Source organism: Echeneis naucrates, chromosome 15 (genome assembly GCF_900963305.1).
Source record: "Echeneis naucrates chromosome 15, fEcheNa1.1, whole genome shotgun sequence".
NCBI classification, from domain to species: Eukaryota; Metazoa; Chordata; class Actinopteri; order Carangiformes; family Echeneidae; genus Echeneis; species Echeneis naucrates.
The window spans coordinates 16365397-16436929 of NC_042525.1; the positions used below are offsets into that span (position 1 = coordinate 16365397).

The 71533-nt window shown below is 40.6% G+C and overlaps 4 protein-coding genes across 8 annotated transcripts in view; 2 read left to right on the forward strand and 2 right to left on the reverse strand.

Annotated features, from left to right (window-relative positions):
• The first annotated feature begins 20662 nt into the window (after nt 1-20662).
• Nucleotides 20663-37219, forward strand: wipf1b (WAS/WASL interacting protein family, member 1b). Of its 3 annotated transcripts, none has more exons than XM_029521521.1 (9): nt 20663-20812; nt 32428-32530; nt 32731-32860; nt 33115-33285; nt 33375-34080; nt 34579-34679; nt 34838-35059; nt 35358-35471; nt 35897-37219. In XM_029521521.1, the coding sequence occupies exons 2-9, from the start codon at nt 32471-32473 to the stop codon at nt 35947-35949; spliced, it is 1557 nt and encodes a 518-aa protein (XP_029377381.1). In that variant the 5' UTR covers nt 20663-20812; nt 32428-32470; the 3' UTR covers nt 35950-37219. The 3 variants fall into 3 exon arrangements, with proteins under 3 accessions (XP_029377381.1, XP_029377382.1, XP_029377380.1); XM_029521522.1 differs by lacking the exon at nt 20663-20812 and adding an exon at nt 20840-21158; XM_029521520.1 differs by lacking the exon at nt 20663-20812 and adding an exon at nt 26250-26461.
• Nucleotides 37220-38387: 1168 nt separating this feature from the next.
• On the forward strand, nt 38388-47762 carry gpr155b (G protein-coupled receptor 155b). Of its 3 annotated transcripts, none has more exons than XM_029521683.1 (20): nt 38388-38496; nt 38995-39180; nt 39396-39543; nt 39747-39876; nt 40000-40178; nt 40706-40858; nt 41061-41128; nt 41372-41543; nt 41640-41795; nt 42029-42112; nt 42443-42566; nt 42688-42772; nt 43143-43230; nt 43337-43553; nt 43698-43775; nt 43903-44057; nt 44145-44240; nt 44333-44397; nt 44502-44639; nt 45181-47762. In XM_029521683.1, the coding sequence occupies exons 2-20, from the start codon at nt 39023-39025 to the stop codon at nt 45746-45748; spliced, it is 2862 nt and encodes a 953-aa protein (XP_029377543.1). In that variant the 5' UTR covers nt 38388-38496; nt 38995-39022; the 3' UTR covers nt 45749-47762. The 3 variants fall into 3 exon arrangements, with proteins under 3 accessions (XP_029377543.1, XP_029377544.1, XP_029377545.1); XM_029521684.1 differs by having other exon boundaries at nt 42443-42506; XM_029521685.1 differs by having other exon boundaries at nt 45123-45318.
• A 181-nt stretch (nt 47763-47943) lies between these two features.
• LOC115055562 (transmembrane protein 41A-B-like) lies at nt 47944-54630 on the reverse strand. Its single transcript, XM_029521468.1, has 5 exons — nt 54470-54630; nt 51221-51371; nt 50902-51063; nt 50656-50794; nt 47944-50076 (listed from the first exon to the last, which is right to left on the reverse strand). The coding sequence occupies exons 1-5, from the start codon at nt 54589-54591 to the stop codon at nt 49841-49843; spliced, it is 810 nt and encodes a 269-aa protein (XP_029377328.1). The 5' UTR covers nt 54592-54630; the 3' UTR covers nt 47944-49840.
• Nucleotides 54631-60103: 5473 nt separating this feature from the next.
• Nucleotides 60104-71533, reverse strand: part of bean1 (brain expressed, associated with NEDD4, 1) — a 12086-nt gene continuing 656 nt past the window's right edge. Inside the window, exons 2-4 of the mRNA XM_029521839.1 lie at nt 69973-70176; nt 69165-69306; nt 60104-60488 (exon numbers count right to left, since the gene is read on the reverse strand). Of these exons, the coding sequence (XP_029377699.1) occupies nt 60104-60488; nt 69165-69306; nt 69973-70176 (731 nt within the window). The remainder of the gene's footprint in view (nt 60489-69164; nt 69307-69972; nt 70177-71533) is intronic.

Sequence of the window (71533 nt, forward strand, 5' to 3'; positions counted from 1 at the left end):
TATTGTGAAGTTTCATTTGATCATGAGAAGCAACAACATAATTACACATTTTAGGGGGAAATAATGGGCTGAGATAAAAAGAACATATTACATTATCATAATCACTAAACCCGGATGACAAGTTTGTTAAAAAGTTTTAGTTACTTTAGTTTTACCCTACATAATGCCAACAATTTGTCCAAATGTTGGTCACCTGAACCCTTTAGAGTTAGTTTGAAAGCGTATGCTTATTACAAGCAGTTAGAAAAGCTCAACAATTATCTGAACCTGATTGAAGTGTCATTTGACATGATAATCAGTCCTTTCAACTGTTCGATACTGAACTAAATCTCTTTTATCGAATTATGAGGCTATCATCACAAACCATAAAAATGAACCAATACTTATCACTCACAGCTATGGAGCTATCAAAATAATAGAGCTAATACATTTACCAAGCTGGTGTCATTTATTTCCATGCACTTCAAAATGACCTCTAGGCCTCCCTATGTCAGAGCAATGACTGTCTATCTTCCCCTGAGGCATCTCAGTCAAACCGAGAGCACACATACACACACAGAGGAAAACAAAACTATTATTGATGCATTGGAGCCACCCTTCTACCTCCCTTAGTCAGAACTTTGTAACCAAAATGTTCACAAAGCACCAAGATAGATCGGCATTAATCACCAGCCTTTCTCACAATATGAGCAATGGGAACTTTTGATGAGATGATTCCGACTGAGACATTCAGGGGCAATGTTGTTTCTTTTGTTTTTTGCTGTGTTAGGTTTTGTTCAATTAGAACAATTGTAGCAGCAGATCTTGGTCTATCAGGCTTACACAGAACCACACAGTGGCTCATTGGGAAACAACAGGGAACACTTAATAAATAAATGCAGATAAAACAAACAAACTGATTCACATGGGTCATCATTATCATTTGGTTTCATCTCCATTTAGTCGAAAACGGCAAAAAGTATTTGTTATGCTCACATGATCAGGTTTTCAAAGTGTGGTCAGTAAATATCGAAACTCTCCTAGTTAAAATGCACTGGGGAGCGCAAAGTACATTTTAGAAACACTAACAAGGGCAGGTGGTTTATTTTCCACCATTGATGGACAGTGAAGCATAAAAACATTATTGTATCGCTCAAAATCTCTCCACTTGATATGAAATGCCTGGAGTGTGAGGCTGGTAGGAGGTGTCTGTGTGTGTGTGTGTGTGTGTGTGGGGGGGGGGGGGGGGGTGTCATTGGTAGAGATTGTCTTGTGGTCACGAAAAAGAGGAAATGAAAGGGAGTGGGTCTCTGCTTTACTATCGGCCGCGGATTGGTTTTGCTGCCTGAGGTGAAGTGATGGGTAATTGAGGGCGGTGACGGGTCAGGCAGCCAAGTCGGAACAGAAGGTGGAGGTGATTGACAGGTAGCAGGGAGGAGTTTGCAGGAGGAAGCTTTAAAGATGGTCCAATGTTAACAATGTGCTGCACAGTGATTCATCAGAAACTCTGGCTAGTCTGGCATACATGACCAGACTCCTTATTTACTCCTTCACACTTTTAATCAGTGTGAAGCTTAGACCTATTTCAGCTTTTACAGTTCACCATTTATTTAAGCACTGTGCTTTTATTACATTACTTAGTAATTTTCAAAAGTCATCCTGCTTTCATGAAACTGAACCGCTCAACTGCATATTGGTCACAGTCAGTGGAATCAGTCAGTGCTGCCAACTCCAAAGAAATTTTGATTTTGAGATAAAGAAGGTGCTGCCGTTTTGGTGACTTGGCTTTTGGCCTTTTCCGCCTTTTGATTTAAACCAATTTTGCTCCACCACCTTCATTTCCATCTGCCTTACTCTTCTCCCTGTTGCAATGTGCACGTAGTGTGAAAATCCAGTCAAAGGACACACTGCAGCTACAATTAAGCAGAATGTAGTACAGTTCAGGCATGTTGAAAGCTTCCACAATTCACTAACTTTAAGATAGAGATAGCGGATCTGGATTTTACTCGATACCAACCAAACAAATGAATACAATAGAATATATTCTCTGTAGAATATAGTCTGTCGCTGTCTCACAGGAACACCAACTTGGCTTTTCCTGACTCACGAACCCTAACCGTAACCAGCTGATGTTGAAGCTTCTGTCATTGCAAACTAAGCCGCCATTATCTACGGTCCTTGGCATTAGGTGAGGCATTAGGTCAGGTCACCAGGCCAACATACAGAGACACACAACAAACAAGCACTCACAGGTAACTTAGTGACACTTGTGTTTGTGCATGTGTTCGGAGTTCCCCGCACGGGAACAAGATGCCTGTACAAACTGTACACAGAATGTTCTTAGGGTGTGAACCCAGCTCCTTGATGTGAGGCAACATTGCGAAACACTGCAGTACTGTGCAGCACTTTGCCACTCCTGTCAGCGCTATTAAGTGTTTAATGTAAAAATCTCACAGTTAATTCCAGAAAGAATGTGGTAAATGTGGTGGATAAGACAATCCATGACATATTGTGTGTGAGTGGTTGGGTTCCCAATCTTTCTCATGTGTGACTCAATCTCCGATTATCATCATGTGGTGAAAGTGATACTGTCACAATGAATGAGCTGAACTTGTTTTATTTATTTGCGCATGTGTTCCTTTATCGCTTCTCTGCCGGCATAAAGTGAGAGCAGGAGACTCGAGCTGCTGATAAAACATTCATGGGTGAAATATCAGCGCGGAGTTTTAGGGACATCTTGTGGTGGAATAAATATCTCATTGTTTTGGTTCTTATGTCAGTACCCTTTGTCTGTACCGATATTCATGTGAATTAACTGGTACCAGAAGTGAAAAAAAGACAATAGAAAGAAAATATGACTAATATACAGTACGTGACTATTTGATTTGGAGCACTTCTGTAATAAAACATATAAAAGAAAACTGGTGTGATCATTTATGACTTCACAATGAAAAGGAGGAAAGTCCCCGGGCTCTTCTATTGAGAGTTTACATGTTCTACCTGCAGTTTTCCTCCTATCTCCCAAAGGCATGCATGTTCACTGTGCCATATCGTTGGCAGAGTGAACAATGCAGCAAAATCTACTGCATTGCATTCAAAAGTCTTTGAAGTGGATTCAGAGAGTTAAGAGAGTTATTCAGAAGTTACACAGCACATTTTGTGGGTAATCGGTCCTTATGTTACACAACACATTCCTCCTTTATATCATTGCTTTATGCATTCCAAATATAGTCATGTTTATGTGCATCAGGAAGTAAATGTGGGCTTTGGCACACTGCCAGTTAAGGTGGAAAAAATTAGGTCACATGGCGCTTTCATGGTTTGGAAAAAAACATAGAACACTCATCAAAGCCTCAGTTGTAAATCAGATTTGTCTTTAGTAATCAAGATCTGTATCAAGATTTGTTTTGGTTTTGCAAGAATTTCTGGACAGGTTGAACTGCGGATGAGGTTCAGAGGGTCTGAAACCATCCACACCTCCTGTTACACACACACACGGACACACACACTGCCAGAGCAGAGGAAGGGCGTCGTGGGGTGGGTGGGGGAACACAGAAAAAAAACCCAAGCTACAAGAAGAATCACAGTAAGAATAAGTGCAAAAGAAAATCCTGTGTATCCTCTATAAGTTAAGTCAAGACAGGGCTCATTCACTGAGACCATAATGGGATCTGGTATTCCATTGCTCGGAGGTGAAGCCCTAAAGTGCCAAATCAAGAGTTTTCAAGTCACACAACACTTGTGTCTTATGTAATCATCAGTGTGTTGGTAAGCACTGCACAAACAACTGCCTCATGCTGGCAGGAAATTTACATTCTGACTTTCTGATAAGTTGCTTGTCTGCTTTGACCACATCCTTGTATGCTGGAAATGTGATTTCTACAGTAAATTAAGTTATTTATTATTTCATAATCTCATCGGCACATGACTGTCCAATTGTCATGTCACATGTGAACCCTAAATGTGTTGCTCAAGAACACCTTGCGCTGCAACATTCAGTCAAAAACAGCTTGACAACATTTGTGCAACAAGAGAAGTTTTCCCATTCCTTACCAGTGCAATGTTTTGACTTCTTTCAAAAGAGAAAGTTTAGTTATGGTAACACTGAAGCAGACAATAACAAACAACAGTCATACAGTACAATAGAAACAGAGATGATAGTTGTTCCTGGCACAACTGTGGATGAGTCACTTCCTCTCATGTTACCATATGTGACATTGGAGAGCCATGCTTCTTAGCTGTCTTCTCTGGCTGAAGGAAAGCAGACCATATCGTCAGAAAATGTAGCCAAAGCCAGTTTAGTTTTTTGTTTTTTTTGGGGGGGGGGTCTGCATTAGTCCTCATTTAGCACCACAGGGTGTCAACTTTTTATGCGACTGATGCACTTTTAGTCTTGCAGCTAAATATTTTATTATTTCGGTGTGTCAGTGACCATCATCAGCCCTCACTGGAAGCTAGTTTGTTGATCTTTATTGAGTAGAATGGCCTTTGTGTGGCAGAGAGGGCAGTGCTACACCTCAGTAGATACAGGGCAGAGAGGATGTGGAAGGATGGACAGAAGGGAAGCAGGTGGTGCTGGTAGGAACTGGTGGAGTGCAGGATGCTGAGCTTTTCCTGTTACCTCACTCAGGATTATGAGAGTTCAGAGGATTTCTGTGTAGATCTCCCGTCCACCACCCAGCCATTTACATCCGCCATCAACATCTCACACCCCCATCTCCCATCCAACGGACAAGCCGGAGGCACCCCACCGAACAAAGAAACCCACCCGGAAGCCCCAGAAATGCCTCAGCAGGTGGACACCGGTGAAGCGCCCGAAGGGGTAAGGGCTGCAGGGGCGTGGGGGGCCACAGCCTCAGAACTACACCCCTGAAACACATTGACCAAGGAGACCACACGGGGGAGGAACAGAAGGGAGAGAGGAAGCTGCGAGACATCACACACCGGCCAGCATCTGACCCACAGAGGCCACCAGGGAGCCACCACGGACCCAACACCACACAGCCCCAACACAGTTCTTGTACACCAAAAACACAAACGATACCAATTTTCATTTATTACTCCATTACTTGATTTTATTGTTTATTTGGCAACAAGTAAATGATAAATGTACAAAGTCAGCAAGAGCTAATAGGTGCTTAACACAAAATGATCTGATCCAACCACCAAAATCTGAAACGTCCCTCCATAACAAAGCCAATAACAGCTAATGCACACATTGTTGTACCCATATTATACAAATGTATAAAACATTTATAAAACATGCAACACGCCAATTTAAAATATCATATATATAATGAATATATTATTATAGTGTTATAAATTAGATTATGTAAACATTTATTTTTAAATAATTTGATTATTTATTCTATTCTATTTACATATTATGATAACTATGATATAATATATACATATATAAATATATATAATATAATAAAAATATAGTAATTATGATCCACCAGCAACAATAATATAAAGATATTAATATTTGTTTCGATTTTTGGCAAAAGCAAAGGAATGGCTCATTAAGCTCAAGTCAAATGATCAATTTATTATAAACTGCGAGAGCTCAAATCCCAAGCTGCAGCTGAGAAGACATTCTCCATAGGTGTCATGCTTTAATGTTCGTAACCGATCTCTTCAACATTACGTCACCAAAGTCACTAAAATCCATTCATTCAAAAGATTCGTTCACCGAATCATTCACTGCTAAACATAACTGAACAGTGAGTATTCCTTTGTGATCCCTATATTGTTGTCACACTTTCTTGCAGTGACTTGCAATGACTCTGAGTGTTGTGAAGAACAATTGTGTTTTACGGCACAATACCATCAAACCAAAGCGAATGTTTTTTATATGGTTTGAGAATTTACAATGGGGATGGAAGGCAAAAGCAGCTTGAATCATTGGACAATAGAAGAAATTAAGGTTAACCAGTTAAACTGGTATGTTGTAATCAACATAATCTTTGCTTGCTGCTTGCTACTGTTTGTATTCGGGCTGGGTCTAATTATCAAATAGAGAAGAATAAATAAACCATAGACCATAAATGAAATGACCATTAATTCCAAAAGGTTGTATCTTGATTGAATGCACCTTCTGATGACCACATCAAGTAGCTGCCAAGCAGTACTAAAATACTGGTCCATTCAGGTATGGCTTCTATGTTCATTGGCTTCCACAGTCAGTGAGATGTACACCACCTCTGATGCTTCTGACAATCCCTCCTGTGACTGCTAACTATTCAGCTTAATGTGTGAAAACCAAAAAGGACCATTAACATCAATTCCCAACAGCAAACTGGTCATCATAAGGGAAGAAGGGCAAGATGGCCAGTTGCTTTAGCCTATTTTTGATTTTCCTATGTCCTTAAGTAATTATTGGTATAAGGCTCAATAAAGGCTTAAAGATGCTCTTTATCTCATAGTTTAGCATTATCATATAGTCTTCCTTATTAGGATAATTTCTCTTTCTTTTTTAAAAAAATTTAATGGTAATCTCTGTGCTTGGATTAATTTCATGATGAGGAGTGGTCTAAGTTGTGAGAACCTAATCAAAAACTAATTAGCCAATAGTTATTTCTCACATTAAAAGAAAATGTTTCGTGGCAGGAACAGTAACATACATGCATCAGGAAAATGACATGGCAATAAAGGACACACTTGCTAAAAGAAAACAGGGAAACCCTAAAAAGCACCGACACAGTATTCAGCATGAATATATAGTGAAGCTTCCTGTGTATGATCTGAAAGTACTAAAATGAGTGTCACTTCCAGTATGCAGCCTGTTCAGCAGTTCTGAATCCACTCAGTCAATAGAGATCGTTTACTGTAGTCTGACCGTTTCTAAAGACAGAAGAGCAACAGCAACTAAATATTAACAACAAAACATTCCAGATGAGCGCAAATAATGTAATTTTGGATGATGACTTTATAAAATACCTGGACGTTGAAGGTGTGTTCCTGCGGTAGAGACAGCACCCCACAACCACCACTACGACCACCAGCATCGGTATAATGACAAATAAGGCAATCATGATCTGAGAAATCCCTGTCAAGAGAACAGAAGGGTCAAGGGCTACACTGAAATATTCATATCTCACGTTTCTCCTTTGGTGAAAAAAAAAACCAAAACACTATTTTTGTCACATTCCCCCTTTCACACATGGTGTGAGCCACATGGTGTGATTTAAATAATAACATAATGCTATGTATGTATGTTATGTATGAATGGCCTTTGCCATGTTGATATAATACAAATTCTCATTCAAATAATTCATTAAACTCAATAATATAGCATTGCCTTATAATAGTAGTAAGAATATATATTGTATTTTATTCCTGTATTGTTCAGCAGAGGCCGGGGCAGAGAAGTGTGAATTTGTTTTGCCTGTTTGGCGCAACAAGAAATTAGTCACTCTAGCAACTGCTGATATGTGACACCATTCATCACTCTATGAATGGAGGCCGCCTCCTCGTATTATGTTTGGCAATCACAAAATCAACAGGAAGTGGAGACATGTTGCAACTGCACAGTAGGTGTCTCGTGATTAGAAGGCAAAAGGAAAAAAAAAAAAGAATGACTTAAAAGATTCAACTCATATTCATTCATGCACTCCTGCTTACATCGCTAACAGACAGCTATTGTCACTCCTCTAAGGGGAAGGCAAATAGAAATGAAAACCTAATATACAACTATGTTTTACCTGGATTTTGAAGATTGTGTGACAGATTGCCAGTGGTCATGTTGCAAGAAGCTGCAAAAGCAAAGATCAAAGATTTATTCGGACTACAGGACACTGAGAATATGAAAAATGATGAAAATTTAAATGAAAAAAAAAAACTAAAACGTATGAAACATGAAGCAACGTTTGACATATACTCACCCTTGCAGGTCACCTCAAACTTAAACTTCTAAGGAGAAAGACCAGAAGATCCATGTAAAATAATCATTGAGTGCAACAGAATCATGATATTTTTAAATGATACATTTCAAACAGTACTTCCGGTGCAGTAATTATCATGAATGGAGTGTGTTTAATATCTAATGATATTGTGTAATACCTCAGAAATGCAGTCCCGACTGTAGTTAATGACAGGTATGCAAACATTGGTAGTCAGGTGTGTTGCATTTTTTTTCACCACCATGCCGTTAGTTTCATTCAAATGAGTTGCCAGATTATGGTGCTGAAGAAAGACATTGGAATTAAAACAGCTTTAATGGCTGACTAACAGACTTACTAATTAATGCAAACAGTGAACAGGGGGAATCATCGTGGATGATGATTTATGTGACATTTTATCACACTATTGCAGTTAATAGCGCAGTATTTAGAGATCTTAAGATATCAAACACCACCAGGTGTATGCAAACACGCTCCATTCAGCTTTCCTTGTACCAAGGCACTATTATGTGAATGATCAATCACTAGCATAGTTTATAGGCATATAAAAATGCATCATAAATGGTATTAGTGCCATCTTTTTTCTGCTACAAATCATTACTGATCTTTACTGAGACAGGTTTAGGTGGGCCATGTTGTGTCCTATAATTACTTGAACAAAGTAAACAAAGACAATACAAAATGAATTCTGACTTGTCCCACTTACAGAGGAGTTGACCCAGAAGTAGTGGCATCCACTTTCTTTAAAGTTTGGGATGATGTAACATGTCATCTCTTCATTTTGAACGACGGTGCAGTTACTGGCCTGCGCAGTAGAGTCCTGCAGAATGACAACTGGTGGGCGGGAAAAAAAAAAAAGCATGTTAATTGGCATGACTAGGTTGTAGCATTTATTTTAGATCCTTTTGGATCGTTCCAACATCTGTGACTGTTACTGCACAGCCACTGCTCTAGCGTTGCTTGCCTTCTTGATTCCTTACTTCCCCAATCTATGTGCATACCTCTCTGGGCTCCCCCTCCACTCCCCTTCCCAGATCGCTTAGTCTGCCCTGTGCTGTTTCTGTTTTTCCATTGGCATGTGGGGCCAAGAGTGTTCATTCATGTTACTGCTGACATCTGATAAGAGCTTGTTTGCCAACTCAGGCATGTCCCCTGACCCATCTTCAGCCTAACCTAACTATTCTTAATGTTTCCCCTCTTAGGTAATCCTGCCTGGTCTACCCTGGATCCTTCCAGTTAGAACTGCTGCCCCACAACAAGAACCTCATTGTCCATCTCCTGGACTCTAAATTGTGTCCATGTGAACCTGAAAGCCTTTTGATTTGTTTTTAAAAGTCCCCCAGCCTTTTAAGATCAAATTTTTAAAAGGCTGGGGGACTTTTAAAAACAAATAGGGTTAGACTTAAGAGACTTACGAGATACAGTATATCACATAAGCATACTTCTTGTATCTTCCTCAACCATATTATGTGCCTTGTACACTGTTGACAAAGTAATGATTTTCTCTCTTTTTTGAAGACAACTGTCAAAAAGTAAGTCAGCTGCAAAACTGAATCAATCTGCACAGACTCCCGTGTGACACAAATGAATACATTTGCAGGTTGCTTAAAATGATTATTCCTGTCACTATAATTCTGCACGTGAATTACTCTGGACGTGGTGAATATACATGACTTTACAAACTTCCTATTTGAATTTTACTCAGCCTTAATGATATATCTACACGGAGGGGGAAAAACTTTCCTGAAAAAACCTGTAAGGTTACTACTGATGGGCTTCTGGGCGAGAGGACAGAGAGGGATCCCCCCCCCCCCCCCGACCTTGACTGCAGTGATGATGTTTGAGCAATGAAAAAAAAAAACAAAAAAAACCCTCACACAGTCACATGCCATAACTCATTCACGATTATGTCACGTCTGTAGTAGCGCAGAAATTCATGTTTCATTATTTGTATGAATCTTCACTCTTTGCGTAAACAAACACCTCACTGAGATGCTTCACATCGATCTATGTGACGCATCAGGCTGACTCCTTCAGTCATTCAAAGTTTTTACTTACTTGAGATCCACCAAAAGAACATCCTCACATAAAAAAAAAAAAAAAAAAAAAATAGTCTTCCCGATTATAACTGTTGCAAACAAGTCGATCGGCAGCGGGTTTCTGTCTCAGCGGACGGGCAGTGTCAGCTCCTCTGTTAGTGGCAGAGGCTGGTATAGGAGGAGTTCACGCTCCCGGTTTCAGAAAATCACGTGGTTGGTTCGGCATGAGCACAGAGGAAGGTAGCGCTCTGTGGGTTTTTATCGCCACCTACAGACACAGCCAACCCATGCAGCGATTTAATCATTCATCTTCTGCCGGGGAGGACAATTTAGGACAATTTGCAGTCACCCAGTTAACCCGAACGTTATGTCTTTGGCTTTACGCCCACACACGCACGGGGAGAACATGCAAACTGCACAAAGAAAGGAGAAAGGCCACGGAACCGAACCCGCGACCTTCCTGATATGGGACGACAGCACTAACCACTAACTGATGCCGGCTTATTAGCATTATGGGCTTTTTAGGATGTTGCGCTGTTACTGCGATGTCTGTTTGTGTATTGCTATTGTTTGGAAATCACTGATTCTTGAGCCGTTGGCAAAAACATGCTCCCTTCTGTTGGAAATTAATACGATTTTAATGAATAAATACAGCCAAGGTTATAGTCAGTGGGCTTATTATAGGCTTATTTTTTTATCTTTATTAATTTAATCATTATATGCCGGCACATTGGCTACAAATTCAGTTGTCCTCGGATAGGAGATAGTAATTTCAACTTGATTAAAAAAAAGAAAAAAAGTAATAATTGAATTGAATAATATCTTTACCACATGAAAGAGTGCATTGTAACGTGTAATAAAACTACAACAGTGAGTTTTGAACAATATTTACCATTACTTTGTCCCACATATTCGTCACCACCGTCAGATAGTTAAAAGTAGTCCATAGTCCTTCCCCCGGACACTAAATTGTGTCCATGTGAACCTGAAATGTTTGATTTTAAATGCCTGCCAAAGGAGGCTGGGGGGACTTTCTCCGTTTACTTACAAACAACTCACTGCGAGTGATCTACAGCCAGACTTCTTCTGTCATTCAAAGTTTTTACTTACTTGAGATCCACCACACGAAGCGCAACATCACATATAAAAAATAAAAAAATAATAAAAAATGAAATAAAGCCTTCCCGATAAAAACTGCAGAAAACAAGTTTCTGTCTCAGCGGATGGGCAGTGACAGCGTCCTCTCTGTCCTCTCTCCCCTCTCAGTCCTCCGCCGTGTGTATGTCACGCCAGCAGACTTCAAATAAGTTGGCAGTCGCTGCGCCTTTGACGCGGGGCGGGGAGGGGAAGCGGTGTGGTTTCACTTCAGCCTGCACTAAAGTCTGGAAAGATTCGTCGCTCGTCGCTCGTCATTTGTCGCTATCAAGAAAAGAAAAGAAAAGAAAAGAAAAAGAAAAAGAAAAGTCGCCGAGTCGGCCACACTGCTGGTTTGGCCCCAGTTTAGGGGAAGGTGGGATAAAAGGCCTTTTATTCACACCCACTGGGACCAGCAGCGCTAACAACTACACCACCGTGCTTTAGTAGGAATGAACTTTGAGGTCAAAAAGCTGCTTTCCTACACATCCACCATTTAATACTGCGCCACACATGCAGTCACGTTTCCTGCCCTTTGCTGAATACATACATACATAATATTCACTGACTTTTAGCTGTCTGCTTTTGGTCTCTAATAATTCTTAATAACAACAAGCCACCCCTTTCATATTCTCATTTGATACTATTTACAGCCAATTTAAGTTACCGTATGTTTTTCTTTACAGTTTTAAGGGCTGTGTTTGTCAGCATATGTCTTTGGTATGCAGTATTGTCAAATGTAGGTCACCTTTTGATTCTGACAATTATGGGATTAGTTAAAGGGATACAGTCTTTGTATCTGTTTTCAGAAATAAACCAAAAAGTAAAAAAAAAAATGCAGGCTTCAAAATCTTTACTTTGGAATTTTTTCTTGAGGAAGTAATAAAAACAAACCAATACACGCAAAATGTTTTGCCAAGAAACAATGAATCTTATGCAGTGGTAACTTTCAGAGCCTTGTGAGAAAAAAGAAACCTGCCTTGCTATGGGACATTCATTACTCCAAAACATCTACTTTAAATAACCATAAACAGCTGATCAAGAATTACACTACAAATTTTACAAATCATGAGGACATAACTGGATTGTAAAACACCTATCACAGTTCAGCTGTAGCTAATCTCAGTTTGTATATATATATATATATATATAACACTGTCGCTCACACACTGATGCAGTCATTCTTGTCAGAGCGCAGAGGCTCCAGGCCACATGGCTGCAGAGGTAGTGCATTGCAGGCAGTGACTTTGAGCGGGTCAGTGTGGGACCACTCTTTCCCCTTTACCATCTCAATAGACAGCTCTATCTGCTTCTTCACCGGCTTGGAGGACAGACATCTCTGAGGACCGCAGGAATCACGTGAGGTGTCTGAGTTGCAATGGTGCATCTCTAGCTCCAGGTCAGAGTTTGGATCACTGTGCCCCTCTGTGGCCTCCCTCTCCAGTGTGCACCTTGTTAGAGACCGGGGTTGGCGGCTTGTGGCCCTGAGGTCTGCACTGTGCCTGGTGCCATACACAGAGCTGGGCATCGGCCGGGCCTTAAAGGCCTGTCGCTCCTCTTTCTGACCTAGGTTCCCCAGCTCTGCCACAATCTTCGCTTCCCTCTTTCTCCTCTCTCTTTCCAGGAAATGAAAAGGCTGTGATGAAGCTGCAGCAGAAGACTGGCTGCTTTTGGAGTCACAGTTAAAGTTATTATTGCTCTTCCTGCTTTGATTGAAGCGCTGACTGGAGCGGCGACTCATAATTTCATAGAGTGGCAGATGTATGTGCGCTGGTGCAGGTGATGCCCGAAACTGTTTCTGGCATTCTCTGAGCTCCTCCAGCTCTTGTCTAAGGAGTGTGTTTTCCAGCTCAATCTCTGAGCGTGTCCGCACCTTGTGACGCTTCCTGTTCTCCTCCCTCAGCATCATTTGGAAGGGTTTGGGCACAGTGACATTTGATTTTGACCGAACCCTGGCCTCAGTTTGATGAGACAATCTTCCCTGTGGCTTTGAACATAAGGCCTTGGGCTGGAACCGAAATTGCTTCTGGGTCTGCGTCTCCTTTTTGCTCAGAAGGAAGTCTCTGGGAGAAAATAAAGATGGATAAAACATGGCAGCTGAGATTCAAAACTTTAAAAAATGCTTTGATCTAGTTCTCCAGGTTTAAGAACTTGTCTGCCACTATTCTTCACAAACCTTCCAAAAGTTCGACCCTGATTGTGAGTGCGTCTTCGATTCTTTAGCTGCAGCTCCCCCATGCTGTCCTCTACACAGAGCTCTGATTGGTCAGAACCACTCGATGTCTCATGGAAGTCCAACTCCTCCTGAGAGTTGATCCTCTGCAGTTTCCCAGAAAGGCAGCCACTGCAGGTTAAGAGACAAGATTGACTTTCAAAATTACAAAAAACAGTTACCGCAAAACAGCACTGACTGGAAGACTCTCAACAGTTTAACTTCTGTTTATGGATGGATCGTAGGACTGATCTCACCTTACTGAGTGTCTGGCCTCTCTGTTTCTCTCTCTTGTCATATCACCATCGTCTTCCTCTCCGTCCCATCCTGAGCCTTGACTGATGTACATCCTCTCCAGCTCAGCCATGTTCCTTAAATGAGTGCTCTTCAGCTCCTCCAGCCTCCTGTAGTACTCCTGGTTGGAGAAGTAAACTTGCTGTTCCCTCTGCAGACCGTAGATTTCAAGAGACAAAGAGCTCCGTATGCCTCTTTTTCCCTCCTCACTGCACTCTGAGTTCAGATCATACTCCTGAAATGTTACGATGTAAATTTTATCCCTTTTCATGGACACATTCAGCATAATAGCATCAAACTTGGGAATTGTTAAAAAAAAAAGATAATACCTTATTGATCCCCATTGAGAAAATTGAAATGCCACAGCAGCACAAGAGAACAGGTGACAAATAAAGAAATTTGTTAGGACACAGGACAGGCGACGAAAGACATTATATAAGACAAAGACAACAATAAGATAAAAACTGCTAAACTGCTAGTCCATAGCTGATTTGTAAAAATGTAAAAATTTATGTGTAATTATTAATGCTTACAACGAGATAACCTTTCATAACTGCTTTTGTACAACAGAATTATATTACAATTTTATTTGCAACATTGACATCAGACTTATAACGCCCTGCATCAGCATAAACTGTGGTTTTCAAGTAATTAAAGGACCAGGTGCTTTTTACAGCCCCAGTTTCACACAGTGTCATCCAGGGGGTTTTGCATATGAAGAAATAAAAACCTGTCAAACCTTCTTAATCGAACTGCATTTTGTGGTGTGTTGTTGATACCAAAAAAAGTTTCCTTTCACCATCGTGAGAAATAATAGATTATTATATTATATTATTATATATATATATTATAATATAATAATTATATTTAACTCTCCTGCTTTGAATAAAACTAAGCCCACTCACTTGTTTTGATCATTAGTTACCACTTACATTAACTTTCATTTCATTTGTCTTTCATGTAAAATAATAATTATAAAAAAAGATTTTTAATTTTTGCTGTCAGACTTTGCTGCTTGAACAAAGGAGACTCACCTCACTGTTCCAGTCACTATTTCTGACAAAGTAATTGTCTCCTTCTCCTCCATACAGGGCCATTAATTCCTTGTCTTCCAGGGAGCGTGATCGGTACATTGCTGTAATCTTCTACACTTATACGCAAAAAAAAAAAAAAAAGGAGCAAAAAGCAAGCGAAGAAAACAAAAATAAAAAAGTTCCTAGCTAGCCAGAAGCAGAGCAGGGTGACGTGCTTGTGTTTTCTGACTCCTCGATATGCACACTGACCTGCAACAAAACAAAGCAAAGTCAGTACAGGGCAGCAGTAAAGATTAACATCCAATGTACTAACCCATCCAGAATGAGTCTTATCCTCTTATCACCGGGGGGAGTGGTGAATTTACAGCCGTCAGTAGTGCTGTTGACCAAATGGTCCATATGGTCCAGTGGCTTCTCATTGGAAGACGTGATTCAAAGTGAGATGGATGTCAGTTTGGATGCTCCCAATCTGATTTACAGATTAACTTTCTTAAATACAATATCCCACACCTGTTGCAGTTGGCACAGGACCCTGCAGAAGAAAGACTCAGGAGTTAAAAATATTGCACAGAAGACTTATGTGCAGGCCATAAAAACTATTAGATACAATATCTGGCCCAAATAAACTCATACGTATCAGCGTATTAGATTAGATGAAGGCAGATGCAATTCTCCCCCCGTCTTATGAATAGAAAAAGAATAGTCATCTTACAACTTTCAATCTGTAGTACCTGAGTCATTCAAAGCATCCTTTGCAATTCTCATGTAAGTGAACGTTTGTTGTAAATTCAACATTATCACCATTTTTATTCATCCAAATAAAGTTGACTCAAATTTGAATCAATATTTCGAAATATTCACAGCAGCCTAGACAGCAAGACAGAGATGTCAAAGACTCTGAGGTAACAACAGAAAATTCTAAGATGTATAAAAAAATTGTTTTATTTTTTTTAACTCACATTGTGCTAAGTAAAGCAGGAACCTGGTTTAAACTTCAGTGAGTGGTGGATATACTTGGTCCTAGCTAAGTTTGGTCATGATACATTTAAATGCAATCATTTGTGTATTGCTTTTCTAGAGACACTAACTTCTCTGAGTTCTTCATCAAAAGTTGCCAACAGCACTGTTTCCCACCGTTCAGCTCTTTTGCCACACAGGTTTTGGCTGATGATGGATTTCCAAGTTAAAGATTGTACTAGCTCAAACATTTAAGTGTTCAGAGAGGTCCTCCTTTTCATTTGTCACTTTTAAACTCTCCTGTGTCCACTTGCACCGCTGACCTCCCCTGGTCCAGTGGCACATATGGAAACCTCCCAGACTTTTGCTCCTAAAGTCTTTCAGCTGAGCTCAAGTGAAGTGGAGACTGGCATCGGTTCAGCTGCGAGATGTTTGGGATTTGACAGATAAAGCTGTAGAGGGAGGACACCTACCAGACCCAACGGTGCTAATCGGTTTACTCAGATTTCTAAGCACTGAAGCTACAAGTCTTCCCCTCACCAGCCACACTTTCCTCCGTCTGTCTCCTGTCTCCTTCTATTCCATCTTCCATGTAATTACCTAAAATATTGTGATGCGAATAGGTGAAGTGAATAGGTATACTTTGTATCATTTTACTAAAGGTCACAATTTAGGGACACTGAAAGGAATTTTAACAGCCTTAAAAGGCCTCATAGTATCTACCTGCGGCTTTTCACTTCTACTTGTATTAAAATCTGGAGATTTCAACCCTTGCTGACTGGATATTTTTTTTGAATAGTTTTTATTTTTATTTTTATTTTGATGAGCTCCTGACTAGGTGAATTTCCCCTTGGGGATTAATAAAGTTATATCTATCTTTCTATCTATCTAAGGATATAATTTCACTGTGTATGTGAATTTTTTTCATTCACCCAAAAGGTGCATTTTGTCACAAGTGCCCCTTGTCAGCTTATTGTTGTAATATGTCTGCTCATTGACTTCTGGCGGATAAGTCAGGGGCCTTCCCCCCGAGCAACTTCTTCTTATGAATTCAAGGCAGGACTCACACTACAATTTTCAAAACTGTAGTTGTGTTTTAGTTTGTGTTGCAATCATTCCCAAAGCATTAATTTATACAGCTCTAAAGACTTATCACGAAAGCATGAACCTAGTTTCAACTTCAGTTAGTGATGCAGATTGTTGGCCCTAACTAAATTTAAATGTAGTCATGTATGCATCACTTTTACTCTTTACTTTTACTCTAGACTTCTCTTATTTTTTCCGGAGCCATTTCCCACTGTTCAGCTCTTTTGCCAATAAACCAGCAATACATTAACAATTACAAAGACTGACTGTCAGGTCTGTAAAGTTCATGGTTTTTCCCAAAGAGGGTTTGAGTGAAGTATAGCGTGATTATCCAGAGTGTATTTAGGGGAGGAAGTACTTCTGACTCATTCCAATACATTTACTGAAGATTATCAGCTACTCGTGAAAAATATACTTGCAAGCAGCAATTATGGGGTCCAAGCCTATGAATCTGAGAGGAGCTAAAAAGCCATTTACAAATAATTTGAACTTAACCCTCCAGTCGTGTTCACCTCCCGCCACTTTAGTGTTCCTGGTCAAAATTGACTGTTTTAACTGCTCTTTAATTAGCACAAAAACCATTTTTCACCACCAAATTTTATTCAACATTCTTTAGCTGTGAACAATGTCTCAAAGTACTGTTTAACATGAATTTATAGAATTAGACATAAAGTAACTGCAGTGAAAATACAAATAGGCACTGAAAATGTATTACAAAATGAACATGTAATGTAAAAACTAAATGGAAAACCAAAGACCAAACTCAACATGAAGTCGTGTGTGTGCATGTGAATGAGTGGCATGGGACACTCAGGTCAGAGTGGGCCTTGCAAACGTAGGCTTAGGAAGCATATAGCATGATGTTTGCCTTGCACTCCTTTTACTATATAGCTGAAACTGAATCAAAAATGTAGCTCTTAGTGTAGCACCTTTAACCTTAATAGAGGAAGCAAACCACGTTCAGAAAGTTGGACCCTGGCTGGAAGTTGAACAGTGATCACTTATTGCCTCCCAAACAATTATTATTTTGTAGTGCACTGAATTAGAAAAACAATCAACAGAGCTCCTTCAAATAAAAATAAAATTTAAATAAAACAAATGAGTGTCTTTTCTTCTATTTCAGAAGAGGAAGCATTTCCATTACTCTTGTGTCCATATTCATCACATGACTTTTTACTTCTCCTACTCTGATTTTTTGCATATTCATAACCAGATGCAGTCCATGCACTGTCACACTTAAAGTATTATTTTAATACAATTATTCATCATGAGCTTGTATTTTAACAGACTTATTTGTCGATATGAGCAGTATTTAAATTTTTAAAGCTTTGTTCTTTTCAATATTTATTTTTTAACTGTAAATAAACTGTATCAATTCACTCTTTTTAAATCAACATGAGTATTTAAATAACCACAATGAAATAAATCACATTATGTACATAGCAAGTAGATCAGAACAATATCATTACAACTGGCAATTCACATCAACATTTGGCTCAAAATGATGTTTCGAATTTCATGGCGATCAGCCCAATCGTCCTGGAGCTGCCTTTTTTGTTGAAATCATCATTAAGCAAATTGCTCAAAATCCAATATGGCGAAATGGGATGTCCAAGAGGCATAGTAGTAGTAATAATAATAATAATAATAATACAAGTGGAAACAATAGGGTTCCAGCTTCGCTTGGACCCCTAATAAGTAAGACTCATTGTCACCAACTGCCACCGCCGCCTCAGTAAAAACTGTGAATTTATGTTCGCCTTTGTCCACCAGGAGGCACCGTGTCCCTGTCCTGTCAGCCGCCTGAAACAGTGGAGGGTGACCAAGTGAAATTTCGGTTCCTAAATCCGAGAAGGAACCTGGCAGAACACGCCACAGCATAGAGTCATCCAACATGTTGGTCCACCCACTCCCACCTCACTGAACTCACTGAACAGCTACACTCACCTTTAAGTCTTATTCAACCAGACAAGTCACATATCTTTTATCATTAAAAAACATGGCAGGTCATGCATTATTAGCATTATTAAAAAAAAAAAAAAAAAAAAAATCTAAAGTCTCAAAACAAAGCCTTCACATAAAATACTGTGTAACCTGTAGTGAAGGAATACAAACCGTTTGATTACATAATCTCAGTGTTTACTTATAATTACATTAATATACTATATTATGTTAATATCATATTCACCATGCAGACTGTAGGATATCAACATAAACACAGCACTGCATCAACATGAACATGGACCTCTACAGTCATACTAAGAACTTACACGTGTTGTTTGTCTGGGAAAATAATTGTTCCTCAAGTCAGACCAATACTGATTTTTTTCCCCCTCTTGTTCCACATCTGGAAACATTGCATCACTGCTAAAGCCCCGGATAAGAGATCCAGCCAGCACAGCTGCATTAGCTAAACCCAGAGTCATACATACACCATGTTGAGTCAAGTAAATTTGTGATCAGTGGAAGAAGAGGAACAAGAAGTCACTTTAAAGCAGTGACTAAATGCTGTTTAGCATATTGACAGACAAACACAGAATACAGAAATGTGTGAAATGGGCAAAGACCATGATTGATGGGCTAGAAAGAAGGTCAGCAAGGCTGGATCACTAACCAGCCAAAGCAGCTAACTGGCCAGCCCAAGCTGATGATAATATTCCTGTCTACAAAATGTGATAATCGGACAAATGATTAGAAATTTGCATCAATAAAAGACAATTACAACTACAAAGACCCCATTCACTCGAAAAACCATTAGCTGTTGTTAAATTGTGTATGTCAGATTATTTTTACTTTGTGAAACAATTCATGCCCATCAAGGTTTATAGAGGACAGTGCGAGTCTTATTTATGGAATGAATGAATGAATGGAATGAAAATCTGAACACACACACTTGTCAACTTTTGCTGTATATCACTGACCTCGGCCTTCCTGGTTGAGAAGAATGCACTTGTCTTTTAGCTTTCAGTTGAAGTTAAATTTTAGCTGACGTCTCCTCAAGAGAATAGTGCAATCTTTCAAGAATGTTGTATATTGTTCATTCAGCAACATTTTGGTGACTGTGACTGCTCACCAGAGCTAAAAAGGTTGCAGTAATGGAAATGTGATCCTCAAGATGACATGAAGCAGACTCCAAACCACTTGTGTTGTCTGAAATATGACCAACTGTTGTACTAGAATATTTCAGCAGATGCCACTTTGCCAAGGTGAACTGAAGCGATGATGAAAGGAAAACTATAGCTGATTATAACTGAGACTGAATCCCATTTAAGAGAATTTTATTCAAAATATTTCAATTCTTATTCCATTTATTCATTTCACATTAAGTCAGACTATATTGCATGCATTCTACAGGCTTTATAATATATATAAACGATTTCCTAACACTTGCCATAAATATATACACATATATATGTTCCACCAATAAACTGTCCATTCAGTCATTTCACCTCTGCTTCAGTAGGGGCCCTTTAGGAGGTTAATCCAGCCATCAGACACCATTTATGGAGAATTATTCGCTGGTTGCCACGGCTGAGTGATTTCCTGGGCCCAGTTTGTCTGATGTCTCAACAGCAGCAGATATCACCATTGCCGAACAATGAAACATGAAAATTTCGATTTTTTTTTTTTCAGTGTTGACTTTAAGCTATGTCTGTGGCTGTGTAGATTTTTTTTATTTATTTGCACTGTATAAAAAACAATTGGTATAGAATTATCAACAATAAAACATTTTTTAGATAGATGATAGATGTTTTATGAGATGCATCTTGACAGCTCTCGGTGCAATTTTTGTAAACAAACGCTCCACAACAATAGTTAGTTGTGCTAAGCGTGTCCTACTCTGTGAAACAAATCGAAGAAATGTTTCCATAATTAAACTCATTTATTGGCTAAACGGTTTGATGCTGAGCCTCTAATTGTGTGTAGTGTCTATAATTAGGTCGAGATGTCCTTCCCCCTTCCGCCCATAGATAAAGTTACCCACATGGTGGTGCGCAGAGCAGCGTTAAGTCAACCCAGTGTATATATGGCTCTGGGTGAGGCCAGTTCAGCCTGCCCGTCCTCTCCTCTGCACTCCACAGAGCCTCGGCATTGGCTGCTTCGCGCGACGCTCGGCTCATCGGCGGCCGATGGCAGAGTCTGATCCGTGCACCGCGTCTCGTGCTTCCAGAGGTAGGTCCCCTCAACTTTCATCCAAGTTTGCGCGCGTGTGTCAGTGTGACTGTGGTGGGCGTGGGCAGGCGCGCGGAGAAGAACTGAAGTGAAGCGGAAACGGTGCCACCCGAGGTCGGCTCACAAGACCAAAAAAAAAAAAAAAAAAAAAAGAAAAGAAAAAAAAAGTTGTCATCTTCTTACACAAAGCACTCCAGCAGGGATGGCGATGGCCAACGAACCGAGGCCAGTTGTTTATGTGACGGTGTGAGTGAACGTGTAGCCGGAGGGTTCTCTCTCTCTCCCCCTGACAGACAGACTCTGGCAGCCGGCCACGGTTTGTCCCCTCTTTCTCCTACAAATGATGGTATGTGAGAGTTGTGTTAACTGTTTTTCTCACAGAGCAGGCTGCTGTGCGGATGGAGCCAGACACACACAGTCAAGCCTGGACATTAGGCATGTGTTTTCAGTTGTGTAGTTGCCAGAGAGAGAGAGGAAGGACTGAAGGAATGGACTGTGTGTTCCCACATATTTGGGTTGAGCTATCAAAGAGCTTTGTAAGGACCAGGACACACACACACACACACACACACACACACACACACAGATAGAAGATACACACATGCTCAAGCAACTCTTGACTTGGATCATCCACGTCATTGGCAGGCATGAAGTCAGAAAGCTAAGAAAGAGGAATGTGTGTGTGTGTGTGTGTGTGTGTGTGTGTGTGTGTGTGTGTGTGTGTGTGTGTGTGTGTGTGTGTGTGTGTGTGTGCCCACTCCCAGCCTGTTTGACAGAATGCTGTTAAGCTGGAAGCAGTCATTTCACACAGATGTACGCTCACTGCGCGGCTCACTTGGCCTCTGTAATTATTTAGTTTATTAAGAAGAGCTGGCTTTGAATGGAGGGATTGTCGGTAAACATGTTGCTGTTGCTGTGACGCTGATCTGATAGGCAGCAGAGTAACAGCCATTCCCCCTCTCCTCAGCTCTGAGGCCTCCTGCCTCCTTGCCACTGGTGCTGTAGGCTCACTTGTCTTCATTTAAAACGAGTTGATCAGCTTTATCTGAATTGGACACACTGGTCCAGGGCAGGGCTCCAAATGTACAACAATATAGATGTTAATTGGCACTACAACATTATTTATCATACGTGTCTTCATTCAGTGATGCTTATGTTCATGTTTCGAGAGTTTTGATCCCAGTTTGCATTGATTTGTTGAGGGATTGTCACAATATGGTCATACTGAAAGTTAGATGAATTTTATTCTGAGTGGCACTTGATTTTGAGTAGCATCATGCTGCTGATTGCATTGTAGCTGAACCCTGCAGTTCTGTGTGTGTATGTGTGTGTATGCACACTCCAAGGTTAATGCTTTGAGTGTCCTATATCACCATGTCAGCTGATTATTCATGTTGGGTTTATTCCACTAAATGCACCTGATTTCACGTAATTTGTTTACAAATGTAGAAATGGATCATGTGAACCAATTTCTCCAGAAATTAAATTAGTTTAAGTTGGTTTTGTCTATTAGAAGCAAACCAGAGCTTTTTGATCACTAAACTGTGAGAAACATCAGTAGTGGGAATCATGATGGTTCTAGAAATGTACAGGAAGTTGAGGTAGTCATTCTATGTAAGTGAATCTATACTGTATATATTCAAGGGAAATTGTCAATTAACTTTATTATCTCTCAAATCACTTTTCTGAATCAGCATCCATTGTGTGTGGGTTTTTAGGTTAAAAAGATTTATTCACTTTAAACAAACAGAGAAGGGAAATGGATGGCACTTACACGAGAGAGCCTCTCATTCACCCAGTTGTGGATGGCTACCGTGTGCAGCTCTCGTCAGTGCAGCTCAATGATTAAACAGGAGGAACCAGGCGGAGATACTGCCACACCTACACAATTGAAAAATTTTTCATCCTCAAGAAAAATAGCCAGTCAGAGAGGAGCCTTTATGTACTCATCTTGCCTCTGGTTGTGTTCTAATTTATGCGCTTTGTCACAGAACTAGTTTTATCTAATTGTCACTCTGAGTTCTTGGCATTCCTCAGCAGTGTGGTGGGACAAACCCAGTGTTGGTTAGTTGGTGAGGGGCCGGGTGAAGCTTGATTGTGTGTGCCTGCTCTAACATTTACACTTACTTTTCAAATGTTCTTGATCTTTTTTGTCTTGAAATGAAATGAAATTCTTATGATGATTTCAGGGGCTCTATAGATGAGATGCATTTAGAGATGCACAATGTTTTTGCGTTGTAGCTTCTGTATTCAGAGGATAGCATGTGTATTTGATTAGCATTTGTAACAGAAACCTAATCTAGTGCTTTGGTCTAGTTCCTGGGTAAAAACGTGATCCTGGAATCTCTTACTGTCCACTAATGAACACTGCCTCACACGGACTCATGTGTTGTTGATACAACGGATCAAAGTCATTGATGGCCATGGTCAGGATTTAAACACAAATTATTTATGAGTTCAGGAAATACCAGAAAGCTTTGCGTAAGTTGTCAGTGAATGTTGTTTTCTTCTAGAGAGAGAGGAGTTTAAAAGCAATGTGATGATGATGCTTCACCTCATGCAGCTCTGTTCTGTTTCAGAAATAAGTTTTAGCATTAGTAAAATAAATTGTCAGATGAAACCTTAAAGCTAAGCCAGAGGAAATTCTCAAGTATTCAATTTAAACACTGTTGTATGTTTTAGTTCCTCTGTTGAAATATCTGAATGACAGCCTGCTTCTTGTCCTACAGCATGTGAGTCATAGGTGGTGTGATGTGTGATCACAAAGCATCTAAAGTGAGTGAGTAGCCCGGAGGTGGGCAGCAGTAATGTTCATGTGACTGTGACATACAGCATGGGGAGCATATCATTTCTGTTCTGTGCTCTCTTCATTCAGTACCAGAGGTTATGTGGTGAGGAGTTTGAACTTTTGAAGTTTATTTTATTTTTTATTTTGCAAAATAATAAGACAAAAAGCAAAGAGAACGGGGCGGGGGGACAAGGTAGCAGCAGGAAACCCAAAAGGCTTAAACAAGGCCTCTACCTACATTAAAAAATCCACAAGATTAAACAAGCAACTATGAAATAGAGAAGAAAAGGAGAAACACTTAAACCTCACACCTTTGATTCAGTCTGTTCACAGACATGACCTCAACAAGGCCAGTGCTGATGGAAATATAGAAAATAGAACACAACCCAGCTTATGTTGCCACAAGAGACTGTACTTACGATAAAAAATGTTGGAGACATTTTTATTTTAGAGATATTTGGATATTATTCCCATGACTTGAGCCACAGTTCATAGTCCAGAGTTTGTGACAGCTTCTGGCCCTTTTGTACAACAGGAAGTTTCCTTCTGTTGCATCAAAGCTGCTGTTTGACAACTTGGGAGACACCGAGTTTTAAACCACTTGCATTTTGGAAGCACTCAAAGCACTATATACATTCCCTTGAGTTAGGTGTGTAAGACACAGGAAAATACTTGTATCAGAAACCAAAGCTAGCAGTTAGCTTAGCATGAAGACTGTAAACGGTTAACTTTGGTTAACAAAACCTGATTCTTGTGTGTGTTTCGTCCCAAGAAAAAATGGAGTGTTCAGTAACAGTTTGCTGGATATCAGTGGTCCCTGATGTGCAGATGCTGCAGTTAACATTGCAACGGGATACAATGAGCAAAGCATGTCAAACATAAAGAGCTCTGGCTACAAAAAAGAAAATTGCATTTCAGCAAAAGGGAAAAAAATGTCTCGGGACACTTACGCAATAACTGCTTGGCATCCCCGCACCAATAACACCAGGGTTTACAAGCTTCTTACTGATGTTAATCAGACATTTTTACAACATGATGAAAAGTAACATTCTTGCGTTTTATATTTGTTAGGTGTCAGTGATCAAATCCATATTTTAGAGAAATGACACATAGTCTTTGTTCAACTTGGATGTTAGCTTCAGTCTCGGTCACTTCCTGCATGTGCAGGGATGTAAAGCCTCTTGTTGTTTCACATGTGTATTCATAAATGTACTTTTTGTACATTTATCTTGTGTAATGGTTTTTCTTCAAGAACTGCAAATGCCCTTTGCTGGCAACACTGGCCCTATTTTATAGGCAACTGAAAAACTGAAATGCCAGACCCAGCGACCCCCCCACCCCCTCATGCACTGGAGCCTGGTAAAGAAAAACAGCTGAGCTTAGGGAGAGAAAGTCAAGGTGTCTCTCTTTAATACGCAGCTCTGGTGCTGTAGTTAGCTGGAAGAAGGAGACAAAGGGGAGAGTATCAAAGTGCAGCCGGCGGTGGGTTGGCAGGCCGCCGTTGACTGTGTTGTGAGGCAGGAAGTATGACACTGAGAGCACAGGAAGTGGCAGCTGTGGAGCTATGCTAACCTTTCAGTCCAGCAGCAGAGAGGGCTGGGATCAATTCACTTTTGGTTAAATGAAAACAGCATTTGATTTTCTACAAATAAAACATAGGAAGGGGCTTTTTTTTTATGTTTGTTTTTTCTTCAGACACATGATGACTGAACTGAAAGTCTCCTCATGTTAAATAGATCTCAGAATGGATTATAAACGAAACCCATCTGGGGTGAATCAATTCTTGCTCAAGTCCTGTTCATCAGAACTAAACTGTATATTTCAGCTTTTTGCCCAGCCTCCAGTTTCCTGATACGACACCAGAAAACAGTGATTATAAAAAGCCGGATCAGCAGTCAGTCAGTCAGTCAGTACTTCATCTGGTGGTCTTTTACTTCTACATTGTGCTTGTCAGTGTGTGATTGATTCTCATAAAATTGCAGTGAGTCACTGCTTGTCATGCACATGAGACATTAAATAAGAATGTGTGTGAATAATTAATCTACTGATCTAATGCTTCATCCTTTTGACATAAAGGGCCTTTTACACTGAACTACACTGTGTGCAATCATGTTTGTTTTTTTGTTTTTTTTTTTTATGACAAACCAGACCGCTGATATCACTGGCTTATGATGCAAAGTATGATGCATTATCTCCTTGTGGTTCCCCTGATACAAGAAATTCTGAAATTCATCTAAGGAGGTAGAAATTGCTTCTTTTTTTTTTTTGGGATGAGAAAAGGAGATGATGAAGATGCTGATTGGTGATCTTGTTACAGTACTGATGCTTATTACATGAAGTTTGCAGCCACTTATGTTCGGTTACACACATTTCACCGTAATTTACCAGATTTGAATAAAATATATACGTTTTTAGAGATAAAGTTTGATGTTGTCTCGGACTTGCACCTGGATATTTGACACGAGCTCCTCAGATAGCAGACTTCGGATGGATTTAGTACATTTCTTCAGAGTTTAGAGCCTTGTTGTAGCTTAGACCATCCTGAACCTCGGTGGGAATCCCTCCCCCAGGTGGGGAACTGAAAAAGAGGAAGTGTCCTATACAAGGCTTGTGTCTGTGTGTGAATCTGATTCTCTCTGAATGCGCAATGTGTGAGTTAGAGGAAGAGAAATGAAGAAGTTCTACACAGCGCAGAATGTTTTTTTAAAACATTTTTAAATGCTGCTACTCTTCCGCTTTTTTTCTGCTTTCAGCTGTATGTGGCTGCTTTTCATATTTTGTATTTTTATGAAGAATGAGCTACGTTCCTTCTTCTATTGTCTTCTGAATATACTGTTGATTCTTCTATGGACTCAGATTGAGTAAGTACTGTAGACTCGATGGCTTTTTCCACTACCATGCTGTAGTGTCACAATGCTGTAGGTGAAAAAAGTCCTTTCGTGACAAGTGGCATGTCTTTACAGTACCCACCTCTGTTTTACTGTCGTGATTAGTAGTTGATCTGTTTAATAGAAGTCCTTATCTACTTCATCAGAGCTGAAGTTTCCTGGGTTTTTCACTTTAACTGCATTGTGGGTGTTGGTTACAAAGTGAAGCACCACAGAATGGTCAGAGGTCAGTGTGATCTACCTGAAAAGTAACATTCAGATGAAAATTTCTTTCAAATTTCAAAAGCTCTTTACGGGTTTATTTTGGTACCTGACGCCTTACTTCACTTGACAGTCCTGGTATGTGATTTGGTCATAGTGCTGACATCATCTGAGTTTTTTTTTTTTTTTCAAAATTTTATTCTGATTCACAAAGTCAGGATTTCATTTGGTTTCTACAATAAACCAACAGTTTAAAGGCCTCACTTTGCATCTGGACTTCATAGATAGAATGGCCATTGCTATATTTGCTAATTGCATTTGGCTAATCAGAATTACGGAGGGGACTAGTTGTCTACTTTACATTATCTATGCAATTTTCATAAAACATTTATGTATGTAAAACATGCATAGATGCATAAACCACACACACACCTTATTCTGAAGTGATTAAGTCCAGGGAGTGGAAATGGCTGTGGCAACAGAATACATTCATGTTAAAACTGTCCAATAAATACATAAAATGAACAAAATGAGCATAATAGACTCAAAATTGTAATGTACTGAATTCTGTGGTGGAAACCTGTGGTAGAAAGTGCTTCTCTGAGGGCTAAGTGGCGCAATCGATTTAGAATATCTGTTTAAAACGGGTTGTTGTTCACGATTGCTTCAGCCATGGGAATGCTTCATCCACATCTTGTCAGACACAGTTTAAGATGGGGGGAAAAAAGCAAACAGATGTCGAGGGACAGTACGCGCAGTGTAAATGCAAACACGCAGAAGTATTTAAATGAAAAGAAATTAAATTAATTAAATTAAAAGACAAAAGGTTTCTTAACGCCAATCTGTAAAAATTACCACCACGAAACACATTCAGCATTTCTGATTCACTTGAATGTTCAAGAGGTAAAATTAACCTTCTGAGTCAAAGACTAAATCAACAGCAATATGACCACATTTGTCGTCAGGTTCAGCTGGTGTGTGTGTGTGTGCGCGCATGTGAGCACACCACAGGATGTTAGCTTAGCTACTCAGCACTGTTCTGCACAGCAGACACATTTATTACTACCTTGGGTTACATTCAAAATATCTACAGTTACCTCTTCCACCTAAGTCAGCTTAGGTTTTGATCTTTTTTTTTTTTTTTTTTTTTTTTTTTTTTAATGAGCAGTAGGCCTAGCCATTGTTCTTGATAATGTCCAGTGGAGGCACTTTTATAAATATAGTGTATTTAAAGGATGTGTTACATTACACAGTGTGTTTGGTTGTGTTTTTGCTACTGGAAAATTTACTGCTTCGACAGCTTGAAAGGAGTTGAGTTTTCACTCAGTAAGGGTAGATTTCCACTTAGAGACATTTTCACCTCCATTCACCCCCACCCCTGTCAAAACCACATCATGTTTCTATGTGGAACCAGTCTTTTTTTGTTTTTCTGATTCTTAAAACTATTTGAATCACTTTCAATTATTTGATGTGATTCATTTTTTAAATTCATTGTTGGTGTGTGTGTGTTTGCATTCACAAAAACTTTTTAATGAGGTCATAGAGCACAGAAGGATCAGTAGCAGGATGAAGAAGCCTTTTTATGACCATCTGTAAACTGAAACATGTGTGAGCCAGATCCAGTGTGTCTTTGGCTTCACATAGCCTCTTCAAAGCATCCACACCCTGGAAACCCTCATATCCCTCTCCTCTGCACTCTCTCCCTTTAAAGCAGCCATTGTGAATGCTTGATATTAGAAGTACATGAGTATGAGGCAGATATAGCCATTGATTATTAATACTGCTTCTCCATACAGGGCTGTTAGATGGGGTGGGGCCAGTAGATACGCAAGGCGATGGGGTACACTCAGGTTGCCAGCCTATCACTTGTGCTCACATTCACACCTCCAGCAGTTTGCAGTCACTAATTAACCTAAAGCACATGTCTTTGGACTGTGGAGCTGGAGTTGCCAGAAGACCATGCAAATCACGGTGCTAAAAGTTTATTCGACCCTTTCCTTTTTTGTTCCCAATTAAAAGGGAATCGAAACATTTCACCTTTGCCAAGATCTTCATCCACCTTGCATGCTGGGTGATATCTAGATGCTGACCCACTATGGTTTTTTGCACTGGTGTGGTTTGACTTGGTCACAACAAAAAGCCACTGTAAGATGTGTAATGTTATCATATAACTCAACAACCGCAGATGTTGCATGTTTTCACTGTCCCCTTTTGTGTCAGCACATACTAATAGTCTTTCATCTCGTGATCTGCCACTCATCCAGCATCTTTGGGATGCTGTTCCTCTGTGTGTCTGACAGTGGTCCATTTCCTGCCAATGTCCAGCAACATCAGAGACATTGAAGAGGAGGTGTTCACTAACCAGTATTATGTATTCGAACACATTTGTGAAAAAAAGTCTAAGAGAAATAAATGTGTGTGTCAGTATAGTGTGTATTGTGTTATTCTGAGAAAAAAAGGACGTTTCGTGCATTTTAAATTTCAACACACCAGCCTGTTTCCTCTGGCGGAAGTTGATGTCTTTCATACAGAGCTGTGTCATCTGCAAATATTGCTTTGACTGACAGCCAATTTAGAAATGAACTGAGTTATTCCATGAAGATTCATTTTGATGCTGATGGTGCAGGCATCTAGCACCTGTTTTCTATCACAGTGTCCTTTCACTGATAAGGTCTCATTATTTCCTCCTTTCCTCCCTTGCTTTATGTCCTGGTCTAAGATCGGCAGTCGTGTCAACGTTGGTGTCATTTCAACACTGTTACAGGAAATGAGTTAACGCGTTAGTGTCTATATCCTGACTAACTGTGAAATAAACTCAGGTCTATGGATTAAAAAAAAAAAAAAAACAAACCTAACTCTCACACCTCTTCTCACCGCCAGCGGTGCACTGAGTTTCAAGATGACATCATGATTTCAAATGCAGTTACATGGTGGTAGAAATATATCGCCCTGCTATGCAGAGCTCCGTCGTAGTGGAGGCCAAATAGAAGCGTCTGTACTTCCAATACACGTGAAACCCGACCCTGATGAAGAAACAAAGATTGTTTAATCTGGTTTTCTCGTATCCTGGATGTTTATGATTATGATAAATTTATGAAAAAATTATTTTAAGGAACATGTTTTGTTAATTGTTTTCTAATGATGTTGAAATGTTGTGTTTAGAGGTTAATGGCTTTATTTATGCTTTACTTTATCTGACAACACTTCACACATATTTACTTATAGGCTATATAAGTAAATAACAGACTATTGACTTCTATTGGGCATTTGTCTTGATTTTGACATGTAAATAGAAATCATTAACCAAAAGTAATGGTATTGATAGTTAGAATTAGCAGCAGCACTGATGTTACTGAACCATTTTGCTTGACAAAGTGGTTGTGAGAAGCTTCTCTGTAGCTGTTTATGGTACTTGGCAGTAACACGTCCTTGTCCATGATCTGCAATGAGGTGTTTGATGGAATATGTTAACATGTTAAAAAAAGCCTGTATGAGGTTATGTATCACTGCCTGGAAAGTAGAAAGGTGTAATTTGAATTAGTGGTTGCTCCAAAAACTGTAAAGGAAATGTGAATGTATGTAAAGGAAATTAGCATACTTTTACAAGTAATGCATGTGCATTGTGTCCATTATCGGGCCCATGAATTATCATGTCAGATTCTAAATGTCAGTAAGTTGATCTTTATAATATACATTATTATTACTATGCATGCTAGCACTGATTTAGCTTTTACCACCACACTGAAATATATTTAAGACTGAACTTTGTTTGTGCTTCTTTACAATTATTGTTGCAGTCAGTGTTTTTAGGTTTGTAACATAATGCTCCGCTGCTCTCACACACCTTGGTGTCATGCAAGAGCAGTTTTACTCTGTTCCTTTTGTCTATTGCTCCTCTGCCAATGCCTCTTGTTTTGAAATGACATAAAATGTGAAACATGGAAGGTGGGAAACCTTGTTGCTCATCAAGACTGTGTGCAAACAGAGGGAGGAAAGGAGAGAGAGAGAGAGAGAAAGGTCATCAAGGGACATTATGTTGAAACGATGCACAGTTTAAAAAAAAGAAAGTGAACAGGAGGCAGCAAACATAAAAATGATACGTAGCTCAGATGTAGAGGTATCATCATGGCAACCGGATGGCTGCGGTGCTGGAGCTGCCTGGTGACTTCCTGTTTGTCAGCAGCATACAGGAAGTAAGAGGCCCCTAGAGGAACGATCTGAATGTCTGTGTGAGAGAATAAAGATAAAGTGAGAGGCCAAGCTGAGTGTGTGCGGGTGCATATAGGTCATATAAATCATAAAATTCTTTTTGGAATAAATTTGCACGCATGCAAGGGTGTAAGTTGCTTCTTCCTCTCACAGCTTCTTTAATGGGTTTTGTAATTGATGCCACTTTACCTGAGCAATTAACTCTCATCACCAAGGTTATAATGAGTAAACTGATACTACTGGGCTTTAATTCTAACTGGTTTCTGATAGACTAAAGTAAGAATCCTATATTTACAATTAACCACGAGTTTTGAGTTTATTTCTTTAGACTAAATGAAAGGTAAGTCAGTTCAGCATTAGTTGTAGGTGTGTAAACACCAGTTTTGATTGGGTAGGTGATTTCTCTCCCATAAGTAATTTCACCTGACAGACTGTTTTACAATGTTGGTGATTTTCAGGCCTGTAAAACGTAGGTTTTATAGTTGCTATTTATAATCAGCATTTATTTATTTATTTATTTACGCATGCCACTAGTAAGGTTATTTTGCCTACTGTGCTTCGCAGTGTCAGATTCAAGCCCGAGATTCTTTGCTACACGTTGTGTTAGGATAGATTAGAAACAGTAACTGTCGCTATGCAGTTAAACACTTTATATACAGCTTGTTTGAAAGGATTTTAGGGAACTTAACTCAACTTCCTCCTTGATGAAACCTTTATTGTAACTGTCTATAATTACTGTCATCAGCTGATAAGAGACTTGTTTTTGACACATTTAAAGCCATGTGTGGGCCACTGTGCCTGGGTGGCAAGTCCATCTGGGAATTCACTGCATTGTGATCACTTCCTGAAAAGGTGTTGTGTTGTCTTTTATTTTATTTTTTTTATATTACATTATATTTTCGCTCCAAAACATGTAAATGGAAACTTTTTTTTTATGGTTTATGGATCTGAAAACATTAAAATAAAGTCACAATTTCTACCAATAACAAGAGCAGGCCTGTGACCCGGAAATGGATAAGTGGTTGAAGATGGATGGATGAATGAATGAATAAATTAATAAGAGCAGTTCTTCCTGTAGAGCTGCTCAGGCATGTCATCTCTTTATTTTCTGAAGGCACGTTATGGGCAAAAGTTGAGCTGTGTTCAGCTTTGCTGCCATATATGCTCTTACAGGAGCCAGGAAGTAGAGGAGCCTTTCTTCTTTTAGCCTTAATATTCAAATTCTCACTTATCCACAGATGGAAGGAAGTGAAAGTAAGTTTTGCCCCCTTCCACTTTTTATGAACAAACTGTATTGACTTTGCCGCGATGTCATAATTGTTCCAGACCAGTCAATATTTAGCTCAGTTGTGTTTATAACAGCTGTAGTGGTTAAGTTTCATGCTAAAGTGTGTGGTTACTGGACCTCTGGAGGGTACTTTAGACTGCAATGTGAGGAGAACTGCAACTGCTAAAAAACAAAACACATTTATAAAGCAGATTTCTTTTTCTATTGTCCTTTTTCATTCAGTGTGTAATCTCTCCCCCAGGGTGAGGCGTTCAATCCAGATACAGTAAAGTGGAGAGAGCAAGATGCCAGCGCCACCTCCCCCACCACCCCCTGGACCTCCCCCACCTCCCACGTTTAGTTCTGTAAGTCAATCTGTCTGTCCATCAATGTGTCCAATCGTATCTGCAGCCCCCTCCTCTTGACTGAGCTCAGCAGAGACTTCTTGTGGATTAATTATGTGATCTGACACATTCTCCTGTTTGATCTATATGGAGCTCTGCTTTGTCATGCCATCTACCTACAGTTTTCCATTTACACTCATCATGGAATTACTCTGTTTCAGGCCAACACAGAGAAGCCAAATCTAAGTCGTTCAGAGCAGCAGGGAAGGAATGCTCTGTTGTCAGACATTAACAAAGGCTCCAGATTAAAGAAAACTGTCACCAATGACCGCAGTGCACCCGTATTGGACAGTAAGTCAAGACTTCTTCAATATCTCATGTTACTGTAGCCAGATTATTCACATTAGTTAGCAGTATAACAGCTGTTTATATAAGGCAGCAATAAGTTGCACGAGTGAGACTCAATGGTTAATGGAGCACTGCTGGGTCAAGTTTTCATATAAATTTTCTAAGTAAATGCTGAAAGAATAGATAGCAGTCTAAATAGAAAATGTATCCCTCACATTAATTTTAATACTTTTTTTTTTTTTTTTTAAACTTCTCAGAACCCAAAGGAGGAGGTGGCGGCGGAGGAGGAGGAGCAGGAGGAGGAGGAGGAGGAGGAGGTGGTGGTGGTGGTGGTGGAGGTTTTGGTGGTGGGGCTCCTGCTGGTTTAGGAGGCCTGTTTGCGGGAGGGATGCCAAAACTTAGGTCTGCAGCAAACCGAGACACCACTGGTAAACAAAGACAAACAAACAAAAAAAGGAATCATTTTAATAATGAATCAATTGCTAACATAGTTATATTCGTCTCTTCACCTCTCTAGACTCAGGACCAAGCCGAGGACCTGTGTTTCCCCCAGGAGGCCGCTCTAGTGGCCCCACACCCTTTGGTGGAGGTGGCTCCACTGGCCCACCTAAACTCCCAGGAGCCCCTGGTGGTGCCCGTAACAATGTCCCTGATCTTCCTAAGGGTCGGCCAAATTTCTCTTCAAGACAAGACACTGCAGGAGGTCCCCCTCCCATACCTAACACCCCTAGACCAACTCAGTCGTTCCACTCACGTGGGGGTCCATCTCCACCGTCACTGCCTGGAGGGCCCAGACCCGGCCCAGCTTGTGCTCCTCCACCTCCCAGTGTTCTGCCAGGAAGACATGGACCTCTCCCTCCTCCACCAGGAGGCTCCTCACCTGGGCAAAGACCAGGTTTCTCTGCCCCGCCTCCTCCGCCCCCCAACAGCAGTCGCCCTCCCTTGCCACCAGCACCCGGAGGGAGACCCCCATTACCTGACGACCGACCCCAACAACCACCAGCTCCTTTGGGAGGACACCGGCCATCTATGCCCCGTGACATGCCCCCTCCTCCGCCCTCTCTCAACTCCAAACCTTCCTCTTCATCCCCTCGTTCCACAGCTGGTCCTGGACCTCCTCTCCCACCGGGGCGACCAGGCCCTCCCCCTCTCCCACCCACTCCAGCTGGAGGTGATGACCTCAGCACACCTCGTCTACCCCAAAGAAACACCTCACTCAACAGGTAGGAGAATGTTTTTGTTGTATTTGTTTAATGGTAGTGGGTGAGTTACATTGAAGCAAGATATATACAGCATTTCCTGTCAGGCATCTGATGCTGAGAATGTCTTTGACAGTTAAGTCTTTTTTTGGCTTGGCCACGACTAGAGTAGATTCCAATCTAACAGTGTTCTATTCTGCTGCAATAACACACCATGTAAACTTTCTTGTTGATTCCATCTAAATTGATCAGTGCTTTTTTATTTTTATGTAAAACACAGTTTTCCTTTTCAGTTTTATCTGCCATGTCTATTGAGACACTTAGATGTGTTTAAAATGTGCGAGCTCCCAGTGCTGCCACAGTCTCCTACTGACGCTGCAGAACAGAGTCACTGTACCATTCAGGAATTTCAGTGCCTTTTTCAAGGGTTTAGTAGCTGCAGCTGTTGAATGAGGTGATAATCCTGCAGATGAAATTTTGGGAGTTGAAACATGGAGTGAAATTCAGTTTCTTGTTTTCCAGCCATGGGCCAGCTCCACCTCATGGCCGGACAGGGCCTCTCCCTCCTCCGCCAAATGAGAGGCCTCCATCTCTTGGGAGGAACCAGTCGACAACACGCACAGGTGAACAGCCTTGACCAGTTAGCTGAAGTCTAGAGTACAGCTGTACATAAACTATGAGTTAAAAAAAAGAAAGAGAAATGTTAAAGATGGTTCCTGTAAATCCTCAGGAACCTCTACTTGCCAGGTAACTCATCAATTTCTCTTTTTACCTATTAAAGGGCCTCTTCCCCCTCCTCCCTCAAGTCGTAGCACAAGTGGGGGCAGTCTAAGGTCATCACCAGCTCCACCGCCTATTGGTCGCCCTGGCCCAGAACCCCCTCGTGGTGGTCCTGGCAGTAGACCTCCTCTCCCTCCCGACAGGCCTGGGACCGGAGGAGCCCCTCCCCCAATGCCACCCATGGGTAATGGCTTCCAAAACTCTCACCACAACCAGATACAGGGTGAGTAGGTCCTTCAAGGATTCAGTTTGGCTCATAGGAACATTGATTTTGGAAGTTTGAAGGGAAATGGAAAGTACAAAGTACACTGTAAAGATCTTGTACTGTAAATCTAAATGCACCATGAACCAGCGAAAGCAAGTTTGAGAGTGAAAGGTACTTACTGCTGTTCTACATAAGTCACTTTACCTTCATTCGCCATCCCTTGAAGGAGATGGCTCTAATTTGTGACCGACTCTTACGATGTACTTGTGTTTGTGCAATAAGAGAACCATTGAGCTCCCTTTCTTTCCACTGACAGATGAGTGGGAGTGTAGGTTCACTTTTCATCCCGTGTCAGACCTTCCTCCGCCTGAGCCTTACATGCCGTTTCAGAAGACCTATCCCAGCAAGATTGCAAAGACGGATGGCAAAGGTCAGGCAGACACATGCACACGTAACTACTGTAACATAGTTTATGCGAGTTTTGGATAAAAATGTATCTAAGAAATGTTCTTTTTTTTCTGAACACAAGAAAATATGTTCTTATTCCAGTTCTCAGTTTCAATGTGCAGTTTTCAGTTTGTGGAATGACCTTAATTGAGTTTATCAGCGGCCTGAAAAGTCTATATATTCTACATATTCTGCCCGAGTTCCTAAGTATATTTATTTAGTACATTTATTTATTATATTACTTTAATTCTAGAATACAAAACACTGTACATACTATATTTTTCATCAGACAGACAAATAAAATTTAACCTGTGAGGTCAGTGGAGGTACCAGTTTGATTGTTAAACAGTGCCACCTGGTGGATAATAATCCATCATACAATAAAGAAAACATTTTTTGTCCTTGCAGTTCCTGGTAAAAAGGAAAGAGGAGCTCCTCCTCTTCCTCCAGTACCCAGGTGAAGAAGATGTCACGGCTATAACAACACCTGAAACCTACCCTGTCTGTTTTGCTGCTTGTTTCTTGTCCTTTATTGCGCTCTTTGGTTTTAAATTGCGGCATTTAATTTGTGTGTGGACAGCAACCTGTAAAAAATGGACCTGAAGTATGTTTGACCAAGTGAAGGGGCAGGCACAATGTGGAGTTTCCATCACCTGCCTCTATAGCAGCAGCATGGCAATATTCACAGACCAAAGCCTTTTTCTACTATGGTACACTTCAAATAAGAAGAGAAATAATTTTGTACCACTTAAGGTACTAGGAAAAACTTTTTTTTTTTTTTTTTAGGTTTACAACCATGCTGTGGAAGGAAGATGAGCTTTGGTGGACTCTGCAAATCTGGTTGCTATGAAATTATAAATTACTCACAAACCATAGTACTTTCATGAAACTTGATCAACATTTACCCGGTTCTATTAACTAATGCTATCTTTGCTCACAATGGTTGCTCGATTCCATACAATGCTTTTAAAAAGAATCCAAACTCTTTATTGACAAAGTTCAGAGGTTGCACATGTGGCTTTTCCAGCCTGTTTACACAGCCCAGATGGCATTAAAAATCCTGGGGTTATCATTCTGCAACAGTACAGAGCTTAAAATGCAAAAAGTTTCTTCCTTCACTGTGTTCATAAACTGTTTATATCTGTTTTGTTTTGGTTTTTTTGGGGTTTTTTTTTTTATGGTTTTTTAAACCAGTGTTTCTCTTGTGCCTCTTTCTATTCAGGATTGTACTTTCGGGCTACTTAAAGAATGAAAGGATTTAGCCTTTTGTCCCTTAAATTATGTATATATGCTTGTTCAGCCGGATTGGATGACCTCTTGCTGTTGAAAATGTAAAACCTGAAGCAATGCAGCTGGATTTCCACTTTATGTGGACTAGTTATCTTTGTAAAGTGTCTTAATCACAGAGACAACCCCTAGACAGATGCAGAGCCACAGTAATAAAGATGGTCCAAACCTCCTCACACCGCTGCACGAAAGATCAGGGGAAACGCAGAAGTTTCGTTTGCCAAAGCCACATGTGCCTTCACAGTATATGTATTTACTTATGTCTGTTTCTGTTAGAACCACTGACTGGTACTTTTCATTTGATGGTTAGATGTGACAGGATGTTTATGATGTAGAGGTTTTAAAGGACATTGTATGGGTTTATGGAACCATTGGTTTACAGTTGAACATTCAACTATCATGCTGTCTCAAAAAAAAAAAAAAAAAAAAAGCTGTGCTGGCTAATTAGGAAGACCTGTTGTGTGCCTGGTTGATTTAATCAAGTGGTAATGAAGGACTGTATTGTTGGAAGTTATGATTCAGGACTGTGCAGTATTATTATTATTATTATTTTTTATTTTATTTTATTTTTTTTGCTTCATCCAGCACTGCTTTAAATGGTCTTTTCTATTGGTATACATTGTTGCCACGTGTGGGTCAAAGAAACATTTTCTTTAAGACAATCACTCATTTACATAAATAAATAAAATGCTTTAAAATGCTTTATGCTCTCTATCTGTGGGAAAATGTGCTTATGTTGAAGAACACGTAAGTCAGCATCTTGATGAAGAGACTGTTGTTTTTTTGTTTTTTTTTATTTTGTTGTTTTTTTTTTTTTTTTTCATTATCACATGTACAAAATGCATTTACATGTTTGTGCAATAAAATTTGGAAACAATTTGATACAAAAACTGTCAGTGTATAAGACTGGATTTTAGTTTGATTAAAAAGCCCCGCCTACTTGTAAACAATATCTAATTTTATCTAACAAATAATCTGCATCAAGGTAAGAAAAGTTTGATTTCATTCCTGTCATTGTGTACAACATGACCGTGACCAATATGCATATCAGTTGTGTATGCTTAAAAGGAAAAACAAAAGCGTATGCCAATGGTCAAATTGAAGTAGATCCTCTGTAGCTTTAAGTGTTGCTATTAAGAAGTTGTTGGGTAGTTTTTGCTTTTTCTAATGGAGTTTAAGAACTACTTTGATCAGTGCGGGTGGCCAAGACTTTGGACTCAGATCTAATGCGGAGTCCAGCAGGCCCAAATCCTGCTCACAGTCTACCTGAACCGTTCAGGGTTGCATTAAGTATTAGACATTTTTCCCAGGCATGGGAAATTACCAAAACTGTGATTAAAAAACTGTTCATCCCGGTCTATGGTTCATTATAGACGTATTTAACAAACGAGAAAAACGCCTGACGTTTCTTTTTATTAGGAACACTCTGTTTGATATGTGGCTGTAAAAGAAATACAACCCAGAGGTCCAAAGATTTATTCATCTCATTGTCACGTGAAAGCAGCGCCACACGGCCCTAACAGCCATCCAATCCCAGTTGGCGTTCGAAGCGCATCTTCACAACGATTGGCTGAACCGGCTGTCAGTCACTTATCAGGGCGTCGCTGTCAGAGCAGCTGTCAGAGTCAGCAGCCTCTTATCCCGAGGAGGGCTGCTTCACCTAGGCAGGCGGTTTAATTCCGTATTTTTTGCGAGCAGACATGATCTTCTAAGAAACCAAGGTGAGCTTTGTGCGGCAAGTGCGTTTGTTGGCGGCAGTTGTGGCAGATTTAAACCATGGCGCCCTGCGGTTGAACTGACGCTGCGTAGCCCCCCCCCCGTGTTTTTAGCATGTACCTGGCTAACGCTAACGGGCAGCTGACGGTGACCACAGCGCCTCCGCAGAGGGAGAGGGGGGCATGGAGTTTCTGAGGCTCTGTGACGTGACATACATCAGTGCCACTTAGCTACGATGTCGGTACACTGTAGAAATCTCACGTCATTGAAGGAAGACAAAGCTAACGGTGTGTAAACGTCCAGGAGCGTAGCTACAGAGGCTGGGCACCCTGACTAAAGTCCCTCCTTCTGGATTAAAAATTCATCTGGGCTGCTTTGAGCTGAAACTCAGTTTCTCACTCTGCCTCTGCCACTGTGTGTTGTCGGCTTGGCTATTTCCACCCACTCCTGCCTGTCATTGATAGTGTGTGTGTCTGTGTTTTTCCCATGTTGTCTTCTTCCAGTTTGGATATTCTCCAGCCCATCACCACTATGGAGACTGCAAACAACTATGTGCTGATCCATGGGAAGAACATCTCCCACAACACTATTGCAGGCTCAGCTGCTGGGCCCCACATGTCCATTGACAAATTATTCCCAGCTCTCCTAGAGTGCTTTGGCATCATATTATGTGGCTACATAGCTGGAAGGTAGGTTTGCATAAATAAGATGCATAAAATCTTTGGTCAAAGTGTAATATCCCATTGAAAGTGGAATTTCTTACAAGTGGGAAATAATGTGCAGCCCCCAACCAATTGTTTTGTCTCCTTCATTTTAAGACTATACTATTAGACTGTGTGGGGGAGAAATTAAAAAAAGATATCCAATCTGTGTTCATGGCTGTTTCTTCCACTTCTGTGTACAGGGCTGATATCATCACAGAGAGTCAGGCCAAGGGTTTGGGGAACTTTGTGTCTAAGTTTGCTCTTCCAGCTCTGCTCTTTAAGAACATGGTGCTGTTGGACTTTGGAGATGTCATTTGGGCATTTCTCTGGAGTGTCCTGGTGGCTAAGGTCGGTGTCTTTTCATTTGCCCCAGTTTGTGTTCACATTTTGATAATATTTATGTACATGTTGGTTTGAGATAAATCCAGACAAACAGTGCGTGATTTAGGGTTATTCTTTGTGGAAGCCCTTTTGAAAGGATGAGATGGCACTGTGATATAGAGCCTAATAACCAAGCAAAGCCTAACTTTTTGCTTCTGTCCCATATTTAGGTGACAGTGTTTGTGCTAGTATGTGTGTTGACACTGATGGTGGCCAGTCCAGACACCAGGTACAGCAAGGCTGGTCTGTATGCAATATTTGCTACACAAAGCAATGACTTTGCCTTGGGATACCCTATAGGTGAGACTGACATTAAAACTGACTCAAACTATTTGTACAAAGTGTCAATTAAAAAAAAACAAACTTTCAACCACAAGGTGTATGCAACTTTCTCTATCTCACCCTCTTTTTCTAACTTTCCAGTTGACGCTTTGTATCGGAGTACATATCCAGAATACCTCCAATACATCTATCTAGTTGCCCCGGTCTCCCTCATGCTCCTCAATCCTATTGGCTTTGCCTTTTGTGAGGTGCAGAGGTGGAGGCAGGCCAGCCATGTACAGCACAGCACTCTTGGCATCCTTGGAGTTGTAGTCTTACAGGTATTGTGTGCATAAGGTGATACAAAGAGATTAATAATTATATACATGTTCAGAGAGGGGCAGCACAGCGGTATAGTGGTTAGCGCTGTTGCCCCACAATAAGAAGGTCGATGGTTCAATTCCCAGGCCTGGGGCCTTTCTGTGCAGAGTTTGCATGTTCTCCCCGTGTCTGCGTGGGTTTCCTCCAGGTACTCCAGTTGTCCAAAGACATGCATGTCTAGGTTAACTAGTGACTCTAAATTGTCTGTAGGTCTGAGTGTGAGTGGTTGCTGGTCTCTGTCTGTCTCTGTGTGTTGGCCCTGTGATGGCCTGGCCCCTTGCCCAATGTGAGCTGGGCTCCAGCACCTGGAAACAGAAAAGTGGTAGAAGATGGATGGATATTCAGAGTGGATGTTAACAATAATTTAGCACTCAAATCACTTTTAAATTGACATGCAAATTGGTACCTTGCAAGTCCAATCTGTGCGGTTTTTATTGTCTGAAGTTAGCTTTCTGTTGAGGTTTTAACACTTTTTTTGTCTCTCCAGGTTTTGAAGAACCCAATAGTGTTTATGGTGATAGTGGGAATTGTCTCTCATTTTGCCTTGGGCCAACAAATTCCCGCTGTGTTGTCAGAGTTCATAGATGGCCTGGCCAACTCTTTTGGAGGTGCAGCCTTGTTTTACCTCGGCCTCACAATGGTAAGCTTAATTTAGCTCAGGATTTTGTTAGTTTGAATTTAGCTTTCGTATAACTAAGACTTACTGCAGCTGAATGAAAGATGTAATGATTTTTAGTTAGGTTGAATTTAGTCCACATAAGTTTATTTCAACACATGAAACCAGTGATAACATTATGGTCATTATCAGAGTGAAATAACCTATTAATGTGTTTCTCCTGCAGGTCGGCCAGCTTAGAAAACTAACCAGAGACACTGGAGTTGCCTTGATACTCCTTATCACAGCCAAGCTGTAAGTAGGACTGTGGTGGTGTGTGGATGTAATATTCTACAGGATGGCCTTACTAATATTTGATTGCTTGAATATCTTTCCTCTACTATTGAAGGTTGTTCAAAACCACGTTAGAGTGTAATTATAGTAGTAAAAGCTGGATGCATTTGGATGGCCTTCCACAGTCTGATCTTCATTATGTAGAACTGCTGAAAAATGCCTTCTTTTTTTTTTTTTTTTTTTTTTTCTTTTTCCTCTCTTCAGCCTGGTGATGCCACTGGTCTGTAAGGACATGGTTGATATTCTGGATGCAGGTGTAAACAGCACAAGTGCCAACCACACAAGTTTGTCAAACTTTGCTTTCCTATATGGAGTCTTCCCCACCGCACCTAGCGTGGCCATCTATGCTGCACACTACAACATGGAGTTAGAGGTGGTAAGTACAGATGATGTCCCTAATTCATGTCGTATGCTGAGATCTCCTTCCAACAAAACCCATAAACTGTAAATCTCTCTCCATCCTTTTCTGAAGGTGACATCAGGGATGGTAATCAGTACATTTCTATCTGCACCGATCATGTATGTGTCGGCCTGGTTATTAACAATCCCTCTAATGGATCCGACGCCCCTGGTGACAGAGCTTGAAAATGTTAGCTTCAATATCAGCATTGTCAGCCTTGTAGCACTGGTAAGTGTGATTTTTGCCAAACTGTGTATTAAGACTAGTGTTTTAATATCCACCCGAGGTTCAGACAAGCTGCTTTTTACACAAAGTAAAAGGGAAAAAACATGAAAAACTGATTTCTAGACTTCATTAGGGAAAGAATAAGGCTAGGCAGAGATAACATAGTTCTGGAGTGATTTGCCAAATAGTTATAAAAATGTGTAATCATTTAATCATATGGCTGTTTCTTCTCTCAGGTATGGACCATAGTGGTGATGTTACTCAGCAGGAAATTTAACAGACTTCCTCACCTCTTTGCCTTAAACCTTTTCCTTGCTCAGGTCAGTCTACTGTTACAGCTCATTTTATTTTGAAGCCTAAGCGATTAAATTTATTTGTGTTAAGTGCTGAGCTTCAGCAGTCACGCATCCATCCATTAGCTCTACCCACCTATCTTTGAGGGTGGGTAGAGCCAATGCAAGCTGACAGAGGGTTGATGCATAGAGACCATATTAACCATTCACATTCACATTCAGGCCTATGTGCAGGCCTAACCCTAACCCTCTGTTTTTGTTATAATGATGGGGTTAATTTATCTCTATGTGATTCAAGTATATTGCCTACCCACATTCATTTTCCTATTCAACCTCCTGCACTGTCTTCTGCTCTAGTTCTTGGTGTGTGTCAGTATGATCCTGTGGAACTTCTTGGTGAAACAAGAGGATAATCTACTTGGTAAAATACTCACCTTCACTCTGCTTTATGGGTCTCTGTACAGCACTTACATTTGGACAGGTAAATTTGCATGTTCAAGTGTAATTAAGGGTACATCCATTTCCATTAATTGTTTGACTCAAAGCAGAAATGAACTGATTCCACCGGTGCTTGTTTGTATGTGTTTCTTTTTGGTTTTTAGGCTTAATCCCCCTGTGTCTGGCTTTAACAAACCGAGATGATCTCCTGAGACTACGACCAGGAGTCTTCATGATTTTGGGTTGGGGGTAAGTTGGCAGAGCTTAATGACAGAGTATTCTCGAGCAAAAATATTTTTTCTTTGAAAGAAATTAATATGGGCAGCATGACAGTATAGTGGTTAGCACTGTTTCCTCACAACAAGAAGGCAGTGGGTGTGGTTCCTGGCCTGGGGCCTTTCTGTGTGGAGTTTGCATGTTCTCCCCATGCTTGTGTGGGTTTCCTCCCACCATGCAAAGATGATGACTTGGTGACTCTAAATTGCCCGTAGGTCTGAGTCTGACTGTGAGTGTGAATGATGTTTTGTCTCTGTCTGTCTCTGTGTGTTGCCCCTGTGATGGACTGGTGTCTAAAAAATATCTGGAATTCACTTGGTTTGATTAGAGTGTGTGTGTTTAGGGTCCCCTTCCTTATGGTTGGAGCTCTTCTCATATTAGGAGAGAGGACAGACACAATGGACTCGGCCTTCTTCTATGGCAGAGCTCAGGTTAGAAATGCACCTGCTCCAACGCCACATGTAATTTTTCACATCGTCTTCACTCTCCTGTTTTACTTTCAACGAAGAATTTCACTCTTGCACTCTTCCTGTCCAGATAATCAGTACAGCGGTGGTGCTTGCGGTCAGCCTAGTGCTCGGTGCAATATCTCTTATGGGTCTCAGCCAGGGAGACAGGGAGCAGCAAGGCTACCAGGCCCTGAGCAGAGCTGCAGTAACAGTTATCAACGAGGAACTGCGGACCCCTGGGGGCTCAGAGGATCCACAACAACAGACACCATTGGCTAATTCACCTGATTGCAGCATAAACTCAGGTAGCTTGGTTCTGGAAAGATACTTGTAGTTTGTTATATGGAAATTAGCCCTCTGCTTGTTGTTTAAACATCAGACCATGCTAATGATCCAGATGATCCATAGTGATTTTTCTTTTTTTCTTTTTTTTTTAATAATCCTTTCAGACCTCCACAGCTTCTCACCTGTCCAGACCATACCTGACATGATAGCCAGTACACAAAGGGAGCACACAAACAACACAGGTAACATTAAACAAACTGTCATTTTATTTCCCGTCCACTGAATATTCCTTGTGCATTTGTAACAGAAATAAGAAATGTTTTTAAATTAGCTTGGTCTTACAGGAGGACTGTATCTTTTCTTCTTCAGGCTGCAGCGGGGCGTTGTGTGATGGCCAGCAGCAGAATTCTTCATCCTCAGAGCAGCCACTAAACCTGCCGCCACCCGGGCTTCAACCCGTTGATGAGAAACAGACCGTCCGACATGTTCTACTCTGTCTGCTACTCATTGTTAGCCTGCTTGCGGTGAGGATGAAATATTCAGTAGGTGTTGCTGCACAGATGAATGTTACTTTTTCTCATCAGCGAATGTCTCTCTCTGTCTCTGTGTAGAATCTCTCCAGCTGTCTGTGGTGGCTGTTTAACAAAGATCCAGGAAGACTCTACCTTGAACTACAGTTCTTCTGCGCTGTGGCAAACTATGGACAGGTACCAAGGAGTATAGTGGGGACATGTGTGTGTGTGTGTGTCTGTGAGAGTGTGCGTCACATGGGTTTAAAACATTCCTTTTTTTCGCCCAGGGTTTCCTTTCCTTTGGAGTCTTTGGTCTGGATAGACACCTCATCATTTTACCATTCAAGAAAAGGTGAGTCGCATCTTCAGCAACTCATTCCTCATGGTTTCTAGATTTATGTGATCCATAATCAAATCCAAGACGCAACTTTAGAACAATGTCTGTGTTTGTATTAGGTTGCTCAGCCTGTGGCAGGGTAGGGACATTGAAGATCTGAGCCCTTCAGGTGTACCAGAGGAGGTCAGACTCACCTGTACCCAGTTTGTCCGCTACCACAAAGACCAGTGTGTACAAGACATAGTACACACACGCAGGTATCATTGTTGTTTGTTTTTGTGCCTGTTCTACAGTTACTTTCTTTTGGGGAGGGCGGGGCAACCTCTTTGCATGTTGTTTTTGCAACTTGCAGTTCTTTTTCTTAAAACAGTTTTGTACTTTTAAATTTTGCAGTAAATGCTTAATTCTGCCGGCATGAGCAATTATTAACAAGAAGCAGCATCTGTGAATGCTACTATTGCTGCTATGCAGCTATACCTTTTTCTTGTTTCGTTTAGAAATATTTTAGATGTTGACTATGAGATTCAGCAACTTACAACTAACTAAACACTAAAACATTTAGTTTTATCATCCTTGGGTGCTTTTCTTTGTTTTTCTTCTAACACATAAAATTCTTTGCACTATTTTTGTTTCTCCTATTTCTCCTACTTATGCTTTCCTTTGTTTCCTTCATATTTCCTTTATTACCTCCTTTCTTCCTTTGCCTGCCTCTTTACCCTTTCACCTCCATTGCGTCCTAGTGGCTCAGGGGAGAGCATGAGTGCTTCCACAGGTGAATCCTTCCTCTGATAATGGCAGGTTTGGTGGACAAGGAGGAAGATGTAGGCTGGAGGAGGAGAGTGGGGTTTTGAGACATTCCTCCTCCCAACAGCTCCAGTATCTACACATACATCAGGACCTTCAGGAGCAACTAAACCAGGAGCCACAGAATCTCCATCAAATTCATCAAACCCCTGATCCATCTGAATCCTGTAGCCAGGGTTCATTTCCATCCAAACCCAGACCAGACCCTGAGACTGAACACCAATCTCATATTTCCAACTCAGATACCCAAGAGGAGCAGATTTCCCAGCTCCAGTCTAACCTTGCCCAGGACCCAGCAAATGCTCTGCACCAACAAGGTCCCCATGTCCACCAACATTCCCAGTCCCATCTTGAAAATGCGTTTCGAGGCAGTGAGTTGGTGGACTGGCTGCTTGAGCGGGGCTTGTGTTCTGTGCGAGCTGAGGCAGAGCTCTATGGCGTTAGACTCCAGCAGGGAGGAGTGTTAGATCATCTGACAGGTCAGCACAGCTTCAGGGACGAAGTTATGCTGCTGTACCACTTCCTGCAAGGGACAGGAGAAGGATGGCGCCAGAACACATGAAAGGAAGTGAGCGGATTGGAGGTGAAGAGAGTAAGCTAGGCAGAAGGAGATGATAAAAATGAGACCAAAAAAAGGTGAAGGAGAAAACAGGCTTTGTGGGGGGTACACATAAATTCTGGCTCTCTCCTTTACAACAATCAAGCTAGCAAACAGTGTATTATTGTGACAATTCAGATACATTTGCTCCATAAAATTCATATCAGCTGGCCCATTTCAATTCATTGCATATTTGATTTGTTTGACAAATCTTGTTCGACAAATCTCAAAATCTCAAGTTATTCATGTTGTCTGCTGCTTTTTCATCCATTTAGGCCTCACCCTGTGGTCCCAATGGGAACAACTTTTGTTCTGACTACTTAAAATACTTTGAAGTCTCTTTGTGTAGCTCATGTAAGTCATGGCGCACACACAACATGAGGGTTGGGGTTGCTGATTGCTTAATTACCCATCCTCCTGGTTCTTGAAAAAAATAATTCCTATCACTTTTTTTGGAGACTTCTTTTATTTCAGCCTATTTTGTTGTTCGAAATGAGCTGGTTTTGCTCCTAGTTTTATTTTTTTATTATTATTTTTTTTTTATTTTAGTTGCCCTAAGATCTGAACAGGATATAACCCCCAATAAGTAATGGAAAGGTGGTTTTTCAATTTTTTTTTCTCTAGATTTCCATGAATATTGAATATTGTGAGGGTCAAATTTGCCTTCCTTTTTATTTAATTCTATGTTCCCATTCATCAACCTGATGTCTTTAACACCCTCATGTTATTTATGTTCATCTGTGTGCCAGTGGTGAGAAGACAAGTTAAGAGAGGATGAGTTAACTGATTTGCTCTTTCTCACTGATAGCCGGCATTGTTCTTGCCTGCTTTTTGAGTTGTGTGTTGCCATGTTTTGATGAAATCACCCTGTAGCTGCCTGTTTTTCCAGTATTTGATATTTTGCACGCTGTGTCATTTAACCACTCTGGTCTATGATGACTTCTTGCATGACTGAGAGTAGCACACATTTCTGCTCAGCACTGAAACTCTTGCACTAACATAACATTTATCATGTTTTTAAATTATACAACTCATTGGATATTCGTCTCGTGATCATGCTGCGGAAAATGAGTTATCTTTTGCATTATGTTATTGTGTTTATGGCTGTCAATGTGAAGCAGTTGTTTGGGATAGATGGTGTCCTGTTAGTAAATGAATTAATTCAGGCAGGATGGAGATTTAGCACAGATGCCTTTCAGCCAATCCAGCTCAAGCTTGATTTGAGAATTCCGCTGAAGCCAAACAGTGAAGTCAGTAATGTTGTTTTGCTGCAACTTAGCTGAGCCAACAAGGTATGAGATTAAGTTTCTAAAACCTCAAGAGAATGAGCCCTTTGTCTGTGATGTCGCGATTAATCTAAGTTTCATGCATATTGTACCTGAACTGTTTCTAGGTTCTATAGCTCCAACTATGACTGACTACAGCCAATTCTTGTCTGTGAAGTTGCTGTCCACAGTGTGAAGGGAGGGTTTGTAGAAGATGGATGGTGATATATGTGCACAAAATTGTACTAAGGTCAATGATACATTATTTCTTTTTGTCACATTGGTAGTAGTGCAATAATGGGCAAAATTTCAACGCAACTTAAATTGTTCTTCGGCCTAAATGCTCTACGTGTGCATATATTTCCATCTTTATGTCTTCTGACAACTAACCAAACACACTTAAGCTAATGCAATTCGCATCAAGTCCTTGTGTTTACCAAGTTCATTTTGTGATGGGGTGCCAGTCTCAGCCAATATTAAGGTGTGTATGTGAGTGTGCGTGTTTGTGTGCATGAACAAAAATGTCTTGAGTTTCGGTGACATATTTGCTGGAAATTTCTGAGAGAAAACAACGAAAGAGATTTTAAAATGAGAGGTGACAGTGTGTTGTAACTGTGATGTTTGTTTCCAAGTGTGTTGCTCTCAATCAGGGTCAATGACTGCGTGACCTTAAAGTCACAAATAAACTGTCTGCATCCAAAATCCAATGTTTCATGTCTCAGTCAATTTTTATGTAAAGTCAAAACTGAATGAATTGATTGTATTTTATGGTATCACAGAAATTAATCAACATTACCTATGCACAATGTGTTGGTCATAAAAACAGGTTTTTATTTGTGTTCCTTATTTTTACAGACTCTGTCTCCCCTGAGCAGATTGCAGTAATTTTCCCTAACAGCTTTTGGTCAAAGAGGAGAACAAAAATCTTTCACCTTAAGTTCCACACAAAGCCCTTAAAATTAAAAGCACCGTTGTTAACACACACAGACAAACTCGCCCATGTATACACAGGCCTCCCACTGCACCACACTCACACAAAACTTCCTGAATATAATCTACCTAGCTGTCAGTGTAAACAACACAAAACTGGATAGTTGGCACTTTGCATCTTTATAAAATGTTTGAACCAACAACAGAACGACGTGACTGACCTCCAGGCCTTGAAAGATCCTGACTTTTAACTACAAAGGTCTGGATACAATGCAAGCGCTGATATCCAAAGATCACCTTGAAATTGGTTTGTTAAGGATATCTAAAGACACAACAGATGATCCAGACCATTTTGTTGTCAGTGATCACTACACTGTGTGTCCTCACTGAAGTTTCACCAAACTCATAAGGTTCCCCTTTTTGCTTGCGTTCCCATGAGAAGCTACAGTTTAAGACTATTTCCTAGACTTAATAAATCAAATTAAAAATAAATAGTACAATTCCAGTTTATCAAACTGTAAAATATAATGTAAATGTAAATTACAGCAACAGACAAAGTGCATCACCAATATGAACGCCTCATATTCATGAGAGCAAAAGATGTGACCCTCCCTTGACAACAAATTCACTACTTTTTAACAAACAACTAAACAACACATACATTCGTATAGCATCTTCTGGACAGAGTATAGTGAAGGAGTTTGTCGGTTAACTTCTCCCTGTTCTGGTGATAGATGTCCATTGTGCTTGGCAGCAACAAGGTGATAATGTGTGTAATCACAGATGGGATGCAGCGCAGGCTCAGAAAAATCTGCACTTGAACTGTTGGCACCTTCATCAGGAAAATGTGATGATGATAGTTCAGTGTAAAAACTGATTAGAAGATAAAAAAAGCTTTGCTGAACATCTATGTTTGAACAGTTAAATGAACTCAAACTGTCTTCAGCCAGTGATACTGAGACGAAACACCCGCTCACTGAGGAAGGCTGAGAAATCAGGCCTCCACACACACAAGCAGCACCTTCGATGTCTGTGCGTCTTTGCTTTCAACAGTGTGAAAAGACTGCTGTCATAATCTCCAGCAGAGTGTACTGTAATACCAACAAAGACAGAAATGAGAGCATAAAGGCATATGTGTAGAAGCCAGAACAGATGTCTCCATAAATGCGGGACATCCTCTATTGCTCTGCAGTGCAAATTCATTACAAAGAGCATTTAACATTTCATAACCTGACACACAGCAGGTCAGACTTCTGTGAGTTATCCTAACAACACGGGCAAACATGAAAAGGTACAATGAAAGGCATCACACAGCGCTTTAAGGCACTACGTCCAATCTGACATCATTAAAGCATTACAGGCAGCCTTTGGTCGGCCATGGACTTCCAGTATGACCGCAGTCAACAACTGTTTCACCAAGATCACACTGAAGGTGTCATTGAGAGACAAAACAGCAGTTAAATAATGAAAATCAGCATTGGCTACATTCAAACACAATTCTCTCCCCAGGATATGAATGAATGAATGAGCCCTCTCATGAGCAACATTCGATCAGTAACTTTTAAGACTTGTTTTTTATATTTGGGAGTGACTCCCCGACAAAGACCGCTGTGCGTGTCAGCAGTGAGATATTTGGGAAACTGTAACCTTGAGGTCTGGTGTAACCTGACCTGAAGACATTTCTACACTTTGGGAACAGATCATACTATTACCATTATACATATGATGAGCATCTGGTGTTACCTTACAAAAATCCAGAGGCGGGAACAGACAAAAGGTCACATGCCGACCAGTGGAGAGTTTTGGGGTTTTTTTTTCCCCCCTATTTAGTTCCTCCAAAAAAGCCTTCACTAGCCCGCAATCACCGTCTCTTCCGGTCGTGCTGAATGTCAACCTGACTGGTGCCGTTGCTGTCCATGCCGTCCACTTTGAGGCGATCTTTGCCGTAGCGTTTGATTAGTGCACCGGGGACCAGAGCCCACAGGGCGATGACCAGGAGCTGGGCCAGCGTGCCCCAGGAGAAGATGTCATCCAGAGAGGAGATCTCTGAGAGGATGGAGCCCGTGCGCACACAGATAAAGTTGTAGGGGATCAAACCTGAAGACAAGAGCGACAATGATTATGTTTGTATCCCTGTGTTGCATGATTGTGTTTCTTTTTTTGGGGTGGGTGGGGGGTTAGACTGCAAGTGCCCTGACTGACTGTCAGCCAAAGGCCTCGTCACTGACTTGGAATTTCTTATTCAAACTGATTCCATTACAGTCTGCAGCGTTTCTAAGTGACTAGATTTTGAGTTGGTTTTTTTTGTAAACAAACCAGAATTAAACCTGGTACATGACTGGAATGTGCATGGATGCAGACCAGGAGCAGTGCGACACCTTCTGTTTGAAGCAGTCACTATTTGAGTCACTCTGGAGCTGCAGGGAGGTGAAGGATCCAGCCAGCATGACGGCAAACAACCTACTTTCATTTAATGTGTCGTTATTACTGAGGAAGGCAGGCGGATTAACTAACGTCAGACACACTGAGCAAAGAGATAAGGAGAGACTGCTTCAGAAATGATCCGGATAGATCCGATTTTGTCAGATCGGATCAATCAGGATTTGACATTGAAGTTCCAGCTATATACTCGTTTTGACTTTGTCTCATGTTTTTTAAAGGTGCGTGCTGTCTCACCTATGAGCACAGAGAAGAAGAAAATAGGCAAAGGGATGTTGAGGACGGGACAGGTGATATTAAGGAACCAGTTGGGAGTCATGGGGAAGAAACGAAGGAAGAGTAGGAAGAAGAATAAACTGCTATGATTTTCCTCAACCTGACAGAAAAGGGAAAAGCACAAAGAGATGGTGAGAGAAAATGGGAAAAGAAAAAGCAGGGACATGAGGGGAAAAGCGGGTAAGTGTAATGGACAGACAGACTTACCTTCCTCTGCAGCAGGGCCACCTTATCAGGGAAGAGCTGGACCACATGGTGCTTTCCGAACACGGAGGAGAGCAGGAAGCAGAATGTGGAGCCGGTAGTTGTGAGCAGACAGGCCAAAACCAGACCCTCCCAGGGCCCAAAGATGGCACCAGCCAACATGTTCTGAAGAAGGAGGGATAAAGAGTCAAAGTCACAGCGCATCATTCCTCAGCACTCCTGAGGTGACTTTCCTGAAACCATACGATTAAAACTCTTATGACATTCTACATTACAGCGGGCAAAATGATGAGATGATGTGAAGAGATGTTGTCCCTCTCACCAGGAAGGAGGAGCCAGGTATAGCGAAAGACTGTTTGTAGAGGTAGGCACTACAGAACAGCAGCAGAACGTAGCTGTGATGTTCTCTCTTATAGAACTTGAACATCTCAGCTAGCTCCCGCAGCTCGTCCAGGTCTGACGGGAACTTCAGCCTGGATGGAAACACAAAACACACCACACCTGTGTTCTGAATGAATTTCAATTCAACCTGAAATCAAAAATAAATCCTTTTCAAACCCTGATGCCTCCTGGTCCTTTTTTGGTCTGTCCTGTTTTCCACAATCTGTTCCAACTACTTCTCGCGCATATTCTGATTTCATACGTTTCCCAGAGAAAGTGTTACGTGTCCCAGATGTCAGAGGATCGTTTTCATAGAGACTATTTCACTGGCTGAAAGAAAAGTAAAAAAATGAGAGTGAGGTCTACATGGAGATTTTTGGAGGGATTGTTGAAGTGATTCACTTCACTGTTCTGATTCAGATCCTCAAAGGGTCAGAGGTCAATGTTGCAAAACCACAGCACTTAAAACCAAAACCAGCTCACAGCTACTGTGTGTGTGTGTGTGTGTGTGTGTGTGTGTGTGCGTGTGTGTGTGTTTGTCTGTGAGAGAGTAACAGGATACATTTGATTGAGGGACAGAAATAGCCCCGCTGCCTGTAGACTCAAACAGCGGGGAGGAGAACGGACACCCTCCTCCCTTGAAACTCAAGACACCGGTCCCCTCTACCACCTGCTCCGACACTCAACATGCCCTGTTCTTACTGGCTGATGGAGATATATCCTGTTCCCTCACTGGTCAGCAGGTTGATGATGCGCAAGTGCTCAGAAATGTGAACCTGCATGAATGTATGTACAGTATTTAAGGAGGAAAATATGTCATCGTAAGCTTTTTCAATCTCACTTCTACTAAAGCCAAGGAGGAGCATTCTGTTACTGCTTGGATATGTACAAAGTCATACGTACATCTGAATTAAAAAAAAAAAAGTCTTGGCATGATGTCCACAAATCTCCACCCACCAGTCTGAACCCCCCCCACTCAAAAAAAGAGAGAACAGAATCAGAAAACGCTCCCTCAATTGTGTTAAATATTAATCATTTAATTTAATGGCAAATATTTTAAACTAACTAAAAGCCATATGAAGGAACTACTGTTTCATGTTTGATATAATAACATAGAGATGATTCCATTCCCTCACTATAACCAATGAATGGCAAGAATGAAAGACTATTATCATCACAGAGGAGGACAGCATATCAGTTTGATAATCCCCTTACTGGTTTTACAGTGATTGGCAATTATAATGCGAGGGCACCACACCAAGCAACTACTGAGCTAATATGATAATTACGTATCATCAGGCCGCTGATGCAATCTAACCACATGTAACTATATCTCTGGCCTCAGTGTGATCTCCAGGGTTTTTTTTTGTAACCCAGCCATAACTATTTACATTTATACGCCACTGGATGTCTGGACATGTCTGCCGATGCTCGGCCACAGGTGCATCCGGCTGCACAGAGATTCTGTCCCTGTGTGTTGAAAGGAGGCCTCCTGTTTTTCTATGCACGCAAATACTCTGCTATACATTCACGTGTAGTGAGTGCTTCAGTTTAATTTTGTGCTCTTGTAATTTACTCTAAGCAAAAAATTGTGACATATAAATATCCTGTCGATGCCTCCATTATTATTATTATTTTTTTTTTTGTAAATGTAAGACAACATTTTAGCTGTCTTTAGCTGTCAATAGAGACACAACGGCCAAGTGAGAAAGAGCAAACTGGACATCAACAAATGTCTTTGATTGGGTGTGTCCACACGCTCTGCTTAAATGACTGGATAAGTATCAGTATGAATAGGACATAAAAACGTGCACAAACATACAAACACGCACGCACAGATGGGTCTTGCTCTTGGCCTTAAAGTGTCTTGGTCAGTGTTATTCTATCATCCCTAGACAATCTCACACTTGACTCACTTGACTGTTTGGCTGGTATATTTTAAAATGTCAGTTGCAAGACCGTCTCTCTCTCTCTCTCTCTCTCTCTCTCTCTCTCTCACAGACACACAAACACACACTCTGAGCAGTGATTTGATCAGCCCAAAGTGTACTGAGTTGACAGGAGAGAGAAATAAGAGACGTGAATTTCAAACACATTAAATATTTTACAGCTATAATGACATTATTAATTGTTAGTTTTTATTATTTGTGACTATGACTCCATAAGACTCCATAAATAAAATAACTTAATTCAAATTTATGATCTTAATGGAAAACCTACAGACAAGCAGTCTTTAAACACTTTTGTTTTTATATATATATCCTTACTCAGATAAAACAGGAGAACAGACTGACTTTGGAAGACGTCACAAAATGAGTCACTAACTCAGATTACAAATACGTCTTAAGATTGAACTGGAATGCTTTAACTTCTAGTCAGCCTCTTTGGGAGTTGTTCCCAGAAGGCACTGGGAAGGAGGAAGTTAGTCAACACTGGTCTAGGCTCATTAGTCTGCTATTTTCTAACTTTGTAAAATGGGCTCTCCAAAATAGACATGAGGGATTCACAGAATGACTAAAGAGATAAACTGCACAGCATATTGACTATTTTGTTTAGTTTGTTTTGGTTTTTTTTGTTATTTTGTTAGTTTTTTTTGGTTTGTTTTTTAATGTATAGTTTCTTTCCCATCCTCTGGGGCGTAAAATGCTTCAGCTGAGACAATCGAATGGTAAAATGAGTGAGTGTTGACACTGAGGTTGTCTTTGATGACACTGATTGATTTTAGGAGATCAGGAGGAGATTTTCAAACCTGCAAACCTGATTAATCCACCGAACCCACAATTTTACCCGGTTACATGTTTTCAGTCATACCCAGGTGAAAACACCTTTTGCCTCCGCCTCTAAAACAAGCAAACTCATTGTTTCAGTTATTTCTCATAAAACGTGTGAGAGAGAATTTATTTCATTCATGAAATAACTTTAAAAGCACAAAGAAAAACATATTATAGTTTTATATGACAGACAGTCCAAAACCAGTTAAATTGTCTGTCCTTTAACTCAATTATGATCCACTGATCACTGTGGCCGCACTATTTGAAGAGGAAAAATGTAAATACAGTGACGGATACAGGTGAAAGTGTGGGTCAGCGGATCTGTGTCCACGCTCTGTTGTTTGCCACTTAGTTCGTTTCTTTGTGTGTTTGTTTCATGCAGAATGAGACGGTCTGAAGTTCACACTCGGAGTCCTTACCTGTACTCGTGGACTCCTCCGTCCTCCTGGAGCGGCGGCCCCGGGGGGAGGTGGGTCGACAGCAGGTAGAGGTAAACACTGGCGCCCGCCACCACGGCGACTAGTCCCGCTAAAGAGCGCATGGTGCTCCCCGCCGTCAGCACCGGATCAGCGGCTGTCTGAGCTCGGGGAGAGGGGGAGATCACCGGGGGGAGGCGACGTGTTGTGGTGCAGTTGGGCGGACCGAGGGGGAGGAATTATGGGGAGGGGGGCCGACGGATCAGATGGCAGCCGGAGAGCAGCAGCTCCCCGCGGCGTCTGTTTCAGGTGTTCGGGTCCAACTCGTCCGACAGAGGGACACTGTCGGTGGACGCTGTCTCACACAGTCGTGCACTAACACACAAGAACCACTGGAGGGCGCTGCTGTAAAGTCTATGTGGAGTTCACGTTGAGGTCGGTGGGCCAAAGGCCAACAGAAAGGAGTCCAGTTCAGTTCTGTTTAGTTTTATTTTTTATTTACTTAATATTCATTTCATAAGAAAAAAAAAAAAGAAAGGTAAAACAACAGGTACAAACAACCTCCCTGTTGAAGGCAACACATTTTCAATAAAATGATGTGATTTCTCGTTCTTCGGTCAAATCGCCTCCAAGGCGTTGATGTTCCTGCACTTTCAGTGGATGTATGAAGAGTGGGAAATGTTGTTCACCTTTTAACGGAGTCTTTTTTGGCGTCCTGTTGTCTCATATTGCAAATTTTAAATATTTGGCTTCCATCACACATATTTTTTTTTCCACACAGCTTGAAAGGTAAAAAACAAACAAACAAACAAAACAAAACAAGCAAACAAAAAAAAAAAACAACTATTGTACAACCAATTCATTGATGCATGTCTAGCTTCAATACATTCCAACACTGGAAATAAGTGCTTAGTTTTTTAGGGTTGTCGAGAAAAATATTGAAGTTGTTTTTAGGAGCACCATGGATTAATGATGGGCTAGAAAACTTGATGGCTTCACATAATGCCTAAAGAAAAAAGCTAAGAACAGGTGCTGGATCTGGCAAGGTTATTGTAAACTAAGTCGAGGAAATGGGTTTGGGGAACTGCGTGAGAGACTTCTCTGTTGTCATAAATGCTGTATTGACCACACACTCTGACCTTAACCTACAGGATGATGAGCCATCTATACTCATCTACGACTGCAGCGCTTAATAAGATCAGTAATTTGTTGTTCAATGTCACGGCTGCATTTACAGCATTCTCACATAACTGTCGGCTGGACAGAACAGTCAAAAGACTACGGGTTTATAATGTAAACGTGTGGTGACAGCTGACAATTAGGGGCTGAGACTAGAGCTGCCGAGGGAAAAGAAGTCTCATTCAGTCAGTTATTGTCTCTTGCACCTTTGGGACCTGAGTGTGAGAATGAAAGAAAAAATGCATTTCAGCCCAGAATGGGCTTCGAAGTAAAAGTGAATGTATGTGTACAGTGTGTTCAATATCAGCCACTCACTGATGGAGATCAGAGCTCAGATTTATTCACTCTTCTCTACAGAAGAAAATATTTACCAAAGTCTCTAATACAGAACATAAAGAAACATCATCAACCACTATTCCTAATATATACACAGAGTTTGTTGTCTGGAGAGACAAAAGAGGAGGAGGAAAGATGGGGGTGATGTACATGTCAGACAACTACATAGCATTTTCTTACAGAGAATGCACCAACAGATAGTGCTATACTAGCTGGAAAAAGTAACAATATGTGAGCGATCTGGAGAACACAGGAAAGGGAGACACACTCATGTTTTTAAGTCTGACTGATGATCTTTACATTTTACTTTTCCTCTAAACAAATAAAGCCTTAAAACACCCCATCACCTGAAACAAGCACAGAAAAATAAACCCTTACTGTTACTGCTCACTGTTTCATACGGCACCCAGCTTCTGGTGTGTGTGGGTGCTGTGAAATAGATTGAGAAAAGATAGATGTTATATTGCAGCTCTCCAGCACCCTCTGGTGGATGATGAAGAAGCATGTTTGCTGTATTAATTCAACATTCATGGCTGATGTTTCTTCTGATGTAGATTTTCATCCATACATTAGAATTGGTGTAGATATATATATAACACATATAACACAGAGAGCAGTGTGGAATGCTGTGGAAGTTGGATATTGAAATTTTTTGCAGTTTCTGTTTATTTTCTCTCATTTGGACATGTGTAAGTCAAACCTCAGGCCCTCAAGCTCTTCAGTCTTTTTTTTAAATCTCTCATTGACATATTTATGTATGTCAGTTTATATATGATCATATTTATTTGTATAGGTCTGTATCCCATGAAGTCATTCACCTGTTTATTGGAATGATTAATTTAACCATTTCAGTCTTCTGTCTCACTTTCACAGGACTTCTCTTCCTCCCAATGTTTTTTTTTTTAATCACCTCAATAGTATTTTGTCTTGTAAAGCACAATAACTATAAAGTGCAGTCATCAATGCTATATACATAAATCTCAGCAGAATTATCATTAATTCTAATATTTTTGGGGGATCTTCTCTAAAACTGAACCTTTTATATATGGTTTTACGCAGACAGCTCTATATATATATATATATATATATATAAAACTGTATTGTTTGAAAAAAACTAAGCCACTTAATAGGAAAAGTCTATCAGGTCATGTCTAAGTATATATTTTAGTATTTATTTAAAAAAAAATGACCAGAACATATCATGAACTTGCCTTTAAAATTACTTAATAACTGACACAATACAGGGACATTGTTGCAGTCTAAGGTTTGGTTGTACCTGAAACCAGGAGCAGGTGTTTAAGTACAATGACAAAATCAATACTGTAAGAGGTGCTTTTAGAGACCAGTTTTCTCTCTTCTAATGTCGAAAAGCTAATTCAGGTGCTCAGGGTCAGTTTTCTCAGAAGGAGACATTCATTTTGCAACTTTTGCCAAGTCCACAACACTTGTATGTACAACATAAATTGACTTTCGATATATTAAGTCATGCAGCTGTGTGCACTACATGTACGTTCTTCTCATGTTCTTTGTATTTAGTTTGATTTGAACAGACTGATTTCCTGATCATCACTTAAATCCTACTTAGTTGATAAAATACTATTCTATGACAGGGAAATATTTAATTTGACAGTTCACCAACACTGACTGAATTATCACCAAATAACTAATTAGCTTAGAGCTCACCTTAATTTAGTGACTGAGGGAGTAACTGACGTGGTGATGCTTTAGGAGCTGGTGAAATGGAGTTTGTCTTTGTTTTTTAACCGACTGAGTTTAAAGCAACTGGCAGTGGACATTACAACAGAACTTTTTAAATCTTCCCTGAATCCCACAGGGAGAAAGACAGAGAGGGAGAGAAGGGAAAAGGACAAACAGACAGAGACACATAGAGCATGGCGGGCAAAAAAACAAAAACATAAATAAATAAATAAATTGCATACAGAGAGTAAGATGGTTTAAGAGTTGATGGTTGATCCATGCAATGAAAACAGCTGTTAACATTTACACTGAACCTCACTACATCATGTAACAATGACAACATTTATGGCTTATGGAGTTAACTTGACATTAGTTGCGACACTGAACCACATGACAAAATGAAGCTGATCGCTGTAAGGACAATTTGAAACATTTGAGACATTTCTCCTCAGCAAAATCTGCCATCGTAACTTATGTGACAGGGGTTCATTTAATGAGACGATCTTCCAAACTGTGTCAGGAAAGAAAAACAGAACCAAACACTGAACTGGATTAATTGCATCAAGATTATTATATTATGGCTACAGAGTTCAAGCTAACAGTCTCAGGGCTATTGAATAGGCACATCTTGTAACACAAAGACAAAGAGACATTAAATCAGGGAACAAAAGTCACAAAACAAACCAACCAGGACAGATCATTCTAAAATTATGAACATTTGCAATGTTATTAAAGCTTCACCTAAAATGACCTCCTGTTTCAATAAGTGGGGATGAATGGTGACGTGTAGTCTACAGGTCTTAGTGTCTCCAGGTTAACCTGGGTTTTCCTTTCACACATCTTGTTCGCTCTCCTGCTTCTCAGAAAAAAACACAGCTGGGTCATGTCTTTCTCCACCGTGAGAGCAATTTACCATGTTGCTGTTATGTTCAGGCAGCTGTGAAATCCTGATAATCCTGAAATTTCAATCAGTCAATTAAGTAGATTTGACTGAACAAAACATTCAACAGCTATTTTTAGCACTGATGTAGTTTTCAGGTTCAGGACCAAATTTCTGATCCTTGATTGTGAGGATTTGATGACTTTTCTGACTTATTTGAAAGAAAAATTTAATCTTTAGATTTTGAGGTGCAATGGGTATTTTTCACTATTCTATAGTCCAGTTAATTATACAATGAACTTAATAATCAAGAATATTTATGAGATTATTCAATAGTGAAAATATCAGTCAGATCGTGTCTTTGAATTTGCAATGCAAAAAATTTGGTTTGGACAGCCGCAATTTTGTTTACTGTAACAAAGAAAACGTCCGCAATAACTAACATTATTGTTTAACACAAGTGAAGCCAAAAGAAAAAGACACTTCTTCAGTGAATCATCAGTGTGTTGACAGTTTCTACAGTTTCATGTGTAACTTCTCTGTTGCATCAACCCTAACCCTTGATAGGAGAAGAGCTCCAAGCTACATTTTGCTGCTGGGGTACAGCACTGATGTTAAAACCAGAGCCCTTGGCAGAAATAGTTACGACACTTTATGGAACAGTTGAAATCCCCTCTCTGTGATGACAGATGTATGTTCCAAACATTTAACAGTGAGTGTTTTTATCATAGTGCATTACCGTAGGGGAAAACATGCAAAAGGAAAGACGGGACTGTGGGTGATTCAGCTGTTCCCGAGGATTTCATCACAAAGACTTTCTGTTTTCTTCCCAGACACCACCAGGTCTAAATGTTGTCACACTGCAGACTGTTCTCAATACAATACCCGAACAACATTTTCAATATAACACGTAAACATACTGATAGCTGAGGATCAAACCAATGTAAATGAGAGAGGGGGAGATTCTGTGTGCTTGTGTATACCTTAATATCAACTACTAAAAACCACATCGAGATTGTTCTAAGTCTTTGTTCTACACACAGTCAACGCAGTCACCCTGATGTTCACACTGAGATGAATTAATGTTAGTATTTGAACGCCAAAAATGACGTGACGATTGGATCTGCCCTAATTAAAAAAAAAAAAAAAGAGATTAACAGTCAAGACATGGTAAAACTGAACTACACAATAGTGTTATTATCAGATGGAGTCATTGTCTGCGGGAGCCTCACAGCGATGCCAAACCTTTTCATGAGGGAAGCTGACGTTTCAGCAACTTCGCAGCACAACAACATTTAGATGTGAGTTGTCATTTTGTCCAGAAACAAACTGTAGGTTGAAAGCTGGAGTCCTGGCTGCGTGTCTGTCCGCTGAGACGCTGACATTCACCCTTATTAGGTTTGAGTAACTGTGTGGAAGGTGTGTACATCTCATTGGTGTCCAAGCCGCTCCGAACAGCCATTTTGTGCCCCGCATCACAAATGTCTTTTAATTCAGCTGGGGGACAACCAACGGTGCAGGTGAAGAAAACTAAATCAATTGTCCTACAAGATCTGGCTCACTCCAGGTTGCTGGGAGCCGCCATCATCTCCTCTCTCTGACTGGTGTTTATAAAGGTCACATGGCATCAGAGGGAGGGGGTGTCCCTGCTCTGCCAACACTGACTCGTATGGTGGTGCTGCCTCCAGTGGGAAGGAGATGGACACGATGTGTTGATGCTCCTGCAGTCCCAGTGAATAATCGGTGGGGGAGAACCAACAAGCGCTGGCTGAGGCCTCTCCACAGTACGGAGAAGGATCGGGACTGGTATAGAGAGGCTGCTCTTCCTGCTCTGGCCCCCTCTGACGGGGGTCCAAAAGGGAGTACGGAGGCGGATCATCTGTAGGTATGTAGATCTGTGTCGAACCAGGGCCCACACACTCATCGTAACTGTGGAGATAAGAAGAAAAATGAAACATTTGTAACAGAGTCAGCATTAATGTCACTTATACTTCATTCCTGCCTTGGATGCAAGATATATTTTTTTTATGTCACCAGAGCAGCAACAGACATCCGGGATTGTGAAAGTTTCAGCCCTCTCCTTTGTTTTTAATAGACAAAGCTGCAACTTGTAGGACCAGGATAGAAAATAAACACAACGTTCAGTTCAATCATCGTGGAAAGTTAGTTATGTTACTTATGTTTGAGAGAAAGGCAAAGGCAGAAGAAAAAGAGAACTTGTAAATTTATATCCAAAGCACACATCTGTTCTCACTTTGCAGCTCTTTTGTGTGGTTTCATACAATTGAATTGTGTTTATGTGTGTAGATGTGCATGTGTGATCTATGTCACAGCTGATTTAATGATGTGCTGACAGCTGTCCACTTTCATCTGTCAACACATGGACAGCAACATAAAAATGACATTCAGTGAAAAATATTATATAACAAAGTCTTAAAACATCACCTGCCTTCATGCCCGCACATTTGCACATTTTTGTTGTATAATTGACCCCATGAACACACAATAGCATTTTAATTCTTAATCAATTATTTGCTTTCATTATCAGTGAAACCCAGGCCAAATGTGGCATAAATTCTGCCAGAGCTGATGCTGCTGCATGTATTTAAACCCTCACTTTACGTTTTTTTTTTTTTTTTAATAGCTGTCTGTATGATATCATGGTAATTACAGGAATATGTCACATTGAAATGTATTGAAATTATATGTTGAATGCCAAATATGTAATGCAAAGCTGTAAAAAGTGCATTATGAAAATAGTGCAAACACCACACCAATATGATGTCATTGTTGACCAAATGAAACGGCCCCTGATTAAAATTACATAGTTTTCCTGATCTGGAAAATTCTGGAAAGATTCAGGATGATGTAAGTACCCAGATCTAACTAAGTAGATAAATAACAAAGGTGTAATTGCTTTTGGACATTTAAATCTTATAACGAAACTAATGTGAAAATGCTGCATGTTTCAGTGTCAGTATGGTGAACCAGCAGGAACTCATAAAGGTAGTGGCCTCCCTCATAACACACACACACACACACACACACACACACAGTCTCCTTCCTCCCTCCTGCTGTTTTGGCAGACTTTCCTGATGAACTCCCCCAGCAGAGAACAGAGAGGAGAACAGAACACATAAAACAGAACAAAATGAAATAGAAAAGAGAATTATAAAATCACAGTGTGTGCATTTGTGTGCGAATAGCTAATGGTAGATGACAGTGGGGTGTGGGGGGGTAGGAAGCAATAAATCAGAGTAACTCAATCAGCACAGTGCTTAACTATATCAGCCTGGTACCACAGTGATGCGAGTGGTGTGCAGGTCTGTTTGTATGTGTGTGTACGCAATGCGTTGACTCTGCGTCTCCTTTCTTTTTAGCCACGCACATTTCCGTCTTCTCCTTCAGTACAGTGTGTGTAGAAGCAGTCCTGTTAGGGTGGCAATGTGAATGTGTGTTTAATGGTTCATGTTTATGTGTGTGTTTGCAGGGCAGGGGCATGTGTGCCTGTGTGAGAGTACGAGGTTCAGTCAGTCAGATGTAATGCCTACTGCTAAAGGGAATGATACAGTTCTTGAAATGTGCGTCTGATGATGTAAAGAGCTATAACAAAGCCATCACTACACTGCAAATCAGTGTGCGCTCTACACAATGCTCATTTAATTCCACGTGTTCATTTCTTAGTCACAACTTAATCACTTACCTGAACAAACCAGATGGAGCAAACATGACTAAATAATAATAATAAAAAAAAAAAAACAACAACTCAGCAGCTGGTTCAGGGAACTCGTTCCAATTTAAGCTTTGACTAAACCAGCGGGGATATGAGCACACATGGGACTGAAGGTATTACTAATGACAATGAAAGACAATGCAAATTGACTTCACTAAAACATCGCATTGTTCTTTACTTGACTTAATTGTTTCAGCTTAAAATGTCATAGTCTGCATAAGAGTTTTTTTTTCTTCCAGAAATAATAATAGTTTTGTTTTTTTTTTTCAAAAATGTTATATAATCTCTCTCCCTGACACCCTCACACACCTCCACACATGGACACAAATCAAAACATTGGGCAATTTTTTAAAGTCTTTTCTTGCTGATTATTTTCTTCTGCTTGGGGAAACTGGCCTTAAACATTCATGTCAATGAGGCGTGTTGAGGTGAAAATTGGAAGCGGGGGAAACAGCGTGCTGGGCAGGACGGGCATGTTTGGCAAGTGTTGTATCACACTGTAAATCCCTGTGTGTTTGGTCTCTCAGGAGCTATGAGCTCCTCTACGCCCCTGCAGCCTTCAGCTCTGTGGGCTTGTGCTTCTGCAGAAACCTCACACCAGATAATGAATGTGGGGTTTTACACTTTGGTGTGATCTGCTAAAATGTGAGTGTGTGTGCATGTGTGTGTGCGTGTGCGTTGTTAGCAAGGTGTGGCTTGGTGAAAATAATTCATCCCCTCTGAGACCCATGCTGGGAGTTAAGGTGAGGAGATAGAGAGTGCTTCTGTTTCTCTGTCGGCCTTTGTTTGTTTCTGCTGTCTGTTTCTGTTTAAGATCTAGTCACATTCCATAAATGAATCTGCTAATTAGATGGGCCGGCAGGAGCTTTATTTCTACTCAGTCTTTGGGAATCTTTTTTCCCAACAAGATGAAGCTATTCTTATTATGCTTATAAAATGTATTTGGTTGTAGGAGATCAGTCTCTCCTCTCTCCCTCTCTCATCTTCCTGTTTCTTTCGTTTTTCTTTTTCTTTGTCTGACCCGCCCCACTCCTATAGCTGAGGTCAAAAGACATACACATGACATACACATGATGCAGAAGAGAAGCAATATATCCAGAAGAGCATTCTTCAGTGTTTAGACAAAGGCAGACGGAGTCCACGAGGAATGTACTTGGTGAATGAATTGATTTCTTGCTGATAAAGCAGCACTGTGTTCTGAAACTGCTCTTTGCCATAAATAAGACTTTTCAAAGACAAATCCAGTGCATAGTTATGAGGTAGTGAACTGCATACAAGGTGCTTTACGAATGAAATTGGTCAACTTTTAAGGCTTAACTATGCTTTCCCTAAGCCTTTTTAACTCCATCACTGGCTCAGTACAGGTCTCTACTAATCTACCACAAAAAAGAAAGGCTGAATGTTGCTTTCTTTTTATGAGTTATCGTTTTCTTCTTCTTCTTTTTTTTTTTTACAATGAATTACATGATCATATTGTAATGTGGTTGACGTCTCTGATGATGCCACAGAAAATTACTCTGCAGCTTTATGTGAGTTTTCAGCCTTTTTAACAGGGCTACCTTCAACGATAAAAAGAAAGACAAACTGTAAAATTGTTTCAGTGCTGTAAAACGGACATTTTAAGGATTTAAATTGGGATGTGCCAATGTTTCAGTGCTGATTTATTTAAACAATAACAATGACCTTTCCCTGACTGTAACCAAGTAGTCTCTGACCCTAAACCTTTGTGGATATAAAGAAGAAAGTCAAAGTCAGATACAGCAGTCAGTACAAAGGGAGGACCTCTGGCATGTGCTCACGCAGTGGTTGTGACGCTCTACAGTGCTGGAAACAGGACAGCTCAAGCTACATTGTACAGCATATGGTCCTCTGTGTCCGAGTGTGTACGGGTGTGTGTCTGTGTGTATAAAGCTGGCATGTCCTTGTTTTTTTTTTTTTTTACCAGTGTGAGGGTGACTTGCCTGTGGAGAAAGAGAAGCGTATAGATCACTGGTTGATTCGCCGGTGCATGTTTGTGTGGGTGTGAGTGTATACTATGTGGCTTGTGCCGGAGTTAATTTGATTTTTAGAGCATAAAAGCTCTCCCAGCATGAAGTCCGGAGTGTGATTTAACAGTTTAAACAAAATTTTACATGCACTTTAACAGGTTTAATCAGATAACATTACTAAAGGGGCCAGAAAAGAAAGCTGTGTCTGCTGTTGCTCTGTTCTTGTACTATAAATCTTTCTGTTCATGGTAACATGACTTTCACTCTACATGATAAATTTGCGTTGACATCCGTGTTGTTCTTGGGATTGATTATTAAGCCTCCATGACTTCTCTCTACTTTTCCAGACTCTTGTTGCCACTTATGCTGTTTAGTTTTGATTCTTGCTGCCCACCATCATCCTTCCTCTGAAGTTTTCACTGTTCTTTGACTGCTCAGAGACATTGTGAACGCTTTTTTTCTTGCTTCACTCCCTGACACTTAACATGAGGCCTTATAGTATGAAACAGTAACAGACAAGCAAATTATTTTCAACATGTCTGTTGTATTTCATCAGCTAGTTTATTTATATTAATCTTTCAATAGTGTATTTCACCACGGATGAACATCTAAAGGCATTTTTATTGATTTAAAATTAAATTTTACATAAACTCTCAGAGCCCCCTGTAATCATTAGTTTGGAAAAATGAAGCACTGATATACCAAAAACCACACTTCCTCAAATGGTCGCTTGGGAGTGGCTCCAAACAATCCCCATAAACCTAACCCATCTTAAAATGCCCCACTGTGTAGTAGAAATAAACAGGTTTACATAAAAATTGCTAATTTCAACGCAAATTTATGCTCTGCATAAATAAGGGCACTGCTGCTTAAGGGGAACAGGTGAGTGAGTTTACTCTTGCAACAAACTGGGATTAACGGAAGTCTAGGCTCTAGACCTCTTTGTCCTTTTTTGGATTACCTCTGAGTTATGGGAAGTCAGCCAATGCCAAAATAGTGGCAAGGGAGCATCTCACTCTGCGCTTGAAAATTGCTCAGAAACCTATGGGTGACATCACAGAGTCTGTGGATCACTCATGCCTGAGGCCAAGAGCTCCAGCTGCCAGTCACCTGACAGTGTGATTTATTTTCCTTTCTTCACACACGAACCCAACACATAGCTCATCAACTTCTACTCCCCGGTGGACCCACCGCAGTGCTGGAAATGTTCCATCTTGACCTTGATTTATTTCTGGTATAACCCATCTCTACTTACAATCTGTGGTTATGAACAGCAATTGATATAACAACAAACCTCTCCTACTGCACTGCCCGGCAAAATGAAAAATTACACATCATATAGTAACTACAAAGGGTTTCTGACCAAGTATGTGCACCTGGCAACATGCGATTGATGATGATTTATGGAATCATATTATCTTCAATGATCGGTACATGGGATCCTGTCAGGAATACTGATAAACCAAGTGACATTAATGACATTGATAAACATCCCAAGTATTTAGTGAGAACTAAATAAGTCTCTTCAGTGATAAATGAAACATCTTCAACTCAATCAACAAAAAAAAATCCAGTTGGCCTCTAATAAACTTTCCTTTGATATCCATGACATGGATTTCTGAGAATCTTCACAGACATTTTCCGATATAATTATGAACTTAGTAGTTTTAATGGATATATACAGTCTCATGATGTTACAATGTGATTAAGTTGTTGGGAAACTAAATACAAAGAAACTCATTATTGAGGAGTTTAGCCTGCACCCAGAGGAGTTAAAGGAAGATGTTTGAGTTGTTGTGATGTGGCAAGGATGAATGAGTAACACTAAGTCTTCAGCATAGAGAGTCAGGTCACATCAACTTGATTGAACTTTGATTGAAAGCATGTGTTAGTTAGCAGTGGTGTGTGTTGTATCACGTTATGGGGAGAGAGTCGGAATCTATCTGTTTTGTGAACAAACATCTATAGATAATATGAATATTGTTTTTGCTGATATTTGAGTACCAGTAAAAGTAATGCTCCTTGAGAGATCAGCCCTCAGATATCACATGTCCACTCAATAGACTTTCTCAGGCTCTAGGTCCCATGACAGAGTATTTCTGTTGTGCTGTGTCATAGGTTCAGTGTTTACAACTTGTTATTGAAACTCTCTAAACTATGCAACAGCTTGCTTCTGCTTCTTATTTTATATTCTAAAGAACACAAGTCAGAAAGGAAAGGGAGTGTGTGTGTCTGTGCGTTCATGTATACAAGCGTGTCTGCCAAAGCTTGCCCAGCTTCTCCCCAAGAGGAAGCAGAAGCTTTCACTCTCCACAGGTGAGCTGCTGATCCAATAGTGAGTGAGTGAGTGTCAGAGAGAGAGAGAGAGAGAGAGAGAGAGAGAGAGAGAGAGAAGAGACAGACTGAAAGAGATAGAGAGAGACAGAGTATATGTGTTTTGTGTGTTTTTGTGTCGGAAGCATAACGTTCACAATCTCAGCAGGCGATCAGTTGATCTGAGTTCTCTGAGTTTTCCTCAACCATCTGTGGCCCACACATGCACATACACACAGACACAAACATGCACACACACACACACACACACACACACACACACACACACACACACACACACACATACACACACACAGCAGGATCATCACATGACTGCAACTACCTGCTTGCTGACAGGGAACCAAGCAACAACCTGCCAGCATTATGGTAAACAAAAAATCTGATCTGTATGTATATGCAATATGTGTCTCGGAGTGTGCGTCTGTGTGTGTGTGCTCTGGCTTTCATCCCATTGTCCAGGCCAAAAGGTCCGGCTCTCACACAGGCTGTCCAGAACACTCTGGTTGCCTGCCAGAACACTGACGTAGCTCGCTAGCTCCCCTTTCTTTCTTCTCCTCCCTCTTTCCTTTAATCGCCCCTTCTTTTCTTTTCCTGTTGTTGTTGTTGTTGATGTTGTTTGTAGTTGTCAAATGAATTGAAGTCAAACAGAATAACAAACAGTGTGTTATGGTGCCTGTTATGTCCTACTAATCAGTCTGTTAAGGAGTTTTTTCTAAACACTGAATGGCTTCATCAGAAGTCAGGTGGTAACTGTAATTACAGATGGGAACATCTTCTTGGCCCACATTAGTCCCTGCAGCACCAGGCATCATTTAAACACCACAGTGAACCTAAAAGCTACTGCTGACCAGGTGTGTCCATTGCCATATGATGCATCTCTCCAGCAGGATAATGCATTCAGTGTTGCCACAACACTAATGACATGACGGAGCTTGGGTTCAGTCCACAGCACAGAACCTTGGCCTCATATTCAACATGATGAACGTTTGGCCAAAAAACCTGCAAGAACTGTGCAATGGGCTGTTACAACAGCATGAATCAAGAGAGAGCCATACAGTAGCTCACATGTAACACAGCTTCTGGGACATCACCAACAGTATTCAGAAGATCAATTTCAAGTTTTTCAGTTTTTCATGGTCATCGTCTTGGCTGTCTAACTCTGCCTAAATCCTGGCTAATCAAAAAATGGGAAAAGACTCAGGGTGTGTGTGGTTCTGAGACCCCGCTACATGCTGGTGGGTGGAAAGCATAATCTCTTTTGTCTGTCGGAGGAGCTACCCCAAAATGATATAGACCTCTTAAGTTTTAACATTTAAAGAGGTTAATTCACCCCCAAACAGTTGTCATGAAGTGGGAGCTTAATTACAGACACAAAAACATTTTGTCTGGCCTCTGAGCCAGATCCAGCACTTATGTGTTGGCTTCATTTGTCAGCCAGATTGTGTCTCTTGGGGTGACCATGAAACTGAGCCTGACTAATCAGTTAACAGAAATGTAATATTTCTGTCACGTTTTTTACATGGTTTCCTTCCAGATGAAGGAAACAAGCGTTATCAACATTTAAGGAAATCTACCTTAAGTAAGTGAACATGAAATTATCTGAATACGCTGATGGTTATGTTGCTTCAGTCTCAGATTCCTGGCTCAAAGTTTGATGATTTCATTACTGTTTTGTTCCTACTTGAAGCAGTTTTAAATTGTACACTGTGACTTAGAGTGCTGATCTGCATCATAATGTCTCACAAACTAAAGCGAAATAATCACAACTGTTACAATCACTACAGGAAACTATATTCCTATTAGACAATCACGGAGACTCAACAGAAGAAAACTTTAAAATGGGAAATGCATTAACCTCAGAATGATACATTTCTGTAAACTCAGTGTGTCGAAGGCAGAACCAGGAAAAGAACACAGAGTGCACATACACTACTAATACACACACACACACACACACACAATCTGCAGGGGAGGGATGTATGTGAATTATTAAAGTTGCCAATTAGACCAGCTGACATTTAACTCAAAAACACCATGACATTGGCCTTTTGCAAGCTCTTTCCTCCTCTCATTCTTTTTTTTTTTTTTTTTTTTTGCTCACACACTCCCCCTCTCTCTCTCTCACACACACACACCCATTCCTGCACCTTCACAAAGGGCACTAAAGGTAGCAGTGCTCTCTAATAAATGGATAACTGCTGAAGAAGGGTCAAACCAAGAGAACAGACAACAGCAGGGGACATACTGTAGACTGAACTGTCAGCTAGAGTTTGTATTTGACATTTGACATAACTGCTTAGTAGATCTTCTTCTAAATGAGGAAAAGTGTAAAACTTTGTGAAGAAAACACCTCTGCTTGCTCTTATTTGCTTAAGTTTCACCACAAAAAAACCATGAACCATGAGGGCCAATCAATAGTGAAACATCATCAAACATTATCGTCCCTCCTTCACTCACATCCTCTCCCACTCACTCACTCGACCTCATACAAACATGAGCAGTGAATACCTTTTCATTTAGCTCCCTTCAATACCTCCACAAAGCACTTACCGTGGAGGTGAGTCTGGATACAGGCTGTTGACCTGCGACAGAGTGTCTCTGTATGAGTCAAAGTCCAAACCAGGAGGAAAGTCTTCTAAGCAGGTAGACCTCAGTTCTCCCACTGAACCACCATAGGAAAAACCATCTGGTCCTACAGAGACATAAAGCATTTGTTCTGCTGTAAATTAGTTAGCTGTTTTTTTTTTTTTTTTTAATCCTGTACACTTAATATATGTTTTCAGAACAAACAAGACTTGATTCGATGCCTCTTATATGATGACTAATACAAAGACGAAACAGGATTGCAGCAGGATTTCAAAGGACAATGAGATGGACGGATGGTGATCTGTTTTCCCTCTCACCTCATTTTAAGTCTATTGTAACAGTAAGTAATGTTGAGTGTTTGCCTACTGCCTCGAAATATTTACAGGTCAAAACAGGTCAAAGCCTTTAGCAGGGCTTTGAGAGTTGTGGGTGTAGTGAATTTCAGAGTAACAGGAGCCATAAAAATATAATTCTATATTTCCTAAATTCAGAAATATATTGAAATCTACCAAATTAAATCTTGGTATCTTTATTAGACTAGCCTATTAGAAATGAATACATAAGGAGGGACCTATCAATTTTGTGGACACATAATTCAAAGACTCATGGATTTGATTGTGTGTTACTGTGAAATGTGAACGCCATACAATCTTTCAGTAATAAGTTAATAATCATTTGAGGGTTATTTGTGTCGCAGTCCTTGAGGGTCAGGTTGTGAGTCAGTGATTAATGAGTGCAGGTGTATGAAAGTCAAACGTTGTTACAGACTGACCGTAGCTGGCCCGGAGATGTGGGTTTCGGAGTCGACTGTCTTTTCGCAGGCTGCCGACAATGATGGTGATGCAGGAGAGGAAGAGGACCAGACCTATAACGATCCCCGCCACCACCAGCGGAGACACCAGGAGAGACGCCTCGCCTCCCGACTCCCTCTCACTGCGGCAGTCTGGGTACTCCCCATGGCTCTGGTTGGAGCTCACTACATGGTGATGAAAATAAATGGAACTGAGTGTGTTTGTCACTGTGTCATGTATGTTCATATTGGAAAAGAAAAACACCCTGACAGAAATGACTCCATATGTTAAGATAAAAGTAGAAAAGCCAAAGGAAGATACAAGACCTGTCACCTAAGACTGAAAAAAGGCTTAATTTTCTTTTTCTGACAATTTGTGGGAGGCACGGCAAACTATGAAGCAACGTTAGCATTAATTTGAATCTGCCAATACTTGTCCTGTCTTAGTTTCTGCCAGTGCCTTTGGATTATGGCTTTTTAGCTGCTATTTAATATACAATGTTCATCAAGTCCTAATTAACTTTGTGTGTTGGCTCTTTGTTGCTGGTAAGGTGGTGCACTGTGGGTTAATCACAGCTTCAACACCAAAAAGTGTTAGAAAAAAGGTTAAAAAGCCCATAAAGCCTGTGCTGAGCTGTCAAGATATTCATCCATCTATCCTTACAGTGACAGTAGTGCACCATCAGGTCTTGTTATGCAACTGCTGTCTTCCTGTGTACACGTAGCCTTTCCTCCTTATTCTCTCTCCTGCTTCTCCTCTCTCACCATCTTTTCTGCTCTCTTTCTCCCTGAGGACTTATTCCATTTCAGTATGTGACAGATAATTAGAGCTTGAGCCTAAACACACACACACACGGCCCCTCGCTCTCAGTCGTCATCGTCATTGGATTACAGACAATCGTGTTCCTCTCCACTTCTGCTTAATGTCTCATCTATCTGTTTGCTCTGCCTGTCCACCCTCTCCCTGCCTGTCTCCCGCTTTATCGGTCTTAGCACCAGACACTCTGAATCTGTCTAGCTGTATTCACGACATTGCTGAGAGAGGGGAAAGGATACAACTCCCGTTTATTTTTTTCTCTGTTTTCCTTTGGTCCTGCTAAAACCAAAGACTATGCAGTCATACTCAATATCGTCAGTTTGCGCTTTATGTAACTTGCTCAAGGTTTAAATATAATCAAATGAGGAGGTTCGCTTCCGATGTGCAAAATCAATGATACATTATTCTATCAAGTACAGTACACATTGCTGGCATCAAAAATCTGTTTGGCTAAGGTTTAACAATGGCAACTGGGTTCACTGGCCAAATGCCACAATTACTGTATATGTAGTGAAGTGAAAATGTATTCCTTAAAATCACTGAATATTGGCGTTTTGGTGTTTTACAGAGACAAAACCCTCTACAGCAATCATGACTGTGGTAGCAGTGTTACAGTAACACAGAGATCATGGTGGATGGGCTATACAACAAAAAATTTGTGAAAACTATGAAAAACAATAGAGGCTGCTCTTTGTTTCCTGTCTCTTCTCAACACTTCATTTGTTC

Coding starts and splice junctions, on each gene's coding strand:
- LOC115055562 (XM_029521468.1), bottom strand. CDS start 54,591: ATGCGCTCTTTAGCGGGACTAGTCGCCGTGGTGGCGGGCGCCAGTGTT. Junction 51,064..51,220: donor TACCTGGCTCCTCCTTCCTG/GTGAGAGGGACA, acceptor CTCCTTCTTCAG/AACATGTTGGCTGGTGCCAT. Junction 50,795..50,901: donor TGGCCCTGCTGCAGAGGAAG/GTAAGTCTGTCT, acceptor CTTTTCTGTCAG/GTTGAGGAAAATCATAGCAG.
- wipf1b (XM_029521521.1), top strand. CDS start 32,471: ATGCCAGCGCCACCTCCCCCACCACCCCCTGGACCTCCCCCACCTCCC. Junction 34,680..34,837: donor CCAGTCGACAACACGCACAG/GTGAACAGCCTT, acceptor TACCTATTAAAG/GGCCTCTTCCCCCTCCTCCC. Junction 35,060..35,357: donor TCACCACAACCAGATACAGG/GTGAGTAGGTCC, acceptor TTCCACTGACAG/ATGAGTGGGAGTGTAGGTTC.
- gpr155b (XM_029521683.1), top strand. CDS start 39,023: ATGGAGACTGCAAACAACTATGTGCTGATCCATGGGAAGAACATCTCC. Junction 41,129..41,371: donor CTCCTTATCACAGCCAAGCT/GTAAGTAGGACT, acceptor TCCTCTCTTCAG/CCTGGTGATGCCACTGGTCT. Junction 43,554..43,697: donor TGATTGCAGCATAAACTCAG/GTAGCTTGGTTC, acceptor TAATCCTTTCAG/ACCTCCACAGCTTCTCACCT.